The sequence below is a fragment of the Ceratotherium simum genome, chromosome 13 (genome assembly GCF_057802395.1).
Source record: "Ceratotherium simum simum isolate JZ-2026a chromosome 13, ASM5780239v1, whole genome shotgun sequence".
Taxonomy (NCBI): domain Eukaryota; kingdom Metazoa; phylum Chordata; class Mammalia; order Perissodactyla; family Rhinocerotidae; genus Ceratotherium; species Ceratotherium simum.
Window position 1 is genome coordinate 32,006,127 of NC_141912.1, and position 72,089 is coordinate 32,078,215.

General features: G+C 44.0%; 1 protein-coding gene and 1 pseudogene across 2 annotated transcripts in view; one reads left to right on the top strand and one right to left on the bottom strand.

Annotated features, from left to right (window-relative positions):
• Window positions 1-32,742: 32,742 nt before the first annotated feature.
• Window positions 32,743-35,761, top strand: LOC101393291 (saoe class I histocompatibility antigen, A alpha chain-like; annotated as a pseudogene). The gene is made up of 6 exons (XR_001390266.2): window positions 32,743-32,849; window positions 33,155-33,424; window positions 33,664-33,939; window positions 34,532-34,807; window positions 34,931-35,037; window positions 35,511-35,761. The product of XR_001390266.2 is annotated as a saoe class I histocompatibility antigen, A alpha chain-like (transcript).
• A 35,345-nt stretch (window positions 35,762-71,106) lies between these two features.
• The window catches only part of MCCD1 (mitochondrial coiled-coil domain 1), a 6,898-nt gene continuing 5,915 nt past the window's right edge, over window positions 71,107-72,089 (bottom strand). Inside the window, 3 exon segments of the mRNA XM_087437806.1 lie at window positions 71,107-71,372; window positions 71,374-71,397; window positions 71,907-72,089. The exon segment at window positions 71,907-72,089 is cut by the window's right edge and continues 20 nt beyond it. Coding sequence (XP_087293932.1) covers window positions 71,214-71,372; window positions 71,374-71,397; window positions 71,907-72,089 — 366 coding nt within the window. The 3' untranslated portion in view covers window positions 71,107-71,213.

A 72,089-nucleotide genomic window follows, 5' to 3' on the forward strand; every position in this document is an offset into this window, starting at 1 on the left:
GTCAAAAGGGTAGAAACATAGATCAATAAAAAAGAATGAGAGGCCAGAAATAGACCTATGCAGATACAGTCAACTGATTTTGAATACAGGTGCAAAGATAATCCAGTGAAGAAGGGATAGTCCTTTTAACAAATGGTCTTGGGACAATTGGATATCCATATAAAAAATAATCTAAAGAATGTTTCATATTATATAAAAAATTAACTCAAAATAGATCATAGACCTAAATGTAAAATATAAAGCCATGAAAATTCTATAAAAACATAAAGGAGAAATTCTGACATTGGGTTTGGTGATGAGTTTTTAGATAAAACACCCAAAGCCAAATCCATGAAGAAAAATGGTATATCGGACTTTATAAAAATTTAAAACTTTTACTCTACAAAAGACACTATTAAGAGAATGAAAACACGAGACACAGACTGAAAGAAAATGTTTGGAAGTTACATACATGATAAAGGACTTATAACCAAAACATGTAAGGAAGATTAACACTCAACAATGGAAAATAAAAAGTCCCCATTTAATAAGTGACTGAAAGACACATCTTCACCAAAGAAGATAAATGGGTGGCAAACAAACACATGGAAAGTTGCTTAATATCATTTGTCATTAGGGAAACACAAATTAAAGCTGCAATAAGATCCTACTACACTACTCAAATAGCTAAATAAAAAAAAAAATGACAATAAAATTACCAGCAAGGATACAGAACACCAGGAGCTCTCTTTCATTGTTTATGAGAATGAAAAATGGTAAAGCCAACTTGGAAGATAGTTAGGAAGGTTATTATAAAGTTAAACATACACTGACCATGCAGCCCAGCAATCCCACTGCTAGATATTTGCTAATTAGCAAGTTAATTGAAAACTTATTTCCACAGAACAACTGCAGGTGAATGTTTATAGAAGCTTTATTCATAATCATTAAAAACTGTAAACAATCAAGATATCCTTCAACAGTAGAAGGACAAACAAACACAGTACACTACACACTGGAATACTATTCAATGATTTTAAAAAATGAACTATTCCATGCAAGAAAGTGGATGAATATTTTTTGTTTTGTTTTTGTTTTTTTAGAGCAGTTTCAGGTTCACAGCAAAATTAAGAGGCAGGTACAGAGATTTCCCATATACCCCCTGCCCTCACACACTTGAAGACTCTCTGACTATCAACATCCCTCACCAGAGTGGTACAGTGTTATAATTGATGAATCAACACTGACACATCATAATCACCCAAAGGCCATAGTTTATATTAAAGTTTATTCTTGGTGTTGTACATTCTAAGTGTTTGGATAAATGTATAATGGTATGTATTCATCATTATAACGTCATATAGAGTATTTTCACTGCCCTAAAAATCCTCTGTGCTCCACCTATTCAACCCTAACTCCTACTCCAGCTGCTGGCAACCATTGGTCTTTTTACTGTGTTCACAGTTTTGCCTTTTCCAAAATGTCATATAGTTGGAATCATACAGTATGTAGCCTTTTCAGATTGTCTTCTTTCACTTAGTAATATGCACTTAAGGTTCCTCCATGTCTTTTCATGGCTTGATAGCTCATTTCTTTTTAGTGCTGAATAATATTCAATTTTCTGGATGTACCACAGTTTATTTGTCCATTCACCTACTGAGGGACATCTTTATTGCTTCCAAGTTTTGCCAATTATGAATACAGTTGCTATAAACATCTGTGTGCAGGTTTTTGTGTGGAGATGTTTTCAACTCCTTTGGGTAAATACCATGGAGTGTGTTGCTAGTTTGTATGGTAAGAGTATGTTTAGTTTTGTAAGAAACTGCCAAGCTGTCTTCCAAAGTGTCTATACCATTTTGCATTCCCACCAGCAATGAATGAGAGCTCCTGTTGTTCCACATCCTCACCAGCATTTGGTGTTGTCAGTGTTCCAGATTTTGGCCATTCTAATAAGTGTGTAGAGGTATCTCATTGCTATTTTAATTTGAATTTCCCCGATAACATATGATGTGGAGTGTCTTTTCATAAACTTATTTGCCATCCGTATATCTTCTTTGGTGAGGTGTCTGTTAAGGTCTTTGGTCCACTTTTCAAACAGGCTGTTTGTTCTCTTACTGTCGAGTTTTAAGAGTCCTTTGCATATTTTGGATAACAGTCCTTTATCAGATGTGTTTTTTGCAAACATTCTCCTCTGGTCTGTGGCTTATTTTCTCATTCTCTTAACATTGTCTTTTGCAGAGCAGAAGTTTTAAATTTTATTGAAGTCCAGCTTATCGATGATTTCTTTCATGGATCAAGACTTTGGTGTTGTATCTAACAATCATACCCAAAGTCATCTATGTTTTCTCCTATGCTGTCTTCTAAGAGTTTTACAGTTTTGTGTTTTACCTTTAGGCCTGTGATCCACTTTGAGTTAATTCTTGTGAAGGGTGTAAGATCTGTGTCTAGATTCATTTTTTTGCATGTGGATGTCCAGTTGTTCCAGCACCATTTGTTGAAAAGACTATCTTTGCTCCATTGTATTGTCTTTGCTCCTTTGTCAAAGATCATTAGTCTATATGTGGGTCTATTTCTGAGCTCTCTATTCTGTTCCATGGATCTATCTGTCTATTCTTTCACCAATACCACACTTTTGATTACTTTTTACTAAGTCTTGCAGTCAGGTAGGGTCAGTCCTCCAATCTTGTTTTTCTCCTTCAATATTTTCTTCACTATTCTGGTTCTTTTGCCTCTCCATATAAACTTTATAATCAGCTTATTGATATCCATACAATAATTTGCTAGGCCTTTGATTGGGATTGCATTGAATCTATAGATCAAGTGGGGGAAAAACTGACATTTTGAAAATACTGAGTCTTCGTATCCATGAACATGGAATATCTCTCCATTTATTTGGTTCTTTGGTTTCATTCATCAGAGCTTTGTAGTTTTCCTCATATAGATCTTGTACATATTTTGTTAGATTTATATCTAAGTATTTTATTTTTTTGGTGCTAATGTAAATGGGATTGTGTTTTAAATTTCAGCTTCTGCTTGTTTCTTGCTGACATGTTGAAAAGCTATTGACATTTTTATATTAAACTTCTATCCTGCAATCTTGCTATAATTACTTGTCGGTTCTTAATTCCAGTTTGTTTATTCTTTAGATTTTCTACATAGACAATCATGTCATCTTCCAACAAAGACAGTTTTATTTTTTTCTTCCCAATCTGTATACCTATTATTTTTTTTAAGTCTTATTGCATTAGCTAGGACTTCCAGTATGATATTGCAAAGGGGTGGTGAGAGAGAATACCCTTTCCTTGTTCCCGATCTTAACGGGAAAACTTTGAGTTTCTCACCATTAATTATGATGTTAGCTGTATGCTGTTTTTGTAGATAATCTTTATCAAGTTGAAGAAGTTCCTGTCTATTCCTAGTTTACCTAGAGTTTTTGTCATGAATGGATGTTACTTTTTGTCAAATATTTTTTCTACATCTATTAATATGATCATGAGTTTTCCTTTTCAGCCTGTTGATGTGATGGATTATATTAATTGACTTTCAAATGTTGAGCCAGCCTTCCACACCTGGGATAAACCCCACTTAGTTGTGGTGTATAGATCTTTTTATGCATTATAGACTTGATTTGTTAAAATTTTTTGAGGATTTTTGCATGTGTGTTCATAAGAGACACTGTTCTGTAGTTTCCTGTTCTCATAATGTCTTTGTCCCATTTTGGTAACAGGGTAATGCTAGCCTCAGAGAATGAGTCAGGAAGTATTCCCTCTCCTTCTATCCTCTGAGAGAGTTTGTAGAGAATTGGTATAATTTCTTTCTTAAATGTTAAGTAGAATTCACCGGTGAACCTATCTAGGCCTGGTGCTTTCTGTTTTGGAATGTTATTGATTATTGATTCCATTTCTTTAATGGACACAGGTCTACTCAGATTATTTATTGCTTCTGTGTGAATTTTGGCAAATTGTGTCTTTCAGGAATTGCTCCATTTCATCTAGATTATCAAATTTGTGGGCATAGAGTTGTTCACAGTATTTCTTTATTATCTTTGTAATGCCTGTAGGATCTTCAGTGATGTTTCCTCTTTCATTTCTGACACTAGTAATTTGTATCCATTCCTTTTTTTAACTAGTTAGCCTAGGTCTAGGTATATCAATTTTATTGATCTTTTCAAAAGACCAGGTTTTGGTTTTGTTGATTTTCTCTATTAATTTCCTGTTTTCAATTTCATTAATTTCTGCTCTAATTCTTATTATTTCTTTCCTTCTGCTTACTTTGCATTTAATTTGCTTTCCTTTTTCTAGTTTTATAAGATGTAAATTTAGATTATTGATTTTAGATCTTTCTTCTTTTTTAATATATGCACTCAATGCAACACGTTTCCTTCTAAGCTCTGCTTTCACTGCATCCCACAAATTTTGATAAGTTGTGTTTTCATTTACTTCAAAATATTTTTAAATTTCTCTTAAGATTTCATCTTTGACTCATGTGTTATTTGGAAGTGGGTTGTTTAATCCATTGTATTCTGGAATTTTTCAGTTATTTTTCTGTTACTGATTTCTAGTTTAATTCCACTGTTGTCTGAAAGCAGACACAAGATTTCAATTTTAAATTTGTTAAAGTGTGTTTTATGGCCCGTAATTTGGTCAATCTTGGTGAATGTTCCATGTGAGCATGAAAAGAATGTGTATTCTGCTAGTGTTGGATGAAGTAGTCTATAGATCTCAATTATATCCAGTTGATGGATGGTGCCGTTGAGTTCAAGTATGTCCTTACTGATTTCTGCCTGCTGATCCCTCCATTTCACAAGGAGAGTGAGAATGTAGAATGGCAGATGAAACCTAGCTCTCCTGGCAGCCGGTCCCAAGTCTTTCCCTCCATGAAACTCTCTTTTGAGGGCTTCCTAGTGTGGCAGCTCCAGCAAACCGTCTCATTCACCTCACCCCCCCAAAAAAAGACTTTTAATACTTTAATAATAATAATAATGTTTGTTCAAAAGCATTTAGAAATGATTGCAGTGAGAGATGATGCCATTCCCACTCTTCCTGAGGGGTAGGAGAGGCCTTAATGGTCTAGGACTCCAGATTTGGGGTATTCCCCAAGATCTAGATGTGGCTGCCCCTTCCTGTCCAAGACTCCCAGGTCGTCTTCTGTACAAAGCCCTTTCCCCTCCACACCACCTTATTTTCAGCCCCCTTCTCCTTTGCCCCATAAACTACTTTTTCTCCTCCACTCTCACTGTTGGACCCCTGAACTCACAGGCATATGGACGCCTTTCTTGTGCAGGCCTCAGGCACCACTGCTGGGTCTGGAAAAGAAACTGAAAAGATCCAGGGTAGGGGCTTACATAACCCAAGGCGGGGATTCCCTTGGTAGAATGGGCTTATTTTCAAGAGGGCTGGCCCAGAGTTTACAGGGAGGATTGAAGATCACCTGTCCCCCACAACCCTGGCCTAAAGGAAATAAAAGTTGCTAATTGATGTGAAAGCAGAATAAAGGTGCTTATGGGCAGAGTGGGAGGTGAGTGAGCTGCATTTAGGTTTCTGGTTCTGAAACTCCTGGGCAGTTACACCTGCTGGTGGTGAAAATGCAGACCTGCCCGGGTCCATGGAAATTCCAAGTCCATGTGTCTGAAGGGGGATCTGGAATCTGACTTATTTAAACAGCATCCTGGTTGATTCTGATGTGTGTGAGTAGGGAAATGCTGCTTCCAGGCCTATCCCCCACGAGACCCGACCTTGGATTCCAAGATCCAAAAACCTTTCCTACAGCCTGAGGTCACCCAAGAAAGGAAAGTGCCTGCCGCGGGAATCTGGTTGCACCAGGCCAGTAGTCCTTTACCGCTCACAAAATGCCCAGGTGACAGCCCAGTCACATCTCTGTACCTGACCTCTGCAGGTGGACACAGTTCACGAGTGTTGACTGTGGGGCTCGAATATGCAGGGGATAAAACGTAAAGGAGAGAGAGGAAAAAAAAAGGGAGGGAAGTGGAAAAGTGTTAAAGAAGAGAAAAGAAAAAGAAAGAAAAAACTAAAGAGGAAATAAATTTCAAAAGATGTAATATTATTATTTCTAACCTTTATTTTCCCCCTCTATCTAGTTTTGTCATTTATTAACATTTTACTTTAGCTGTTTGATCCCTCTCTGAATGCATAAATAGATAGCTATTATTGTTATTGCAGGACCATTTGAGAGAAAGTTGCAGATCAGGACGCTTTACCTCCAGAGGTGTCAGGGTCTGGTTCTTAGCAACAAGAACAAGGTGTTTTGTTGTTTTTTACATAACCAAGGTACAAATTTCAAATAGGATAATAATTTTAAAACCAATTTTATTGGGGCATACTTCACATACAATACAGCGCATCTATTTGGAATGCACAGCTGGTTGGGTTCTGGCAATTGTAGACACCCCTGTCACCACAGTGAAGATGTAGGACATCTCCATCGTCCCCCAAAGAAAAGTCATGTGATAAATTTCTTTGCAGCCAATAAAGGCATAATGTAGATAGATGTTAATGTATTGCTATGAAAAAGTGTGCCCAACACACTCTTATGCCTGTATAAAAGGTTAAGAACAAACTGAATTAAAATGCCACTAATACCACTTACACAATATATATTTTAAATAAGAGAAAACCTAGAAGATTCCTCACCAAAGGTTTGACAGTGGTATCCCCAGGGAGTGGGATAACTTGGTGACTTTCACTTTCTTTGATATGTTGAAATTTATCTCTTAGCATAAATTTGAATTTGTATGGGAGCCAGGGAGAGACTATTTCAGTTGTAAAATATGACAAAACTAAGCCCCAAACTCAATCAATTACAGATTTTTGAAAAACCAAAATGTTAATTAAAATCCAACACCAGAAACTTTTCCTTTTAAGATAACCCTTCACATTTTCATGGGATTGAATCTTTCAAAGTGCTTTTGAAAGCGATGTTTTTAGTGGAGTAGACTGACAAGTCACAACTATGACAAAAGGCGCGGGCTAGAACAAAAAGAAGAGCAAAATCCAGTGCAGGCAGCGAGGACCCTGTCAAAATTACACCTCAACCACGTTTGAAACCCGCGAGGCCATAGCGTCCTGGAGTCGTAGACAAAGTCGGGGCAAATCTTGTTCCTTGAGCATCAATTCTCCCTTGAGAAAGGTCAAAGGCTTTCGGAGCAAGTCTGAAGAATGACACTGACTTTCTGTTCTAAAAAATTTTCAAGAATGTTTGGGCAAAGGCAGTGTCTGTGAGAGAATCCAGCCCATCTGGGCGATGCTCCCTCTGGATCAATCCTTGGCAGTGGCCCGAAGAAGAGGACTCAGAGAAGCTGCAGCGGCAGGTCTGAGGCCACTAGGGGCTTCCTGGGCCAAGCATATTGGCTGTGCTTTGCTCCGGTGAGGGTTGAGATGCCGGCGGGGAGGCAAGGTAACACATGTCATAACTAGCAGAAGAATCAGTGGCGGAACCGAGGGCCCAAGCCTCCAGACCCCTCCTTCCTTCCCCCCACCCCCCAGTTGGCCTTGTACCCGACCGATGTGTTCCTGGGACAGTGGGTGCAGAGACCCAGATCACCACCAGGGGGCATCATGGGCCACGTGCTGGTGCCCAGCTTTCCTGTATGAGCGATTAGTGATGAGCTCAAAAGGGGAGGAGACTGTAAAACTTACCCTTTGACAAGTAGGTCTTTATCTCCCACTCTGGGTGATTTACCAAATTCATCTTGATAGAAAACAAAAACAAAACAAAAATCCAAATTCCACCATGATTTCTCTGGCCAATAGAAATATTATTTTGCCCTTCCTAAAAACATTACCTGTTTGCAATCCCATCTGCAACAAATTAGATTACCTGTTTTGGTGCGGTTGTTTATTAAATTATAAAAATATAAAGCTACATATTTGGGAGCGATCTGTGTATAGGTGATATTGAGAATCCTGGGACTGGCTGAAACTAGAGCAATTAGGAAGGCAGTAAGCGCAGAGCAAGCAGCCCAGGTACAGCTCCTAAACACACCAACATGTAGAGCAAAAGGAGCCAGCAAATGAGACTGAAGGAGCGTCCAGAGGGAAGGAACCTAGAACTGTATCATGTCACATGAGGTTAAGCAAACAACAACAAATGAAGAAGAACAAGGGAGGAGCACATTTGAAAAAAGAGAAAATTAGTGATTTGGAAAATTGGTTTTTAGAGAACCTATTTTTCAGTTTGAAAATTGCTACCAAGCAGACCTATAGAAAGGAGGCTAATATCTGGGTTTCTGACTTAACTTTCTCTACCCACGAGAATCCTGTGTTCTGTGGTCCAGCAGGCCTCAACCTTCTGACTCTCCTCAGACCAGCCATCAGCACATGTAACTCAACACTCAGGCCCTAAAGGGAGGTCACTTTGAGATGACAAGCCCGGGGCTTCTACCCAGCAGACATCACGCTGACTTGGCTTTGGGTCGGGGAGAAGCAGGCCCAGGACACACAGCACGTGGACCCCAGGCATGCAGGGGTTGGGACCTTCCAGAACTGAGGGGCCATGATGGTGCCTTCTGGACAGGAACAGAGATACATGTGCCATGTGCAGCAAGGAGCCGGGGCTGCCCAGGCTCCTTATGCTGAGATAGGGTAAGGAGGGGGTGAAGGAGTGGAAATGTCTTCACAGAACCCCCATAACAGGAGCAATTCTGGGTACCTGTGCCAGGATCTGAAGCCTCTTTCATTTCCACCTCAGAACCACATGCCCAGTTCATCCTAACAATTGTAGGGATCATCACTGGCCTGGTGCTACTTGCTGCTCTGGTCCTTGGAGCTGTGATGTGCAGGAAGAAGTTCTCAGTTACGAAAGGGGTGGGAATATGACTCTGCTCTGTCTAACCTGTATGCATCCTACTGCAAGTGGAAGGTTTGCCATGTCCCTTGTCCCTGTTACTGCTGAGGCTGGGGCTGGTGAACCCAGACAAGCCACAAACCCTGAGAGGGAACCAGGCACACAAATGGACTGGGAGAGAGGCCACTGCCTGGTCAAGTGGCAATTTGCACCTTATCAGGAGGTCGAAGGCAAGAGAGGAGGCTGCTGGGAACCAGAAACTTGGCAGCCAGCAAGGCCGAGAAGTGCAGGCTGACAGAAGAGACTGGAGCTGGAGACCTGGTAAGTCAACAGTCTCTTCTCTCCTGAGCCCCAGGGTCCCACCTGGGGAAGGGTCTTTTCGCCAGAAGCTTCAGCCCTGTGACTGGGCTCCATAATCCCCTGATCTTCCCCCCTGAGGATTCTAAACAGCAGAGATAAGGTATCCAGGGCACAGGAATCTGATCCTCATATCATGTGAGTTACTGTTACTAAAATATCATCCTTCCATTTTGCTCATCTCTTACAGATATAAAATATTATTAAGCCAAGCAGACATACAGGATTAATTAATGTGTAGGTGCAAGGTGTATTTAGATGGTAACTCCCAATTGTTTACCGGAGAAGAAAGGAGTCAAGCCCCATTCACAGATGAGAACAGCAGGGGAGCAACACTCAGGAAAATGATACTGGGTGCCCCTACCCTGAAAGGAAGACCCATTGCTGCAAACAGACATCAAGGAGAGTGGTTGCATGGTTTCCTCACTGATCTTTTCCTGGTATTTAACTTCCCGAATCTCAGCTGGGGAGCAATATTAACCAGTTATTCAAGAACCTCGAGACCCAGATAAACGGAAAGATATTCCATGCTCATGGATTAGAAGAATTAATATTATTAAAATGTCCATACTAGGGGCCAGCCCCATGGCATAGCGGTTAAGTGCACACGCTCTGCTGCTGGCAGCCCGGGTTCGGATCCCGGGGGCACACCGAGGCACCGCTTGTCAGGCCATGCTGTGGCGGCGTCCCACATAAAGTGGAGGAAGATAGGCACAGATGTTAGCCCAGGGCCAGTCTTCCTCAGCAAAAAGAGGAGGATTGGCATGGATGTTAGCTCAGGGCTGATCTTCCTCACCAAAAAAAAAAAAAAAAAAAAAAGTCTGTACTACCCAAAGCAATCTACAGATTCAGCGCAATCCCTATCAAAACTCCAATGGCATTTTTCACAGAAATAAAACAAACAATCCTAAAACTCGTATGGAACCACAAAAGACTCTGAATAGCCAAAACAATACTGAGAAAGAAAAACAAGCCTGGAGGCATCACACTCTCTGACTTCAAACTATATTATAAAGCTATGGTAATCAAGGTGTTGGCATAAAAATAAACACAGAGATCAATGGAACAGCATAGAGAGCCCAGAAATAAACCCACTTATATATGGTCAATGAATTTACAACAAAAGAGTCAAGAATATACAATGGAGAAAGGACAGTCTCTTCAATAACCGGAGTTGGGAAAAGAATGCAAAAGAATGAAACTGGACCTCTATCTTATACCATACACAAAATCAACTCAAAATGGGTTATAGACTTGACCGTAAGACTTGAAACCATAAAACTCCTAGAAGAAAACATAGGTTGTAAGGTCCTTCACATCAGTCTTGGTGATGATTTTTTGGATTTGACACCAAAAGCAAAGGGAACAAATGCAAACCTAAACAAGTGGGACTACATCAAACTAAAAGGCTTCAGCTCAACAAAGGAAACCATCAACAAAATGAAAAGGCAACCTATTGAATGGGAGAAAATATTTGTAAATCATTTATCTGATAAAGGATTAATATCCAAAATATATGAACAATTCATAGAACTCAATAACAAAAAACAATCTGATTTAAAAATGGGCAGAAGATTTGAAGTAGACTTTTTTCCAAAGAAGACATACAGATGGCCAACAGATGCATGAAAAAGTGCTCAACATCACTAATCACCAGGGAAATGCAAATCAAACCATAAAGAGATATCACCTCATACCTATTAAAATGGCTATTATCAATAAGACAAGAAATAATAAGGCAAGGATGTAGAGAAAAGGGAACACTTGTGCACTATTGGTGGGAATGTAATAATATGGAGGTTCCTCAAAAATTAAAAATAGAACTACCATATGATCCAGCAGTTTCACTTCTGGGTATTTATCTGAAGAAAACAAAAACACTAACTTGAAAAGACACATGCACCCCATGTTCATTGCAGCATTGTTTACAGTAGCCAAGGTATGGAAACAGCCTAAGTGTCTATCGATGGGTGAATGGATAAAAACATGTGGTGTATATTTATATATATGATGAAATACTATTCAGCCATAAAACAAAAAATTTTGTCATTTGTGACAACATGGATGGAACTTGAACGCATTATGCTAAGTGAAATAAACCAGACAGAGAAGGACAAATACTGTATGATCTCACATCTAAAAATAAAACAAGTTCATAGATACAGAGAAGAGATTGGAGGTTGACTGAGGTGGGGGTTGGGGGTGGGCGAAATGGGTGAAGGGAGTCAAAAGGTACAAACTTCTAATTATAAAATATATAAGTCATGAGAATGTAATATATGGCATGGTGAGTATAGTTAAGAATACTGTATTGCATATTTGAAAGTCGCTGAAAGAGTAATACTTAAATGTTCTCATCCTAAGAAAAAAATTTTGTAACTATATAAGGTGAAAGATGTTAACTAGACTTATTGTGGTGATCATATTGCAATATATATAAATATTGAATCATTATGTTTACACCTGAAACTAATAAAATGTTACAAGTCAATTATACCTCAATAAAAGACAAAAGAAAGAAACCCAGTCTCCCTCACTACCACGGCATTATAGTGTCTCTGTCCTCATAAGAACCTCCTGGAGGGATCTACTCCACAAATACCAGTATGGAAGGGGTGTAAGGGGGAAGCTTGTCTCTATAACCCCTGGAATAGAGAGGATGGGAGCCAAAGTCATATGTCTCATCTATCCCTTAATCTGCCTTAAATATTGTCTCCTCCTCAGCCTCTTTACTATTATTCACCAGGTGGTGACAGGGTCCCAAACATAGCTGTATTGCTTACAGCTCCCTGAAATGTGATCCTATGGGACCTGATGCCAGCAGTGGGGGATTTGGGGCTGTAGGGAATCTTTGGGTTTGAAGTTAGAGGATGGTGATGGGCTGTCCATAATCATGCCAAGACTGAGAGCAGCTGACATGAATCCGACCATTGTCATTTCCTCCCAGAGCTTGAGAGAGCTGCCTTGTGTGGGACAGGACTAGCAAGACACCAGCTGTCCACACTTCCCCTTGGTCTGTCTGTGGACTCCTGACTTCTCTTCCCCTTGCTGCTCTGCTGATGAGGTCTGTCTCTTCCCTGTATAACACATAGGAGGATGTAGGGAGAGGGGCCCATAACCCTTACTAACCAGAACCCACAAAATATCCTATATCCCAGGCCTGTGGGTCTCATTCCCCGGGTCAAGCTTCCTTTTCTTGGAATGAAAGAGTTTAAATGTCTCCCTCCCAGATCTCCCTTGTTACTTACATGCCCTAAATAGATACCTTACTCTGTTATTTTCTCATATTCTCTCTTTGAAGATATGGTAAGTGGTTGATAAAATGAGTAGAATGTTATAAGTTACAAAGAAAACATTGAGGTGAGAATATTTATTGAGTCTGAATCCTTGCTGTGCGGAGGCAGGTGGCAGGTGGGGAGAGAAGGGTAGGTGGAGGAGGGCAGGAGGGTGAGGGGTGTGAGATCTCACTCTGAGCTCGATCAAGTGTCTGTTCTGGTCATTTCTTGCCTGTTTGTCAGTTTCCTTCCTTGTGCTGTAATTCGTGCTTGTTCCTTAGCGGCTGTGGTTACTCCAGGTCAGAGGGCCCCAGACATCCTCCAGGCTGAACCAGTCTCCAGAACTACGGTGATGGAGGGCTGAGAATGGCATGTCTCAATCCGGCCCTCAGTTCTCCTCTTTTTTGTGTATTTTATATGTTGATTTGATCACTTTCATCAGGGATTTCTAGGAATGTTATTTTGTAGGAGATCCGCTATCATTTGGCTCTGGCTGTGCTCTGACACTGGGGTAGGTACATGAGAGACATTAGGAGTCTCATTTGTCCATCTGTGCCTTTCACTTGTTCTGTGCTGAGGTGTTAGGCTTCCTTAGGAGAAGTATGGTTGCTCCTTCCATTTACCTCTGAGTCATCAATTTCGTGGTTCTCATGGATTGGACACCTTGGTCTGTGGAGTTGGTAGCAGGCATCGCTGTTGACCCTAGCACTCCCTCCCATTTTTGGAGCGTGGCCTGGAGGGGAAACCCCCAGAGCTAGCAGCTCTACTTCACCAGGGGTGCACTGAGCGCAGTCCAGCCTGCAGGGATATAGCTGTAGAGCCATGAGAAGGGCAACCTAGCCTCCCAACAATCCTGTGGAGTGGGTGGAAGGGGCACAGTGGGTGATAATCATCTCCCTAGGCCAGGGATCCAGCCAATGCTGGTGTCCAGTGGCTGCAACACTTGGAAACGCCCACGCCTAGAGAGTGGGCACTGAGTGCAGACATTTCCCCAGGACTCGGCTGTCCCAGGGAGCCCTGAGCCTGTCCTGGTGCACTGCCCCTGTGGATGGACACCAGATCAGCGAAGGAGGAAGAAGTGTTGAAGGTTGTGGTTTTGAATCCTCCTGGCCTACTGCACAGAACACATCTGTTTAAGCCCTTCTAAAATCCCTCTTCAAAGTTCTTCTCAGCTTTCGTTTTGGTACATACTGATTTTTGGTTCTAGTGTTGTTATTTGGACTGACAGAGTTTACACTGGTTCTGTGTTTCCAAGCAAACTGACTGTGAAGAGGCCCTGTGTGGACCAGACCTGCTACCCACAGCCCAAGTTAACGTGCAGGGTCTGAAGCACTATATTCTCCAAGACCAGTGGCAGAGCTCTTCTGTACTCATTACAGCACAAACCCACAAGGTGAGGAACCAGAGAGGTGGGCTGCAGCATTTATCTTCCCCATGTTGCAGGAATCCTAGTTATTTTCCCCTTCTCTTAATAAACTTAATTCTAGTATACCAAGTGCGCTGTGAGGTCACATTTTGGAGAGCAAGGAAAGCAGGCTGGAGGAAGGGTGTTGGTCCTTCCACGGTGCAACCTCAGATCCTCTTGGGCAAAGAGAGGCGTTGGCTGACACACTTACACACAAGTACTCAAGTCGGCAATGAAAACTGACAGCCCTTCTCTGACACCCTTGCACCCACGTGTCATCCTGGAGAATTCGTGAGGCTGGAGAGAGGAGCTACTGAAGAGGCATCACCTGGAACCACCCTCAAGTAAAGTGAGGGACAGGGATCCCTCAAAAACACTGGCTGGCAAGTAGAGGGATAAGTTTCTCATGCACCTGAGGAGGCCCACAACGGCTCCAAGGCGCCTCCCTTCTCTCCCCTCTCCCACCTCGGACTGATAGCCCGGACCTGAGGGTGAGCCAGATGGGCAGAAGGAGTCCTCCAGCACAGGGCATACCGCCTGTGGTGTCGCCGACCCAGTGGGCTCCGCGATCGGACCCCTCCCTGCGCACCCGAGGGTTTGATGGAAATAGGCCTGTGGGAGGGGCGGAGCCACCGGGGGCCAAGGGGGAAAGTTCCTCCAATCCACAGTAAATCTCCTAGGACGACCTGTGTCTGGTCCCGCGAAGGCAGAAGGTTTCATGGCCGTCTCCCTTGTAGTCATCCCTCCCCGAGAGCCCGCTGCTGGGAACGACTCAAGCTTCTCTCCCAGCGTGGACGCACTTGCGAGCGGACCCCAGAAGCCCTGCGACCCTGGGCGGCGGCCTCTCTGATCCGCACCCGGCCCTCTTTCCCCTAGCTCCAGGGTCAAGGCGGGAGTTTTAGGGTCAGGCTGGTGGACTGGACATCAGGACCTGCTCTGAGGATGAGGCAGCACGTTGTGCTACTGCATCCCGTAGGAACCTCCAGGTATGCGTGTGGGGAGAGGCCACACTCCAGGGGGAATGACCGTCAGGCAGGGTGGCGACTGCCCAGCCCTGGGAGCAACCCAGGCGGCAAGCGAGCTCTGAGAGTCCGCGCACGTGGCCTGCAGTTTCCGCGAATTCTCACAGCTGGCGGCGGTCTTTACCCTGGCAGCGGCGGAGTAACCACCGCTAGAGGTGTTGACCGTGACAAACACCTATCTTTCAACTACCTGGCCCTGAGGGGAAAGATATCTGGATGGGGTGGAGGAGAGGTTTGCCCCGCAGATATGGTCTACGCTCCGCCCAGCCGCTACCCACCACAGAACCACGACGCAGGTGCCAAGAGTGTGGAGAGTCACCTGCTGGCCCCGCTGCCCCGCGACCCATTCTGGGGAGGAGGCCACCGACTTTGGTGGATGGGTAAGCGTTCAAAGCTAAAGGCGATGCCAGGGCTGGTCGGAAAGTGGAAATTGCGAGTCACTCCGTCTCGGAAGGCGGAGAGGTGGAAGGCGGGACAGTCTGAGGTCCACATTGGGAACAGGAGATGCTGGGCTCCTTGAGGCTCCTCGGGTACGCATTCTAATTCCCCTGCGGTGACAGGCTCCGAGGGCGGCGGGGCAGTGTTCCTGAGAAGGGCGAGTAGAGGCAAATGGTTGCCTGGTAATTGCTTTTCCCTGTGCATCCCTACCCACACACACAAGGGAGCGACAGGAGAAGCTAAAGTAGGCGATCAGAAAGCGCAAAAAACACTGACGGCCAACTCACACCAGCCAACACGCTGGAAGAGCAGAGGGCAGTGTGTCGGGCCGGCCGGCACGATAACAGCTGGTTAGGAATGTCGGTGAGCCTTGACAACTTATGCTTCACCGGGACGCCGCCTCCCGGCTCCCCATTCTGAGGACTCCAATATTTTCTTTTCTTTCCTCCCTCCCTCCGTCCCTCCCTTCTTTCCTTCTTTTCCCTCCCTCATTCCCTCGCTCTCTCCTCCTCTTTCTTTCCTTCCTCCTTCTTTTCCTTTTCTTTCTTTCCTTCTTTTTTTCCCTTTCTTTCAATATATAACATAATATTTACAATTTTAGCTTTTTAAGTGTACAATTCAATGGCATTAAATACATTCACATTGTTGTGCAACCATCACCACTATTCTCTCTAGAACTTTTTCATCATCCCAAACTGAAACTTTAAGCCCATTAAACTAACTCCTCATTCTCCTTTTCCTCCAGCTCCTGGTAACCACATTCTACTTTATGCCTCTACGAATTTGACTCTTCTAGTCCTTACCTCATAGGAGTAGAATCATACCTTTGTCCTTTTGTGTCTGGCTTATTTCGCTTACCATAATGTTTTCAGGGTTCATCCATGTTGTAGCATTTGTCAGAATTTTATTCTTTTTAAGAATGAATAATATTCCATTGTAAGTAGACACCACCTTTTGTTTATTCATTTGTCTGTTGATAAACATTTGGATTGTTTCCACCTTTTGACTATTGTGAATAATGCAGCTATGAACATGCGTGTAATATCTGTTTGAGACCGTACTTTCAATTCTGTTGGGTATATATCCAGAAGTGGAATTGCTGGATCATATGGTAATTCTATGTTTAATTTTTTGAACAGCTGCTGTACTGTTTTCCATAATGGCTGCACCATTTTACATTCCCACCAACAGGGCACAAGTGTTCCATTTATTCACATCCATGCCAACTCTTGTTGTTTACTACTTTTTTTTTTTTTCATAATAGCCATCCTAATGGATGTGAAGTAGTATCTTACTGTGGTTTTGATTTGCATTTCCCTAATGATTAGTGATGTTGAGCATCTTTTCATTTGCTTATTGGCTATTTGTATATCTTCTTTGGAGAAATGTCTATGCAAATCCTTTGCCCATTTTTAAATTGGGTTCTTCATTTTTTTGAGTTGTAGGAGTTCTTTATATATTCTGGATATTAATACCTTATCAGATATGTGATTTGGAAATATTTTCTCCAGTGCTATGGGTTCACTTCTCATTCTCTTGATAGTGCCTTTTGATGCAAAAACATTATAAATTTTGATGAAGTCCAACTTATTTATTTACTTTTTTGTTGTTGCCTGTGGTTTTGGTGTCATATACAAGAAATCTTTGCCTAATTCAATGTCAAGAAGCTTCCCCTCTATATTTTCTTCTAATAAGTTTATACTTTTAGTTCTTATGTTTAGAGCTCTGATCCCTTTTGAGTTAATTTTTGTATATGGTGTAAGTGAAGGGTCCAACTTCATTCTTTTGAGTGTGGATATATCTGGTTTTCCTGGCACCATTTGTTGAAAAGGCTGTTCTTCCCCATTGAATGGTCGGGACATACTTGCCCAAAATCAGTTGGCTGTATATGTGAGGGTTTATTTTTAGGCTCTCTGTCCTATTCCATTGGTCTCTATGTCTGTCTTTATGCCAGTACCACACTGTTTTGATTATTACAGCTTTATAGAAAGTTTTGGAATCAGAAAGTGCGAGTCCTCCATGTTTCTTCTCCTTTTCCAAGATTGTTTTGGCTGTTTGGGGTCCCTTAAGATTCCACATGAATTTTAGGATGGGTTTTCCATTTCTTCAAAAAACATTGTTGGGATTTTGATAAGAGTTGCAATGAATCTACAATTGCTATGTGTGGTATTCTTATTTTAACAAAATTAAGTCTTCCAATTCAGGAACATGGTATGTCTTTCCATTTATTTATGTTTTCTTAAATTTCCTTCAGCAATGTCTTGTAGTTCTCCTCCTCAGTTAAGTTTATTCCTATGTACTTCATTCTTGTTGACATTATTGTAGATATAATTGTCAATTTCCTTTTAAGATTGTTCTTTGTCAGTGTATAAAATGACAACTGATTTTTTTTTTTTGGTGAGGAAGATTGGCCCTGAGCTAACATCTGTGCCCATCTTCCTCTATTTTGTATGTAGGATGCTGCCACAGCATGGCTTGATGAGCGCTGTGTAGGTCCACGCCCAGGATTCAAACCTGCACACCCCAGGCGGCCAAAGTGGAGCCTGTGAACTTAACCACTATGCCACCAGGCCAGCCCCAAGGACAACTGATTTTTGTGTGTTAATATATATCCTGCAAATTTTCTGAATTTGTTTATCAGCTGTAACGGTTGTGTGTGTGTGTGTGTGTGTGTGTAATTGTTAGGGATTTCTACCTATAAGATCATATCATCTGCAAACGGAGATAATTTTAGTTCTTCATTTCCAATTTGTATGCTTTTTATTTTTTTTTTCTTGCCTAATTGCTCTAGCTAGAACTTCTAATATTACATTCAAAGGCAGTGGTGAAGCTGGCATCCTAGTCTTCTCATTGATCTTAGGGGCAAAGCTTTCAGTTTTTCACCATTAAATATGATATTAGCTGTGGGTTTTTCACACATGGCCTTTAATATGTGAAGGAACTTTCATTCTATTCTTAATTTATTGAATGTTTTTATCACAAAGAGTTGTTGAATTTTGTCAAATGCTTTTTCTGCCTCAATTGAAATGCTCATGTGTTTTTCTCCCTTCTTTCTATCAATCTGGTATATTTCATTGACTGATTTTTATGTGTTGAAACTTGCTTTTCCATCCTTGCTTTCCAAGAATAAATCTCAATTGACCCTGGTGCATAATCCTTTTAATATGCTGCTGAATTTGGTTTGCTAGTATTTTGTTAAGGTCTTTGCATCAATATTCATCAGGGACATTGGTCTGTAGTTTTCTTTTCATACAGTGTCTTTGTCTGGGTTTGGTATCAGGGCCATGCTAGCCTCAGAGAATGAGTTAGGAACTATTTCCTCTTTGATCTTTTGGAAAAAGTTAAGAAGAATTGGTATTAGTTGTTCTTTAAATGTTTGGTAGAATTTGCCAGTGCAGCCATCTGGTCCAGGGCTTTTCTTTTTCAGTAGGTTTTTGATTACTGATTCAATCTCCTTATTAGTTATGTGTCTATTCAGATTATCTATTTCATTACGATCTTAGTCTTAGTAGGTTGTGTGTTTCTAGGAATTTGTCCATTTCATTTAGGTTACCCAGTTTGTTGGCAAAACAGTTATTCAGAGTACTCTCTTATAATTCTTTTTATTTCTGTAAAATTGGTAGTAATGTTCCCACTCTCACTTCTGATTTTGGTAAACTGAGTCTTCTCTTTTTTCTTAATTGATCTAACTAAAGATTTGTCAATTTTGTTGGTCTTTTCAAAGGACTAACTTTTGGTTTCACTAATTTTCCCTATTGTTTTTCTAGTCTCTACTGTATATGTCTCTGCTCTAATATGTATTATTTCCTTCCTTCTGCTAACTTTGGATTATTTGCTCTTTTTCCAGTTCCTTAAGGTGTAAAGTTAGGTAGAAAGTTTTTTTGAAAAATCTGCCTGCCTTGATTCCTGCTGCAGTTCTAGTGATTTCCCAGTGCAGAGCCCTGCGTATGTGCAGAGGGTGATCCTGGAAGGTTCTTCCTTCAAATATCTGGATGGCTCAGTTCTTCATCTCCTTCAGGCCTGCTCAAATGTCACCTCAACAATGCTCACTGACCACTCTATTTAAAAGTGGCATCTCTTCCTTTACCTTGCATTAATTTTCTGCTTTAAATTAATTTTTTCAATTGAATTATTAAAATTTTAAATTTTAAAATGTCCTCTATATCTTCTGTCACTTTCTAACATGCTGGGAAAGTTTCTTTTTCCAAGGATGGCCTCAACAATAGCTCTCATCCCACATGCTCCTTTGCAGTGTGACCTTGCCATTCCTCCAACAAGGCGGGGAGTAATTCCCCGACCCTTGGATCTGTGACTAGCCATGATGGCTAGAACATGAGAAGGTGGCACTGCTTGACTTCTGAGGTTCTGACAGAAGATGCTTTGTGGTTTCTGACTTGTCCACTTGAAACACTCCTCCCTGGAACCCAGGTGCTGAGCTGGGAGCAGCCAAGCCACACAGAGAAGCAGGTGAAGGAGAACATATGTCACTCTGTTAACAGCCCCAGTGAGCTCCCGGCTGACAGCCAGCACCTCCTGCAGCCCCATGAGGGAGCCCTCTTGACTGTTCTGGACCAGGCAGGCCTTCAGATGACTGCAGCCCCAGCCCATGTCACATGGAGCAGAAGAGCTACCCACTGAGCCCCATCAACCCACAGAATGAGAGATAACAAAAAGGTTGTTATATATTTTAGGATTGTTTGTTACCCAGCAATAGATAACAGGAACACATACCATATGATGTACTACTGTTATCATGTTTTTATTTGTCGTCTGTCTTTTCTGTCAGATTGTGAGCATCAGGAAAATACAGTCACGCATTTCTTAACCGGGATATGTTCTGAAAAATGCATCGTTAGGCGATTGTGTGAACATCATAGAGTGTACTTACACAAACCTAAATGGTATAGCCTACTACACACCTAGGCTATGTGGTACTAATGGGACCACCATCATATATGCGGTCCATCATTGATGGAAACGTCGTTATGCAGCGCATGACCATATGTGTTTTGTCTGTTTTCATTAGCGATCACCAGACCTAACAGGAAGCCTGGCACAGAGGCATTCACTAAATATTACTTGAATGAATGTATGAATAAATTCTTGACCAGAATTCCCTGAAGCTGAGTGGGGCTGGAAAGAGAAGGGTTACTGGTGTTTGGTGTGAGGGGTCTTCTATGATGTGTGTGTGCATGCATCCGCATGTGTTCTTCTATGAGTTTAGCACCCACCTGTTGGTCTTAATCCCCTGAGCAAGCAGCCAGGACTACGTGCAGTGCCTACACCGCTCACAGCCCAGCCACATGGCACCACAGACAGGCAGCGCCTAACCACCAGCTGCCTCTGACTAGTCTTGGGCCCGGAAGGGGACTCTGGCTATCTTGGAGGCCATGTGGCTCAGCTGCCAGGTTTGAGGCCCTGGGGAGCTCTCCCATGGCTGGCAGCCCTCACACCCCCAGATAAGCTGTCAGGGCAGAAATGAGATTTGAGGCTGGGTTGGCAGAGTTTGTACATTCAGGTGTTAGGGGTAGCAGACAGTGGGGTCTGAGGTGGTCTAGACTGAAGATTCTGGTGCTTAGGTCACCCGAGAGAAAGAGGCAGGATTCCAGGGCCCCCCGACAGAGAGCTGAAGAGGGGCAGGGCCACCTCCAGATCCTGGGAAATGAGAAATCAGTCACCCGGGTCATGGCCTACCGCCAAGATCCTTGGAGCCATGACGGTGTCCAGCTCACAGTCCTCTGGGGCCCCTTGGCCCCTCAGATTGTCTTAAGTTAGATGAGGAAAGGACAATTGAGTTTCTAAGCTGCTCTGACCTGGGCTCAGCTCACCCATGAGGTCGCAGGGAGTGGGACCCTGCAAATCCCAGAAATTCAGGACCAGGGCTGGTGACTGCCATTCATTCTCTGTGGCCCAGCATCCAGAAAACCCTCTCCAAACACAACCCCACAGGTGTCCTCTAGGCCACCCCTTCCCATGCCCCTCCCTTCCCTGGCTTCTTCCTCTCCTTTCTTCTTGGCTTAGATCCACTGATGACCTTATTTCTTCTTTCTCTTCATTTCCTCAGGAGCATCCCCTCCTTTCTGTAACTAATGTCCTAGGGGTTCCTCCCCCAGGTCCCAGGTTCAGAGACTCCCAGGACTGATTCCCAGGGAGAGGGACCTCCAGCCCCAGATTTGCTTCATGCGTATAAGAAATTATGTTTGTATAATTTTTGCCAAATCACTAAAGTCACTTGCAAGTATCATGACCCTCATCCCTAAATACTTCAGCATTCACTTCTTAAAAATAAGAACATTTTCCTCCAAATCATAATATTACAATCAAATTGAGGAAAATAACTATAATTCTCAAATATTGTCAAATTTAAAAGGTCATATAAAACTGTCTTAATTATCCTTCTATGAGGATATCCAGTGAAAAGTGGAATTTCATATCAGTTTTTGGAAAAAAATCATCTCTTATTTGCAAAAATTATTTCTTTGAGGAAGATTGGCCTTGAGCTAACATCTGTTTCCAGTCTTCCTCCTTTTTTCCTTTTCTCTCCCCAAAGCCCTAGTAGATAGTTGTATGTCATAGTTGTACACCCTTCTAGTTCTTCTATGTGGGATGCCGCTTCAGCATGGCTTGATGAGCAGTGCGTAGATCCACGCCCAGGACTCGAACAGGTGAACCCCGGGCCGCCGAAGGGGATCGTGCAAACTTAACCACTATGCCACTGGGCCAGCCCCACAAACAATTTTTTAATGTCTGCTTAATATTCCATAGTGTGGATATGCACTTTGGTACAATGTGGACAAGGAGTACAGCTCCCTAGGCCTTCTGCCTCTTCATCGAGGCATAGAGGGGTCCCTTTGCTAGGGGAAGCACCTGGTGCCCCAGAAATTTCTCTCTTGAAGCAGGTGTCAGGAAGACCTGAGACCTGGTGTGAGCACACTCCTGCCCCACAAGGATCAAGAGTGAACCCATGGACTTTGTTTAACACTCATCCTCCCCCAGGATTGCACCCCATAATCAGGGGGTTGAGAAAGGATCCAAGGACTGGAACTAAGACCCAACCACCCCAAACCTCCTCATCTCCATCGACAGAACCCAAGTGAGAGCCCCAAACCCCTGCTCCTCCCCACCTTCACCTCTCACAGACTCACCACCAATTTCAGCCTTGAATCCACCAGGACTACTCCCATTATGTCCTTTTCCCTGTATGTGTCAGTCACTCAGTCGCTAGTCACTAGGTCTCCAGATATCCTGTACTCTCATCTCCACAAGCCTCTGCACACTCCTATTCTGTCTCTTCTCACATGCCCTCCCCTACTCCTGAAACCTTTCCACTGCACCCCCTGGAGTTCTCAGACCATGGTCAGCAAAATCTCCAAAGTCCTCTCTCAGGATGCTCCCTTTACCTTGCAGCTCTGACAGAAACGTGGGTCTCCCTGAGGACACGGCTCCCTCTGAAGTTCTCTCTCTTGGCATTTTCCTCTCTCACAGACTTTGTACCCCTCAGATGGGAAGTGCATGTGGTCCTTCCTCCTCACCGGTGCTCTCAGACCTTTGTTCCTCCCTCCTCTTTAACATCCCCTAAGCTGTCATCAGATTAGAGCCCCCACTCCCCTCATTGTAGGTATTCCCTATGGACCCCAGGCCATTCCCCTCATTCCTTGACTCTTTAGCTCCTGACTCACTGTCTCTCTCTCCAGCAGTGCTATCTCCTTGATTCTTGGTGATTTCAACATAAGATATGGTAGGCTGAACAATGGTCCCCAAAGATTTTCATGTTCTAATCCTTGGAACCTGTGAATATGTTGCCTTAGATGGTAAAAGGGACTTTTCTGATGTAATGAAGGTTAAGGACTTTAGAATACGGAGGCTATCCTGGATTATCTAGGTTGGCCCAATCAAATCACATAAATCCTTCAAAGCAGAGAATTTTCTCTGTGTGGAGTCAGAGAGATGCAGCAGAAGGGAAATCAGAGAAATTCCAACATGGGAAGGATTGTTGCTACTGCTGGTTATGAGATGCAGAGGGCCACATGTGAGACCTGAGAGAGGCCTCTAGGAGCTGAAGGTGGTTCCAGCTGACAGCCAGCAAGGAAATGGGGACCTCAGTCCTACATCTGCAAGGATCTGAATTCAGACAACAACCTGAATGAGCTTTGAGGTGGATTTTTCCAGAGCAACCAGTAAGGAACACAGACCTGCTGACACCTTGATCTTACCCAGTGAGGTTATGTCAGACTTGTAACCTACATAAGCATGAGATAATACATGGGTGTTGTTTAAAGCCACCAGGTTTGTGGAATTTTTTTATGGCAGCGATAGAAACCCACACAGGAAAGAGGATGCTCTCACTCCCTGGCCTCTTAGTTGCCTGAACTCCTCTCCCTGACCTTCTACTCAACTCTCCCTGGGCTCCCCTCCCTTGTACCCTCTAGATCATGCCATTGCCAATAACCCAGCCCTCCCATAGTCTCCATTTCATGCTTCCCACTCTCTGACCTCCATCTCTTCTACTCATCTTGCAGGGTGGCCTAAGCTCTGGAAACACTGATACTATTATTTTAGCATATATTTATCATATATTACCCCAGAAATTTCATTTATACCCACAGCATCAATCATGTTCCCCTATTACAGTGGGGGCCTATAGAGGTCAGGTAATAAATGGAATCCGGGAGAAAGTGTGGCTCAGGATGGGATGCCTGGGTCCATGGACCCACCCAGCAATCATCCCCCTTCCACTAGTGCATAATTGGCACTCATATACTTGACAGTTGGAGTAACCTCTACATTGGGTTCCAGGTCTGCGGAGTAAGATCTCTCCTTGTGGTGAAGGCCAAAGAAAATCTCTGAAACTGGCCCCATCCTGGACAAATCAGAATTAATACTATGTCTCAGGGGCAGGTATTGTGGAGGTTTTGCAGGTAATGTAGGGGTTAGCACTACCATTAGAGACCTGAGGGAGGCAGGGGCCATGATGGTGTTGCCTATTATCTCCATTTAATTCAGCAATCTGTCTCTGCAGAAACCTGATAGTCTAAGGAATGCACGAGCTACTTCAGACTTAACCAAGCAGTGGTCCTGACGCAGCTGCTGTGCTGGATGTGACATCACTGCTAGAGCAGGTGAGTAAGGCTTCAGGAACATGGTGTGTGGCTGTAGATTTGGTGAGTGCATTCTGTTTTATTCCTATTAGAAAAATGGAGGTGGAATGATAAGCATGCACCTGGAAGGAACAACAACATTTATTTCTAGTTTGCCACAGGGCTCTTTTAACTCTCCTGCCCTCTGTAATATAGTCATAAGAGATCTGACCTCCTGGACATCCTATAGAATATCACATTAGTTCATTTCATTGACAACATTGTGTTGATTGGGATGGATGAGCAAGACGTGGAAAGTAGGCTGGAGGCCTTGGTCAAACATGTGCACTCCAGAGGGTGGAACATGAACCTGACACACTCAGGGAGTAGCCACCTCAGTTGGGTTCTAGAGGTCTAGAGGTTAGGGGCATGCAGGGATGTCCCCTCCAAAGTAAAAGACAAACTGTGCATCTTGCATCCCTCACTGCAAAGAAGGGAGCACACTGCCTGGTAGGCCTTTTGGGTTCTGACAACGCATTCCACACCTAGGTACATTGTTTGGCCCATATTCTGAGTGACATAGAAGGACACCAGCTTTGAGTGGAGCTTTGACAGAAATGACACTACGGCAGATCCAGGCTATAGTGCAATCAGCCACCATCCACCAGACTCGATGGTGTCAGTCGGAAGTGCCAGTGGTGGGAGAGATGTGATGTGGAGGTAAACCAAGCACCAGTGGGAGAATCACATGCTGGCGCCTGGGATTCTGAAGGAAGGCCATGCGGTCCACAGCAGAAGAATTGCTTTTAGAAGCAATTTAAGGTGAGTTACTGGGCTTTGTTAAGACAAAATGCTTGACCATGGAACCCCAAGCAGCCATGTGATTACAAATCACCATATATGCTGGGTTCTGTATAACATACTAAGTAAGGATTTGGACAGGTCCACAGCAGTCTATCATAAGAGGAAATGGTACATCTATGGTTAAGCCTGAATCACACGTTAACACCCACCAGAAAACATCCACTCCTGAAGAGGCACTGAACAACCAAGAAGATAAATTGACCTCAGCCAGCCTTCATCACTGGTCAACCCAGGACTGGCGAGATGGGCACATGAATGGAGTGATCATGATGGCAGAGATGAGGCTATATATGGGTCCAGCAGCAGTGACTCTCACTTACCAAGGTTACTGCCACCTCTGAATGTCCATCTTGGCAGCATTAGACCAATACTGGGCCCTGATATAGCACTATTTCTTTAGGTGATCAACTAGCTACCAAGTGTAAGTTGACTACAGAGAGCCCCTTCCAACCTGGGAAGGCCAAAGGTTCATCCTGACAGAGACAGACACTTATTTCATGTCTGAATTTCCTTTCTTGTGTCAAAACTTCAGCCAGCACCACGATCTTGGGGCTATTAAAATGTGGAATCCACAGGCTTGGAATTGCTCTTACCACAGCATCCAACTGGGGAACATACTTCACAGTGAAGGAGGTGCAGGATGGGCCACGACCATGGGATCCACTGGTCATAGTACAAGCTGCACCATCCAGGGGCTGCTGGGCACACAGAACTCTGCACAGGCCTTCTGAAGGCACAGTTGGTGCACCAGCTTTGAGGACATGCTCTGAAGGCATGGGATTACATCTTTCAGGGCACAGTGTATTTATTGAATCAGAGACCTTGATATGGTGTCCTGTTCTCAATAGGAAGAGTAAGTGGGTCCAGGACCAAGAGGGAGAAACAGGTGTGGCCCCACTCAGCCTCAGTTCCAATCATCCACCTGGAGATTTTGTCCTTCCTGTCTCCACAGCTCTGGGCTCTGCAGGGTAAGAGGTCCTGGTTCCCAGAAGGGGGGCACTCGTACAAGGGGACACGACAAAGTTCCCGTTGAACTACATACTATGATTGTCACTAGGGAAGTTTGGATTCCATGTGTCCAGAGACCATTACTCAAGGTAGGAGTAAATGACCCTGATACAGGAGGGGGTGGGGCTGTTGTCACGCATGGGGGCAGGAGGAATACATGTGGAACCGAGGTGATAGATGTAGGCGCCTCTGGGTTCTCCGTTGCTCCACTGTACCTGTGACCAGACATGTGCAGCAATCCAGCTTGAGATGGTTTGAGTTCCAAGGGCCCAGACCCCTCAGGTGTGAAGGGTCATATTAGGTCACACCCCCAGGTAAGCCACAAGGACCACCACTTCTGTGCTCGAAATCCATGGCAGCATTTGTGCAGAGACCCTGCTTCCCATAGGCTGTTCCTAGACAATGACTGGTCACAGAAGGGACACTAAGGCAGGCCATTCCTGGGAGACCTGGGGCTCCTCTGATGGCTGAATGTGGCTTCAGGACTCCATATAGCCTTGCTCAATCCACTTGCTCAATCCACTTAGATTGCCTGGTGGTCCAAGATATGTTCAATGAACCTTCTCTCCTTCTGAACATCACTTGGGGTCAGACTTGTTTCTCAGTCTGCTGCCTCTCTCAGCATTTTCTGGCTCCCCCTCCATATTCTCTGATAGATGTTTCCCCTTATAAAATACTGCTGAGTTTAATCCCATCTTGACATCTGCTTCTTGGAGGACTTGGACTAACAAGATCATTTTCATCCGTATACCAGCAAACGATTCTTATGCAATCTTGTAAAATCCTTCTCTTTATCCAACTTCTCCCACCAGCATCTGCTCCACTTGCTTGTTCTTGTATTCTCTTTGAGGTGGTAGACATTTGTTCTTTTAAGCAACTAAATTCTGGGGTAGTTTGATACCCAGCAACAGATAAGTAATAACTCTCTCTTAAGTTTCTATTAGTCTACATCTCTTTGCTTTCCTTCTACTTGGAAATGTTCTCTCTCATCACTGTTTCCAGTTACTCTCCCGTTCCCTTTCTTTGTCTTCTTTTGTCTTTTCTCCTTCCCACTCTCCCTCCCTCTCTCCTCCCTTTTTCCTTTTAATTATGTAAGAACCTAAACATATAAGAGGGACACTATATGGTTATGCTAAAAGGAAGCATTATCTGGACCTATATGCTAAAAGTATAATGCCAATGTATATGGAATAAAAGTAAATAAAGTTATTAATAGAATCTGAAAAAAAATGCCTGAGTTGATTCTGCAGCCAAGGCAGTGGCTTTCAGCTCTTAATTCATCTTCTTCAGCTGAGCTTTTTATTTTCAGAACAATCACATGGGCAACATGAACTTTTACATTCCTGATGAAAGTTTAGATTGGTACAAGCACTTTGGAAATCAAATTAGCATTATCTAATACCGTTAAAGTACACACCACATATAATCCAGCTATCCTACTCCTGATCATACACTGTGGGGAATTTCTTGCCTATATGCCCCAAGAGACATGTACACTAATGTTTACAGCAAAAACTAAAATAACCACATATGCATCAATAGGAAAATAGCAAAATTGTGGTATAGTCATAAAATGTAAGACTTCAGCAGTAAAAATGAATGAATGACAGCCTCACACCCAAGGGATAACTCTCCTACACAAACCTGAGTCACAGAAGAATCCATGCAGTAAGGGTTCACTGTACAGGAAGTTCAAAAACAGGCAAAACTAAGCAATATTTGGTTTGGGGATATGTACACTTATTGCAAAATCTTTAGAGAGACTCAAGGGAATAGTAAACACAAGAACAGGACAGAGGTTACATCTGGGGGATGGGAGTGGACAGGCACCCACGGTGGCTTCATAGGTTCTGTTTCTTACAACAGTGGTGGGTGCCCAGGAATTTATGTGATCATAACTTTGTAAACTGGCATGTTTCAAACTGCAGCTTGTGAAACATTCCTGGTTAATTTTTTAAAAACGAAAGAGAAGAGAAAATACTAAAGTTCATTGAAAAGATCCTTAGAGGAACTACTCACATTGGAGCAAAGCCCCAGCAAACTTTATGTGTCATGTGAGAGAGAGAGCCAGGATGCCATAAAAAATAGCACTTGCTAGAAGTGGGTCATTAGATCCTTTGCTCACTGGTATCTCTAAGATTTTCTGGTAGACAATGTTCAATCTGATGTGCAAGGTAATTCTATCTTGAGAAGGATTTGATGTGTTATTTACATTTAACCTCACATAGAACTGAATTAACTACTTTTACAGAAGTGAAAAAGCACATCGTTGAGCAATATAAACTAAACTGGAAAACATTAAAAAGGGACAACCAGTGATAGAATAGAAAGTGTGAATGGAAAACACAATAAAGCTGCTTTAAAAAACTTGAGAGGCACATATTAACAGTGCTCTTAGAAGCACATTGGTGTCCAAATCACTTCTACCTAATCTCATTCCAAAACATAGTGAAAGACGTTAAATTTATTATAAGATGCAACTGAATAGCCAGTTTTGGAAAACTATTCCTAGATTGGAGTTAACCATTTCTGCCTACTGCATCCCACGAAAATTGTTGTCATGAGGCTAAACTAGGTGCACAGACTGAGGTATGAGACTCACATTTTTCTAACTGAGAAGCAATTTCAATAGGCAACTATTTGTGAATTTGATGTTAAGTAAGAAAATTGGTATGTTAGCCAATATTTTTGACATTCTTAACAAACTAAATTGGCACTTCTAAAGAAAAACAAAAATAGTTATTATTTTAAAGGCATTATTGTCATGACACCCACTTCTTGGAAGTATAGTATTTGATCTAGTTACTATACTCAACTTTGTTGCAACTTATTGAAGGCAACATTATTAAATGAAATTGCAAGAAAAACTTATAAATATTGCTGTATTTCCTCTTCTGTCTCAAACTTTTAATCATTATTTTCCAAAAGAGAAATGTAAGCATTAAAGAAAAATGATCAGATATGAGAAGCATTGATTTACCAAATCTTGAAACAGTATTTAATTCAAATTTTGGTTTTAACATGTATGCAAATTCTTTGATACTCCTCCCTCCAGAGGTGGAGCTTAATTCCCTCCTCTTCAATGTGGGCTACACTTAGTAACTCACTGCTAACTGATAGAGTAAGGCTGATGGAATGGGGTGTGACTCTGGGTCTAGGACATAAAACACATTGCAGCTTCCATCTTGGTTGCTCTCTCTCTCAGATCACTTGCTCTGGGAGAATCCAGCTACCTAGTCATTAGCCACCTTATGGAAAAGTCCACATGGCTAGGAATTGAGGTCTCCTGGGACCATCCAGGAAGGAAATGAGGCGTCTTCCAACAGCCATATGAAAGAGTCATGTTTCCTGCAAATCCTCCAGCCCCACTCAAACCATCAGATGATGCAGCCCCCAGTGACAACTTGACTGCAACCCTGAGACAGGCCCTGAGCCAGAAGCACTCAGGTATACCTCTCCTGGATTCCTGACCCTGGGAAATTGTGGGAGATAATACACATTTGTTGTTTTGAGCTGCTAAATTTTGGGTATCTGTTATACTGTGATACATAACTAATACAGCGTCCAAAGAGAGAGTGAATTATTACACTTTAATTTTTGTTTGCTCTAAATAATTTACAGTACTCCCCTTATCCTCGGTTTCACTTTCCATGGTTTCAGTTACCCAAGGTCAACTCTGGTCCAAAATGATTAAGTGGAAAATTCCAGAAATAAACAATTCATAAGTTTTAAATTGAGTGCTGTTCTGAGTAGCATGGTGAAATCTTGCACCATCCTGCTCTGTCCCATCTGGGACACGAATCATCCTTTTGTCCAGCGTATCTACACTGTATACGCTACCTGCCCATTGGTCATTTAGCAGCCATCTCAGTTATCAGATCAACTGTCCCGGTATCATAGTGCTTATGTTCAAGTAACCTTTATTTTTTAATAATGGCCCCAAAGTGCAAGAGTATATACAGGATAAAACATAGTATACATAGGGTTCAGTAGCATCCACAGTTTCATGCGTCCACTGGGGGGTCTTGGAGTGTATCCCTGCAGATAAAGGGGACTACTGTATAAGATATTAAATATGTCATTTGATTTAAGAAGAATTTCCATGGCTAACAGACAGGATGAATTTTATTAATATTTACAACAATCTATTTATTTGAACTTCCATTTCCAGCCATGACCTAATTAAACACAAAAGAAAGAACCAGACCATGCTAGGCTGATTCTATGATGGTCCACAACAACCACCCCCTAGTTATTTACCTTCCCCCCAGTTATTCAATGATATACTAATGTAAGTGCTGCTGTGAAGGGATTATGCAGATGAAACTAAGGTCTCAAATCAGTTGACCTGAAGACAGGGGGATTCTCCTGAGTTAGAGTGTCCTCATCAGGTGAGCCCTTAAAAGGACTGGGTTCTTCCTGAGCAAAGAGATTCAAAGTGTGAAAGGGATTCAATGTGAGGGAATTTCTCCGCTGTGGGCTTTGAAAATGGAGGCCACATGGCAAAGAATGCTGGTGGCCACTAGGTGTTGTCAGCAGCCCTCCCCCGGCTCCTTGTTGACAGTTGCCAAGGAAACAGGGTCCTCAGTCCTACAACTACAAGAAACTGAATTCTGCTAACAACCTCTGTATAAGCTTAGAGGAGGATCCTGAGCTCAAGATGAGAACTCAGCCTTGTGAGACCCTGAACAGAGAACCCATCCACACCATGCCTGGATTTCTCACTAAGGAACTGTAAGCAAATAAATGGGTGTTGTTTTGACTAAGTCATGGTCATTTGTTATGCAGTAATAGAAACTAATACACAGGCTCACTGTGCCACAGATAAGCACATAGAATTTTTTCCACAGGAATGAATTTATGAATAGATATGCACATTAGGTGAATGCAATAAAATCTTTCCTACCTGTTTTTGTGTTTTTCATTTACGATTTTTACATAGCACAATTAAATTTTAAAAAATAATATTTGATTCATGCATTCATTCAACAACAACTAACTTAATGCCTACTCTGTACCAGGAACAGCTTTACATGCTGGGGATATACTTTGACCTAAATAGCCCAAAGGCCCTGTCTTACATTCTAGAGGCTTCCCAAGAGTGAGACTGAGCCATTGGAGCACTTTAGTGAAGAAATGACACATCCTGACTCACATTAGCAGGATCACTGACCCCTGTGGGGAGAAGAGTCCTTGGGTGGCAGGTGAGGGGGTAGCACTGGTGCCACAGTTCAGGAGTGAGAGGGTGTGGAGACTAAGGGGAGAAGAGGGGCCGAGGGGTGAGAGGGACAGAGCAGAAGCAGGGGTGAGGAAAAGAAGCAGAGGTAAAGAATTCTAAAGCAGTGGAATTCTCAGATTTAATCATATAGTTTTACAAATCTTTAATAAATATATCTACAAGCCCAGCAAGATATTCTTTACATTTGCTATTTACTTCATTCTATGGAGCTGTCTAAAAACTAATTGCCTCCTTATGTTAATCAGTTTAAAAAATAATCACAAATGTCCCGATAAAATACGCACACTGCTTAGATGTGAACAATTCGTAAAAGAACGCAATGCATGAGCACTGGTGAAGGGCTTTTGACTCCATTGAAAACTTGCAACTTTGAGATGATTGGTACACAGTAACAAACTGTACTTCCATGAGCTTCTTTGTACTGAGGATATGAGGGGACTCACACAGACACACTCAGGGCTACGGAATGAAGATCATTTTAAAATACAACAAACTGGAGTCACAGACATACTGTCTGGGAAAGTAAAATTTAGGAGCTTTGTGAGGCTGACTACAGTGCTATTTAGACACTTTTATATATGAAGGGGCCAAAATCACTTCTTTTACAGATTAGATTCCTGATGTTCAGGATTTTCAAGATTGTGTTACCCCCTGTGGTTAATGAACGAAAAGGAACCTGGTGTCTAGGAGAATCTCTATCTGGTCTTTTCAGGCACAACTTCTCCAAGATTCAAAGAGAAAATCCCTGTCCCTCAACCTTCATTCCCAGGGCGAGCTCACTCACTGGCATCAAGTTCCCTAGGGGTGAGTTTTCTTCTAGAAGAGTCCAGGTGGAGAGGTAAAGGGTGAGAGGTAGGGAGTCCATTTCAGGAAGAGTGATCCAGTGAGAGGAGGAAAAGGGGCTGAGCCCAGCCTGGGTGCTCTCTCTCTGGTTTCCTCAGACAGTCCCGGGGCCCAGACAGTCCCGGGGCCAGGACTCAGGGAAACAGCGTGACAAAGAGCTCTCAGTGCAGGAGGAGAGGGGTCAGGGCAGAATCCCAGGTCCCCAGACGTGGCTTTCAGGGTCTCAGCCCAAGGGCGGTGTCTGGAGCCGGGAAGCTCACTGTTGGGGAGTCTCCATCTCCCTGAGGTTCACTTCTCCCTCTCACAATCTGAGTCAGGGTCTCCTGCCTGGAGACTCACGACGCGGCCCCGGTTCTCGCTCCCATTGCGTGTCCGGTTTCTAGAGAAGCCAATCAGAGTGTCCACGTTTCCCGGTTATAAAGTCTCCACGGACCCGTCAGGACTCAGATTCTCCCCAGACTCCGAGCATGCGGACCATGGCGCTGGGAAGCTTCCTCCTGCTGCTCTCGGGGACCCTGACCCTGACCGAGACCTGGGCGGGTGCGTGCGGGGTCGGGAGGAAACGGCCTCTGCTGGGGGCAGAGCGAGGGGACTGCTTGGCGGGGACGCAGGACCCTGGGGAAGACCCAGACCCCTCACCTCGGCCCTGCCCTGTCCTGACTCCTCCCTTCTCATGCCCCCTCCTCTTCCCACGCATAAGTCCTCCCCGTTCTCCGTCCCACCGCCCTTTTTTGGTCTCAGGAGCCCCTTGTCCCCCTCCTCCGCCCCGACCCGATCAACCTCGGCCCCGGGGACCCGCGCAGGGACGAGGGTCCGGCCGGGTCTCAGCCCCTCCCCGCCCCCAGGCTCCCACTCCCTGAGATATTTCAACACCGCCGTGTCCCGGCCCGGCCGCGGGGAGCCCCGCTTCATCGTCGTCGGCTACGTGGACGACACGCAGTTCGTGCGGTTCGACAGCGACGCCGCGAGTCCGAGGATGGAGCCGCGGGCGCCGTGGATGGAGCAGGAGGGGCCGGAGTATTGGGAGGAAGAGACGCGGACCGCCAAGAACAACGCACAGATTTTCCGAGTGGACCTGAACAACCTGCGCGGCTACTACAACCAGAGCGAGGCCGGTGAGCGACGCGGGCCCGGGTCCAGGTCACGATCCCCACCCCCAAGGACAGGCCAGAGTTGCACGAGTCTCCGGGTACGAGATTCACTCCAACGCTACTGGAGTCTCCCGGCACTTCCACCAGGGTAGAGCCCACGGGGACTTTTACTCGGTTTCCTTTTCAGTTTAGGCTTAACCACTGAGAGTGGTCAGGGCGTGGGGGTGGCCACTGTGTGGGGCTGACCACGGGGGCGGGGTCAGGGTCTCACACTGTTCAGTGGATGTATGCCTGCGACGTGGGGCCGGACGGGCGCCTCCTCCGCGGGTATGAACAGTTCGCCTACGACGGCGTCGATTACCTCGCCCTGAACGAGGACCTTCGTTCCTGGACCGCGGCGGACACGGCGGCTCAGATCACCCGGCGCAAGTGGGAGGCGGCCGGTGTGGCGGAGCACGACAGGAACTACCTGGAGGGCAAGTGCGTGGAGTGGCTCCTCAGATACCTGGAGAACGGGAAGGAGACGCTGCAGCGTGCAGGTAAGAAGAGCCTCCTACAAGGAGAGGAGAAAATAGGATGACACCTGAATACGCCCGTCCCGTGGGTGGGTCGGGAGATTGAGTCCGCTTGGGTTTTCAGATCTGGTACCAGAGAGTGACTTCTTAGAGGACCCGCCTTTGTCTAAAGGACAATAAAGGGATACAATCTCTCCGGGGATGGCGGGGGAAACCATCCCTGAAAATACTTACCAGCGGTTCCCTTTGCCTCTGGCAGTGGCTCTGGAAACCATGGGGGGCTCTCTCAGACCTTTTTCTCTGCCCCAAACCCAATGTGTTTGAGGTCTGACTCCAGCTTTTCTGAGTCACTCGGCCTCCACCCAAGTCAGGACCAGAAATTCCTTTTCTCCCCTTCAGAGACCTGCCTCCTACCCTGGGCTGTCTCATACGGATTCCAGAAATATCCAAACAATACAGATTATCCCAGAAGCTTGTGTCCGGGCTGGTGTCTGGGTTTTGTGCTTCCTTCCCCCACCCCAGTTGTCCTGTCCATTCTCAGGATGGTCACATAAGCACTGCTTCAGTGGCCCCAAGAGGGATGTAAAATTCCTGAATTTTCTGCCCTTCTTCTCAGACCCTCCAAAGACACGTGTGACCTACCACCCTATCTCTGACCGTGAGGTCACCCTGAGGTGCTGGGCCCTGGGCTTCTCCCCTGCGGAGATCACCCTGACCTGGCAGCATGATGGGGAGGACCTGACCCAGGACACCGAGTTTGTGGAGACCAGGCCTGCAGGGGACGGGACCTTCCAGAAGTGGGCGGCTGTGGTGGTGCCTTCTGAAGAGGAGCAGAGATACACCTGCCATGTGCAGCACAAGGGGCTGCCTGAGCCCATCACCCTGAGATGGGGTAAGGAGGGAAACATGGGCTCAGAGCCTCTTCTCGGGGAAACCAGGAGCCCTTCTGGAGACCTTCAGTGTGGTGGTGGCTAAAGCCGGGGGTGAGTGCCCTCACTTTCCCTTCTCTTCCCAGAGCCATCTCCTGTGTCCTCATGGTGGGCATCATTGCTAGCATGGTTCTCTTCACGGTCACTGTAGCTGTGGTGGCTGGAGTTGTGATCTGGAGGAAGAAGCGCTCAGGTAGGGAATAGGTGTGGTCTGAGTTTTCTTGTCACACTGGGGGGTTTCAAGTCCAAGTAGAAGTTTGCCCTGCCTGGTTAATGGGAAGTCCCATCCACAGGCACACGTGCTTTCCTCGCCTAGGACCCTATTTGCTAACACTTACTCTTTAGTAAAGTGCATGTGAAAACGAAGGACAAATTTATCACTTTGATGAGTCTGGGGATGGGGACCTGATTCTCAGCAGTCACAGGACAGAGGGGAAGGTGCCTGCTGAGGGCGGACCTGCAGGAGGGCAGTTGGTCTGTAGGTGAACATAAGTGAGGCCATCGTGTCATGCTAAATGACCCTTTCCTAGTTAAAACCCTTCTAGCATGTAATCATTATAAATTACTACACGTTTTCATGATTTTATGGCCCTGACCCTGTGCACATACCCCTGCTGAGGTACTCTGATAGCTTTGTTCTTAACAATCTTAACACCTTTTCCAAAGGAACAAGAAGGCCTCCAGGAGGAACACAGTGAGGATATTCATCATCACTGAGAGAAGAAAAGAACAATGAAAGACTCTAGAGTCCGTCATGCCTGAAGGCTGACATTTCTAACCCCCCTCCTTACTGCTCATTTTCCCTATATAATCTGCCTCAAGATTCTGGAATTCTTTAAGATGGTTTTTTGAGATTAGTCTGCCATCTTCCGATTATGCTGGCTAATCAAATAAAAGCTTCCTTTCTCTATCTCTAACTCTTTGTGATTAATTGGCTCAGATTGCAGTGAGCAGAGCGAGCCTATTGCTCAGTAACAAATTCTTGGTGACTGAGATGGGACCATAGCATCTGCCTGTGGCTGATCCACTTGAAAGAAGCTGATTCAAGAATTTCCCAGCAGCTGCCAGGCAGCTTTTTCTGCCCAGGGAATTCCCCTTGTTTCTTCCTCACTTGCTGACTGGGACACGAAGGACTGGATCCTGAGCTGATGAGCTTGCCTCTGCAGCTAGGTGAGTCATCTGGAGTGCACTCCCAGGTACTATATTCCTTTTCTCTTGTCTGGGGGCCTTGGTCAGGCTGAGGTACATCTGGTTTAGGCACCATTGTTTAGGAATAAAGGAGAGTATAGACTGCATAGTGTACTACCTTGGAGACTAGTATCTGGTTTCTCTATGGTATGCACCCCTGTGTGTTCTGTTCTCCTGAATGTGTGTGTTGTTCCACTAGTCTGCATGCCAGTTTTTCTCTCTGTCAGAGTTCTACAGCATACTTTCAGTGCCTGTTACCTCATCCATGGGGACATGAAGTATGCGATCTTTTCTGTCGAGTGTCAAGGCAGAATTGTATGCCTCAATGTGGGCACTACTGTTTGTGTGTTCCCTATCTTTATAATCCTTTGGAGGAAGCCGTGAGAGCACAGTCTGACCATCTTTTCCCCCCTCTTTGTTTGTCTTGTCTGGCATCTTCTTTGCTGTCATTGTGTAGAAGTTAGGTTTGGGCTTAAAGTAAGCTGGACTTGCACTTTCTGCAAAATAGAAGATTTTAAAACTTTCTGCCAGGCACCTGACCCTCTGCACTGGCATTGGGAAATTAGATCTTTACCCTGCCTTAAACCATTACCTGTTGCCTCTTTGGCTTGTTTAGCACTGGTGCAAGAAGTATGTGCTTGGGCGGAGTGGGATTTGGACAAGTCCTATAGTTATCTGGACACATGGAGTTGAGCCCTGCACCCTTCTCCCGGTCTGTTAATTGTTGGACACAAGCTTTATTGCCATGGGTGCCACTCTGTCCATCCCAAGAAAAATCCTGTTAGGATGCATACTGGCCACTTGGGCTGATTTCAGTTATGAGCCCATGACAAAGAAAGAGATGATCTTTCACTGTAATGTAGGCTGGCCCAGTATACACTAGGCTCAGGAGAAAAGTGGCCCCCAAACAGGTCGCTCAATTATGATACCATCTTACAGCTAGAATTATTCTGCCAGACGGAAGAAAAAGATGATGAAATCCCCTACATTCAAGCCTTTATGCTATTATGTCTAGACCAGGGAAAAGGGGCAATGGACTAGGAGTTACCTAATTGTGCAAAGACCCCTGTTATGTCAGAGGGACTGAAGGAAGATGAGGATTTAATGGTCCTACAAACTCTAAACCCTCCAACAGCACCCCCAGTTCCTTCTCCTCCTCTGCCTTTCCCGGGACCACATTTCCAACAAGGAGAAATGCCTGAGAGCCCCCTCCCTCTCGAACCTGGCAAGGCACCCAATTCGATCAGGGAGTCCTTCCCAGAGTGGGGCAATTTCCACTGTGGCAATATCCCATAGGCATAAATGGACGGGGGCAACCAGCTGGCTTTGTTTGGATGCACTCTCCCTTCTCCACTTCAGACCTCTTTAGTTGCAAAAATAATAAACTGCCATACGGTGAGAATCCCCAAAGAATGACTGACATTTTTTTTCTATATTTTATACATATCACCCCACATCAGCAGATATACATATTTTGATAAACACGCTCCTCATGGGGGATGAAAAATGGATGGCGATAGGCAAAGCTACAGAAGAAGATAACAGGCTCCATATAGCTGATCCTGATGGTATCTTAGAGGCCACTGCTACCGTTCCTATTGCCGAGCTGTCCTGGGATCCCAACGAGGCAGCAGGAAGGGCTAGGTAGAAACACTACAGAAAATGCATCTTGGCAGGGCTAAAAATGGGGGTCCCTAAGCAGAAAAGCCTAAATGAAGGACAGGGAATTCAGCAAAAGCCTGATGAGGATCCCTCTGAATTCCTGCAGTGTAAATATCAGGCTTATGGGCGTTACACGGACGCTGATCCCGAGGCCCCAGAGAACACACAGATGGTCAATTTGACCTTCATAGGACAAAGTGCTCCTGTTATTCAGAATAAATTGCAAAAGTTTGATGGAGCATTGGGATGAATCTCTCCCAGCCGGTAGATATTACTTTCAAGGTGTATAATAACAGAGAGCACAAAACAAAGCAAAAGGATCCAAAACGGAGTCCTGCCCTTCTTGCAGCTGACTGGGAGAGGAGCAGTTCCCAGAAGCAAGACGCCTGATCAGAGGAATGGAAGTAAGCCCTTTCTGGGAAAAAACCAGTGTGCCTACTGCAAGGAAGAAGGACACTGGAATAGAGAGTGCCCCAAGATGGGAAAGTGAAATGTTGATGATAAGAGGAGAAGGATAACTCAGATGGTTAGCAGGACTGGAGATTCAGATGAAGAATGAGGGTGCCCAGGAACCCAATTGGACTTTCATCATCCCATCCCCATCTCCACACAAGAGTTCCGAGTACAATTGACAGTGGGGAATTGGCTTGCTAACTTTTTGATAGATACAGGAGCCACTTATTCAGTTTTGAACACTAAATTAGGTAAAAAGTCACTCTGGTGATTGCAATATCAGGAGAAATTCAACAGCGGTCTTTTCCCTGACCCCTGGAATATCAAGTCAGAGACAAAACATTGCAACGCCGTTTTTTATATATGTCTGAATGCCCTATTCCCTTTGTGGGATGACACCTTCTACGTAAACTGAATACTCAAGTGACTTTTGCTCCAGGCCAGCTAGAGGTGCAAGTGCCACCCAGACCATCTTTATGGTTTTAGGTAGCCCTGCTAGGTGTTCAAACACCACTGCCAGACCCACTGCCACCAGAAATTCTCAGGGAGGTAAAACCAGACATGTCGGCAGATGGGAAGCCTGGGAAAGCAAAGAATGTCCAGCCAATACACATACACTTGAAAACCTAAAGGATAAAACCTAGCCTGAAACAATATCTGCTAAAACAGGAGGCTCAGAAGGGTATTCAGCTCGTTCTTCAGAAATTCTTGGTGGCAGGATTAATCAGACCTTGCCAGTCGCCGTATAATACTCTTATTCACCTGGTCAAGAAACCCAATTCAGATGAATATCAGTTTGCTCAGCACCTTCATGCTGTAAGTGAGGTGGTTCAGGACCTGCATCCTGTGGTGTCCAGCCTTTACACCTTGGTAACCAACACTCTGGGTAAATACGGCTGGTTTTCAGTTTTGGACTTACAAGAAGCATTCTTCTGCATACCGCTTGTGGAAGAATCACACCAACTCTATGCCTTTGAATGACGTGACCCTGATACTCAGGCCACTCAACAATATTGTTGGACAGTGCCCCCCCAAGGTTTCAAAAACTCCTCTACACAATTTGGGGAGGCCCTAGCTAAAGGCTTGAGCCACTTACAATTACAAGAAGGATTGCTATTGGAGTACATGGATGACTTGCTGATAGAGAGCCCCACTTATGAGCAGTGTCTGACCAATAAGGACGTTAAATAGTTTGGCTGAATGTGGGTACCAGGTCTCACAAGAGAAAGCACAGATCTGCAAACAAAAAGTTACATACTTAGTACTTACCTTATCAAAAGGCCAAAGGCAATTCACCCCGGGCCAACCCACCATGGTATATGTGCCACATCAAGTACTCAAATTATTGGAACAAAAAGGGGGATACTGGCTCACTTCAGGAAGGATGGGCAAATACCAGGCCATCCTTTTGGACAATCCAAATGCAGAGATGCAAGTATCATCCTCCCTAAACCCAGCTATCTTGCTCCCTAATGAGACATCAGAAGCCTTAGAACATGACTTCTTACAAGTTATCGAGGGTGTATTCTAGCCAATCTGATTTGTTGGACTGTCCACTGGAAGAACCAGACTTGGAACTCTTCACAGATGGCAGCAGCTTCATGGATCAAGGTAAGAGATGAACAGGGTATATGCTCATAAGTTTACAAGAGACTTTAGAGGCTAAAGCCCTACCCCCAGGGACATCGGCTCAAAAGGTGGAGATATCAGCCTCACTCAGGCTCTACATTTAGCTCAAGGGAAAAGAGTAAATATATATAGCTTCCCATTATGCCTTTGCTGTAGTTCATGCTCATGGGGCCATCTGGAAAGAAAGGGGACTCTTATCAGCAGGGAAAGAAACCAGACATGACCCTGAAATCCTAGAAATGCTTGATGCTATTAATGAGCTTACTCAGGTAGTTATCATGCATTGCCCTTGCTGCCAGAGGGAGAATACCCCTGTCACCCAAGGAAACAGACTGGCTGGCCAAGTGGCCAAATGGGCTGCCAAGACAGACACCCCTTCTATGATGGGATCCGTACTGCCACAGACAGACCTTACTGCCTACAAGCGGATATACTATGAAAAGGATAAGGAACGGGCTAAAGAATGGGGATATGACATTGAACACCCAGGAGGCTGGAAAGGGGATGGCCACGGGGTGATTGTAGTACCTAAAGCCTTCAAATACCCTGTCTTGAGATAAGCACGTGAAAGCACCAATTATGGAAGAGATGCTACCCTCCAAATGCTTCAGAAGTACATCATAGGGCCTCACCTACAAAAGACTATACAACAGGTGATCAAAAATTGTATAATCTGTGCAAAGAACAACCCCAAAACAGATTCCATTCCCCGCCATCTGGGCACCCAACACAAAGGAAATTGGCCTACTGAAGACTGGCAAATAGACTTTACCCAGATGCCCCTGGCAACTGGGAATTTAGGTTTTTGTTAGCGTTTGTGGACACCTTCACCGGGTGGGTAGAAGTCTTTTCCACTGGGACTGAGAAAGCATCAGAAGTCACTTGCAGCTTGCTAAAAGAAATCACCCTTAGATTTGTCCTGCCTAATACCTTGCAGAGTGATAATGGACCAGCTTTTGTCTCCCAAATAACCCAACAAATGTCTACAAGCTTAGCATCCGATGGATACTACATTCAGCTTGGAGACCTCAATCAACTAGAAAGACAGAGAAAATGAATCACATCTTAAAGAAGACCATTGCCAAAATCTGTCAGGAAACACAACTAACTTAGGATGAGGGGCTGACCCTTGCCCTGCTACAGGTCAGAGTAGGTCCCCAAAGTGGACTTAAATCCATTCCTTTAGAAATTCTATGTGAGAGGTCCTTTCAGGCATCTTTCCCTTGGACTGAATCTCAGGAATTTTGTTTTTCCATTGAGGAAGAGTCACTCTGAGCTAAGATCTGTTGCCAATTGCCAATCTTCCTCTTTTTTTTTTTTGCTTGAGGAAGATTAGCCCTGAGCTAACATCTGTGCCAATCTTCCTCTATTTTGTATGTGGGTCACCACCACAACATGGCTGATGAATGGTGTAGGGCCATGCCCAGGGTCCAAAGCTGCAAACGTGGGCCACCCAAGTGGAGTGTGCCGAACTTAACCACTAGGGCACAGGGCCAGCCCTCCTGAATCTGTGGACGTTTTACGGAATGTTATGATTGCTAATTACATTAAATCATTAATCTCTGTATTAACTTCTTTCAACAAGTTTGCTTTTCATGGGTCTGCATATCCATCTGATGTCCCCCTACAACCCTTCCAACCTGGTGATCATGTTTTGTTGAAAACTTAGAAAGACTAGATACTCAAAAACCAGTTGTTTCCCAAAGGGCTGGGCCCCTTTGAGATCCTTCTCACCACTCACTCATCCATAAAATTTGCAGGCATGATATCCTGGATACCTCACTCCTGGATCAAAGCAGCCCCCAAATTGCAAGAAAGTATACCACCTGTATCGGGGAGTAAGTGGGTGGTGGAACCCCTTGGAGAGCTAAAATATATCTTTAAAAGGAAACTTTGATCTCTTCTATCTAACCCTTCTTCTCCCAGTTACAGTGGCACGGGAAGATAATACCCTGTTCAAATCACCGAGGCTATTGCTTCCTCTACCTTTGTCCCAAATTGTTGGGTTTGTCACCCAAAACCGTCTTCTATCCTAGAACGTGGGGATGCCTTAGGTCGACCAGTACATGACTTCTCCCTTCTTCCCTCAGGGTGGACCAGAAAGCCAATTACTAGGAGGATTATATATAGCGTATGAATAGCATGATTCTCTACTGAAAACCGAGGAACATTTTCATGCCTCGTTGTACCTCTGAGAAGGAAACAGTACAAATATGTCATGCCTTCCCCAGGGAATAATACTTTCCTTTTATGCGAAATTCAGCCCATTGAAATACCCCACTATGGGTTTGGTCAACAAGATATAGAAGACTCCTTGTTTTCCCCTCCTGACAAGTGCCTCCCCCTCCAAATCCCCACACCAGACCGGAGAAGTCCCAACATTACTCAACAAAGGAGGATTATCACTGCCATGATTGGAGATAATGTAACTCTTCCTGTGTCTAGACTTCTCTATTCCCTGTAGTCCCTGTTATATGGTATAAAGAAACTGAGACCAGTAGGGACGTATTTTTCTGCTTTAACGGACATACATTCCCTAGAGTTACTAGTGTAGCAAACACAACCCAGAAAAATAATTTGGACAATTCAATTTGTCTACATAATATTACCTCCCCCAATGCCAGATTTTACTTTTGCATCAAACTTCAAAAGGAGAATAAGGACATTATTGTCAAATCAGGAACTGGAACTCAACTCCTTATTAGTACCACACTTACTGCTTCTTTAATATCGTCTGTCTGCGATGAGCCTGCTGATTCTAGTTTTCCCAGACGAAATTGGGTAGAAAATGCTGCTCTAGCTAAATGTATAGATAATGGCCATATGTATTGCCCTCCTGAGGGCTATATATTCATCTGCAGCCACAATGGTATACCATGGGCACAGAACTGTTTATGGAACTTGACAGACTCAAGGCAACGCCCACTGGGAACCCTTGTAGTACCCTTGAATTCATAGTTTAATGAAGAAACTAAACATTGGACAGACCCACTTAAATTACTCACCCAAGTGAGTCGAGGCTTACCAGGTGGAATCCCTGATGGTGATGGCTACTTTTTTGGTTATAGCCTCTTACTTTGGGTGGAGGGTGGCCACTCATGAACATGTCCTCTGAAATTTGTCCCAAACGTTAGAAATCATAGCTAATGAACCTGCCAACTCTGTGGCAAATTTACAAACACCACTAGATTCCCTGGCCAAGGTAGTTCTTGATAACAAGATATCTCTTGACTACATCCTAGCTGAGCAGGGGTGGATATACATGATGGCAAATACCACCTGTTGCACCTACATCAATACTTCCTCCCAGGTGGAGACTAGCATCAACAAAATAAAAGAACAGGCCACATGGATACAGACAACCCTTGATCACCAAACCCCTTTCTTTCTCAGTTAGGTGACTGGTTTACTAACCTATTTTCCCAGATACCAATGGGGGTCCACTCCATTTTAGTAGGATCATAAAAGGGGGCCTCACACTACTATTTATTTGAGTATTAATCTTTCTCCTTCTTAAGTTGGGTGTTAAATGCCTATCTGCCATAAGGTCAAAGTTGACCAAGTCAACTTGACAGGTCCCCTTAAAGGACCCCTCCAATGGATTAAAAAAGAAAGTAACTCTTTTCCACACTGTGGTCTCCCTACAACGTTGTGATTCAGCACGAAGAAGCTAGAGGAATTACATTGCCCCATTTGCCCTTTGACCATAGGATTATGATTACTATTGACAGCGGGGAAATTGTAAGTGAATATAAGTGAGGCCAACTTGTCAGGCTAAATGACTCTTTCCTACTTAAAACTTTTCTAGCACATAATCATTATAAATTACTACACGGTTTCATGATTTTATGGCACTGACCCTGTGCACATACCCCTGCTGAGGTACTCTGATATCTTTGTTCTTAACAATCTTAACAAATTTTCCCGAGGAACAAGAAGGCCTCCAGGAAGAAGGAACACAGTGAAGATATTCATCATCACTGACAGAAGAAAAGAAAATGAAAGACCCTGGGGTCCATCATCATTCCTGAAGGCTGACATTTCTAAACCCCCTCCTTATTCCCCATTTTCCCTTTATAACTTCCTCGAGATTATGGAATTCTTTAAGATGATTTTCTGAGACATTAGTTGGCCATCTTCTGATTATGCTGGCTAATCAAATAAAAGCTTCCTTTCTCGATCTCTAACTTGTTGTGATTAATTGGCTCAGATGACGGCAAGCCAAGTGAGCCCATTGCTCGGTAACAGGTCCAGTCCCCACACATGTATTTTCCTCATGTTTCCTGATTCTGCCTTGGGTCTGTAGTCATAGTTCTGGAAACTTCTCTGGAATCTAGGACTAAGGAGTTCTTTTAGGACCTCATGGCCCTAACTCCTCCCTGGTTTCTCACAGGATATTTTCTTCCCACAGGTGGAATAAGAGGGAGCTACACTCAACCTGCAAGTAAGTATGGAGTGGGTGTGTTCCCTGAGACCCTTGTGATAGTGTAGATGGGAGCCCATTAGGGGCACTCACCCAGCCCATAGTTCTTCCTTTAGTCTCATCTCCTGTGGGCTCTGACCATGTCATTTTTTCTCTCCCAGGCAGTGACAGTGCCCAGGGCTCTGACATGTCTCTCATGGCAGATGAGACTCCAGAGGGCCTGAAGTGGGAAGGGGTTGGGGCAGAGGGGACAGGATCAGGTTATGGGATTTTTTTATTTGGAAATTTTGAGCATGAAGTGGGCTGTTCAGAATGTCACCAGTTACAGTGACTGACTTAAATTTGTTCATGATTATTCTCTTCTATAGCCTGAGACAGCTGCCACATGGGGAATTGAGTGAGGCAAGATTTGTTCCTGTCCCACTCTCCATTGTGACTTCAGACTTCTCTTTCTACAAAGGACATCTGACTGGTCTCCCCCACTCCCCCATCTGCACACTGACCTGTGTTCTCTTCCCTGATCCACTTTCCTGTTCCAGCAGAAATCGGGCTGGGCTATTTCCATCCCTGTCTTTCCTTCATGTTGCACCAAGCTGCAATTTCTTACTTCCTTGTTGAAAATAAGCATCTGGATATGAATTTGTGTTTTTTTCCAATTCTTGCTATGAGGGCTTGATGGGTTAATTAAAGGAGAAGATTCCTAAAATTTGAGAGAGGAAATAAATGGAAGCACTGAGAACCTACAAGACACTGATCATTCATTCACCTGATATTGGTTGTTTGCCAGATATATGACACAATATTTTTGCATCTGGGAAACATCATTGAAGTTAGAACAGACAAAAGTTGCTGGCTTAGTGGAGCATATGTTGTAGTGGTAAGAGAAAGACTCTATACTACAAGCATAGTAAATAAGGGAAGTGTTTATGTTAGAAGGTGGTAAGTGTTATGGAAAAAATGCAGTGGGGAAGGTGATCCAGAGGGTGGGAGTGGGGACAGGGAAGATGGTTGTTTGAATCTGGGTGCTCAGTCTGGGCATCGCTGGGAAAGTCACCTTTGAGGAAAGATGTGAAGGGCATGAGAAATTATCCAGGAGGATGTCTGGGGAAGTTCTTTCCAGGCAGGGAAACCTCCAGTGCAAAAGTACAAGGGCAGGAGTGTGTCTGTGTGTTCTAGGAAGAACAAGGAGGCCAATATGGCTGGAGCAGAGAGCAATTGAGATGGGATAGAGGTGTGGCCAGACTATGTAGGCTTGGAGGATGTTAGAAGGGTTTTGGCCTTTACGCTGAGTGAGATGGGTATTACAAGACAGTTTAGGGCAGGAGAGGGACATGGTATGACTTCTCCTTTGACAGGATTACTGTGGCTGTTGTACTGAGAGCAGAATTGGGAGGCACAGGGTGAAGGAAGCACTCGGCAACCAGCAGGAAACTAGTTCAGTGTTCCGGCTGGAGGTAGCCATGGCTTCCACTGGTATAAGCGGTGGAAATAGTGGGAAGTGATTGGATTCTGGATACATTGTGAAGATGGACTTCACAGCATTTTCTAATGGATTAATCTGGGGAATGAGAAAGAAGAGTCAAGGAGGATACCCCAAATTTTGGTCTGCACAAGTAGAAAGATGGAGTTGCTGTCAGCAAAGATGGGAAAGACTCTGGAAGGGGCATATTTACAGGCATTCAGTTTAAGAGATGTTGAATCTGTTAGAAATGCAAGTGAGATAGCAGATCAGCAGTTGGGCAGATGAGGCTTGAGGTTAGGAGAAATGTCTGGGCTTGAGAAATAGATTTGGAAAGTGATACCATATAAATGATATTTAAAGCCTTGAGAACAGATGAAGTCACCAAAGGAGTGATGACTATAGAAGAGAAATGAACAAGGACCAAACTCTGGACCCCTCAGTTTAAGGGATCTCATCAGACTACAGACCCAGGGCAGAGCGCACAGTTCTAGCTCCACGTCTAGAAGGCACAGAGACCAGGGAATCCCAAACTTTCCTGTGCACAGGAATCCCCTGGACATCTCTTTAAGATTCAGAGAGTGTGGGGGCTGGCCCCGTGTCACAAGCTGTTAAGTGCGCGTGCTCCACTGCGGCAGCCCAGGATTCTCTGGTTTGGATCCTGGGCGTACACCGATGCACCGATTGTCAAGCAATGCTGTGGTGGCGTCCCATATAAAGTGGAGGAAGATGGGCATGGATGTTATCCCAGGGCCAGTCTTCCTCAGCAAAAAGAGGAGGATTGGCATATCTTAGCTCAGGGCCAATCTTCCTCACACACACAAAAAAAATTAATAAAAAAAGATTGAGAGAGTGTGGAATAGAGCTTGAAAGTCTGTATTTAAACCAAGATTGGTGCTGATGCTGCTGGTCTTCAGATCATTTAGTAGCAAGAATGTAGTTCTGGATTCCCTCATGGCTGGGCATCAGCCTCATATGTAAGGCTTGTTAAATAAGTGATCCCTTGGTCTTGTACCTAGGAATGGTACCTTGTACTGTCCCAGAGATGGTGGGTCTGGGAGAGGCCTGAGTATTTTGTAAGAAGCCCCACAGCAATGCTGGTGCTCAGCCTTCAGCACTGGGGTCTTTCTGGTGAACAGCCCCCATCCTGAAGCTATCTAGGACTCCTCAGCCATCTCAGTAGCATATGGAAGTCACTCACTCTTATCACCCAGGAGATTCCAAGGGTTTCAGGAGCTCTATGCCAGGAACCAGGGACAAAGACTAAACATTTTTTATTATACCACAGGCCACTCCTTGGTCTTTGACCACAGATCCCTTACAGCAAAAGGATCCTAACAGGTAAAAGATGCTGGCATGTTACTAGAGTCCAATTCAGTCATGAACCATTAGTCCAGTCCATCATCCTATTGCATGAGAATGTCTCCCAGGGCCAGGTCACTCAGGTTTGCAGGCTTCCATTTGATCTTGTCAGGTTCCAGAAGTCTCAGCAATATGTAGCTTCACCCTTTCAGGCATCAGGATAATTGAGCTAAGAGACAATATCACCTCTTACTCACACCTCTTTTGAGGTGTTAATGTAATATTGGGTTTCTCTCATTACATAAACCATTTATTCATTCCTTATCCTCAGCTATTATTCCCTGTTGTCTCCATTTACACTAAACTTTTCCACCTTTGGAAGGGACATTAGTTTTGGCTGCTGTGCTGGTCTAGACTGCAGGCAGCAATACTAGTCTAGCAGTCCCTCGCCTCAGGCCACACCCATTCATAGAGGGAAGGGTCACACAGGGGAGGGTCACAGAACTAATGGGTGAACTGACCACTAGGCAACATAGCTGCATTCACTGTCAGATGGGGTGAAAGTACAACCTGCCCCTTCTGGCCCTCAGGAATTCTGACATAAAGCTGTAAAAATATAGTTCCAATTTCTTGCTTAGAAATCATTCCTGTTTCTGGCACTTGTAGTTGCATCCCTGTCCTGAGACAAGTGCATCAGGTTGGAAGAAAGAAATTGAGGTGAAATATAGTCATACCAACTTCCTCCCCACTTGGGAAGAATTGCATAGTCATACCAGCATCCTGTCCCACCTCTTCTCCCAGGTCCTTTAGGAAAAAGAGAGGAAACTCTCTGGTGGAGACACCCCTGTAGCCCACTCATGTTGAGTGTGAGCACACACTCAGGAACGTGTGTTAGTCAGCACCTCATTCCTCTCTATCCCCCACACCCTGTTCTAGATGACCAGTGTTCCAATTTCCCATTCCAATTCTCTATCAAACTATTACTCTGAGGAGGATATCTCTCTGCCCATTGTGGGACATTGTGGCCTGTAAAGTATGTTCTTTGGTCTGAAGAAATGTGACTCAGCAGTCCAAATTGGTGCAATATCTTCTGTTCTGATTCTTTTATAGCACTCTGAGCATTTGCAACTATCACTAGGTGAGCAAGGCCCAATCCAGAGTTAATAACTACTTCTGTCAAGACCCATTTGTAGCCCGCCCTGGGCCACCAGCATCAGTCTGATTTGCCAGCTATGTTCAAGGCCTTCCCACCAGGGAATCTGCCACAGAGCCCTCTCTAGTCTCTGTCTCATTGTTGGCAGACAGAACAGTTCTTTTTGGTATTTTGTGCCTCAGAGGATGCAAGAGGAACATTTGTGGGGTCATCCCATCTCTGCATTGCCACAGCCCATCAATGTCCACTTATTTCATGGACCCAGGTGGCCAGCTCAAGTGAGGGCACCAGGATATCCACTCATCAGTTCCAATCTCCTTTGAAACCTGGAAGGGGGTTCCTGTGATGGGCAACAGCATGTCCTATTTTATGCACTCATCAGATTCCCATAGTGATTTCCATAGGGTTGTGCCCCATATGGGCATTCTTTTAATGGAACAGGTTTCCATTGCCATCTGCCTGACCATACGGCCAGGCAGTTGACCACTGCCCATAAGTTGGTAAAAACTAAACCAGAGGGGCTTTTATTATTGTTCAATTCTTCTGTCACTGCTAGCCAAAGTGCATGCAATTCAGCTCACCAACCTGATCTGTTTTTACCTTCCTTGAACAGAGAGTCGGACTTCCAAACAGGATGTTGTCCTTTTGCCTTGAAACGCCATCCATAAACCAAGCAGCTATTTGTAGGTCAGTTGAGAGCTATTTATAGCATACTGTCCAAGTGACGATAGAATCCAGCAGCTCCTCGTGCAGTTCCAAAGTCAGTCTGAGGGGAAGAGAGGCTCCCTGCTCATGCGTGTATCCTCCCTGCATTTCCCTGGTAGCATGATCCTGTATAAACCGTTTCCACTTTTTAATGGAACTCTTCTGGGCACTGTCCTCAACATTAGTGTTTCTCCAACATTATCCAAGACAACATGTGTTTTTCAGGTTCAAAATTGTTTCATGTCATCTGCAAAGAGAGGTGGGATTCGCAGCCGAGGGCACAGGGCACGTCTGGGGTCTCTGAGTCCACTCCCTCTCTCCCCCTTGCAAAAAAAAAAATTATTTCATGTCTTTCAATCATAAGGGTAGTTTCAATTAATGTCTAATAGCAAGGTAGTAACTGCCCCTCAAATGGAAATTCTCTAGTTCAAAGTTCCAGTAGTCATCACTGGGAGGTTCTCAGGGGCTTTTGCCATAAGCCTCAGTACCCCCTCCACACGGGGCTATTGTACAGTGAGTGTGTCTGCACTGCACTCCAGCTTCTGTTCTACACTGTTGGGTTTCCACTGAGTATATCCAATTAATTCTGCTTGAAGGGTGGATGTACATGCCTTCTGTCTTACAATACTAGCTATGGAAAGTATTCCTCAGGCAAAGATAATATCCATTCCCATACAAATTCAGGTAAAATAGACACAACCTCTCTACTTAAAGCCATTTAAACATTCCATTTCATCTAAAATTTCACCTTAATTCTATCAACTCTTACATTTCTATATTCTTTCATTCTAATTGTAGTCCACAGTAGGGCTTCACCGTTGGGTTTTGGTGCCACAGTGCATGGGGATCCTGTGTAAAGGAGACAACCTAGACCATTTTACCCACTCTTGTGATTAAGGCATTGGGTCCCCAGTGAGGGCTTGAGCCAAACTACCCTGGCTCTTTAGTCAATCTTTGTCTTGATTAATCTGCCTAACTATTGTCCCAAGTGATTGCAGGTCAGGTTTATCATTGTAATCTTTTCCCTCTCGCTTTTTAAATTCCTCAAAGCTGGGTAAATAGAGCCATCTTGTTTGAGGCATTTTAATTTTGGGGGACAAGAGGGGGTCTACCCAAACATCAATAGTGCTGTATTAAGACCTTTGTTTTAACCTCATCAATGTTTGTTTTATTCATTCCATTGCTTAATAATCATCAGTGTTAGGGTTCCCCAGAGAAACAGAACCAATAAAATACATATGAATTAATAGGCTATATATAACATGATATATTATAAGGAACTGGTTTATGTGATTATGGAGGCTGAGAAGTCCCATAATCTACGGTCTACAAGCTGGAGACCAAGAAAAACTAGCAGTGTAAATCAGTTTGAGACTAAAGTTCTGAGAACAGGGGAGCTGATGGTATCAATCCCATTCTGAGTGCAGAGGACTAATGTTCCAGCTCCTGCAATCAGGCAGAAAAGTGGAGAATACTCCCTTCCTCCACTATTCCAGCTCTTAATGGATTGGTTGATGCCCACCCACATTGAGGAGGGCAATCTGCTTTACTGAGTCCACTGATTCAAATACTAATCTTATCTGGAAACACTCTCACAGACACGTCCAGAAATAATGTCTAGCCAAATATCTGGGCACCCTGTGAACCAGTCAACTTGACATATACAATTAACCATCACAAGTCCAACCCTTATCAACTTGCCACTGATATGCATCTCCTTAAACCATACTTAATCTCCAAACAAAGATAAAAACAAAGTCTTTGTTTCACATAACACGATTCAACTGTCCTGCATACAACTGAAAATGCACAAACCACTTCCCCAGAAGAGGAGGTAAAGTCTTTGAGTGATGTTTGTTCTTCTCCTTGTAAATACTATAATATGAAATTAACAGTACTTAAATACTATGATATAAAGTTAATATATTTTACATTACATGATAAGGGAATAAAAGAGGAAAGAAAACAAAGATATTATACACACACACGCAAACTTATTCATCATTACTAACAAAATAAGAAGGAAATACTAATGACTACTACAATCCTTGTTTCTTTAACTGATCACATGGCTACAGTTGACAATTGTAACTACATTTTTCCACTATCCATTCTGTATTTCCTTTGCCTTTAGTAAGTACCTCAGCTGGTCATGATCCTTTGCCTGGTAAGGTGACCCAAATCTTCACTCCTGAAGAGTCTGGGCCATTAGTAGTCCTGCTCGGATTGGGTAGTTGTAGTTTTCCATTGATCTTAGTCACAGGATAACTAAAAGACAGCCTAAGTGTTCTCCTGTATTCCAGACATACCCTTTCTTACTTCCATTGTGGAATAGTAATCCAATTTCCCCTTGGTGGTCAGGATCAATCACCTCACCCAACACCATAACTCCATTCTTGGCTGTTGATTCAGAGGCATCAGGAGCCCAAAGTGGCCAGACGGAAGTCTTAGCTTCAAGTTCACTGGAATCATTGCTGTGTCTCCCGGTGGAAGCATTCCTCCTTCTGAATTAAGACCTCCAGGCGAGTAGAGCATAAAGTTGTGGGAACAAGAAGAAAAATTTTGCTAGTGAGTCCCTAGGGTTAATAGTGAGTATTGCCACTCCCATTTCCAACCATTGGTTCCTGGAACCGTGAATCCTGGCTATGAGAGAATCAGCACCATATATTGGAAGCTGATTCAGCGGATACACAGCCATCTGGAGAACCTTTCCCCAGCCCTGCAAAGTATTGTGACCTAGCTGGTACTATAACAGAGGCTTCAAAAGGCCATTCCACATTCTATCAAGCCAGTTGCTTCTAGATGGTGGAAAATGTAATAAGACCCTTGAATTCCATGAGCACAAGCCCATTGCCACACATTTTTTGCTGTGAAATGAGTTCCTTGATCAGAAGCAATGCTGTGTGCAATACCACAGTGGTAGATAGGCATCCTGTAAATCCTCAGATGGTATTTTGGCAGAAGCATTGTCTGCAGGGATGGCATATCTGTATCGAGAGTAACTGTCTATTCCAGCAAGGACAAAATGCTGCCCCTCCCATGATGGAAGTAGTTGAATGTAATCAACTTGCCACCAGGAAGCCTGGTGACACCCCAGGGAAAGGTGCCATATGACAGACTCAGTGTTGGTCTCTGCTGCTGGCAGATTGGGTACTCAGAAGGGGCAGTAGCCAGCTCGGCCTTGGTGAGTGGAAGTTCCTCTTGCTGACCCCATGCATAACCTCCATCCCTGCCACCATGGCCACTTTGTTCATGAGCCCAGTGGACAATTATGGGGGTGACCGGGGAAAGAGGTCGACAGGTATTCATAGAATGGATCATCCTACCCACTTGATTATTAAAATCCTCCTCTGCTGAGGTCACCCTTTGGTGAGCATTCACATGGGACACAAATATCTTCACATTATTTACCCATTCAGAGAGGTCTATCTACATACGTCTTCCCCAAATGTCCTTGTCACCAATCATGTTCTTTCCACGTCCCATCCAGCCACCCCATTGACTACAGCCCAGGAATCATTATGCAGTTGCATATCTGACCCTTTCTACTTCCAAGGAAAGTGAACAAGTAGGTGACTGTTAGAAGTTTGGCCCGGTGGTTACCAGAGGGGAAGGGGGGAGAGAGGAGGGCGAAAGAGATAATTCGGCACATGTGTGTGGTGATGGGTTGTAATTAGTATTTGGGTGGTGAACATGATGTAATCTATGCAGAAATAGAAGTATAATGATGTACACCTGAAATTTATACAATGTTATAAACCAATGTTACTGCAATAAACAAAAAATTAAAAAAAAAAAAAAAAGAAGTTTGGCCCACTGGGAAGATTTCCCTTTACCACTGTCCTTCAGGGGTGTCCCAGAAAGGGTTTGTTGTGCTGCAGCTGTCCACTTTTGGGTGGTGTCTGCATATGTGCAGAGCTATCTATACACCAGGCCCAAGTCTTGTCTTCTTCTGTCTATTGATCCTAGGGGACTCCCCATCAATCCATAGGTGCAAGCTGGGAAAGAGAAGGTAATGTAGCAGGACTATAGAAGGTAGTGGGGACCATGGCCATTTGGTCCACTTCTTCATGTAACTTACTTGTGCCTTCAGGGCCTGCTCATACAGGATCATGTATATACCACTTCCATTTGATGACAGAGTGCTACCAGGCATGCCCGACTTTATGGCTTCGGGAATCAGATAACACCCAGTTCATGATGAACAACTCAGGTTGCATGGTAACTTGGTAGCCCATGGTTGTGTTCAGTCTCTACGAAAGCTCAGTAGCAGACCAAGAGCTGTTTCTGAAAAGGAGAGTAGTTATCTGTAGAGGATGGCAGGGTTTTGCTCCAAAATCCTAAGGGCCTGCACTGTGATTCACATGTAGAGGCCTGCCGAAGGCTCCAAGCAGCATCTCTGTCTGCTACTGACACTTCAAGCACCATTGGATCTGCTAGATCATATAAGCCAAGCAGCAGAGCAACTTGCACAGCAGCCTGGACCTGTTGCAGAGCCTTCTCTTGTTCTAGGTCCCACTCAACATTATCATCTTTTCAGGTTACTCTGTAATTGGGCTGGAATAACACACCTGAATGAGAAATATGTTGCCTTCAAAACCAAAAAAGGACCACTAGACATTGTGTCTCATCTTTGGTTGTAGAAGGGACCAGATGCAACAACTTATCCTTCACCTTAGAAGGGATATCTTTTCTTCTCCAGCTTTAATGAAATATAATTCACATGTAACATTGTGTGAATTTAAGTGTACAACATGATGATTTGATACATGTATATGTTGCAAAATGATTACCACAATAGAGTTAGTTAACACCTGCATCACCTGATGTAATTACCATTTTTTTGGTATTGACAACACTCAATTTATTTTTTTTAGCAACTTTCAAGTATGTAATACAGTATTGTTAACTTCAGTCACCATGCTGCACATTAGGTCCTCAGAACTTATAACTGCATGTTTGTACCCTTTCACTAACACCTCCCCATTTCCCCCACCCCCTCCTCCCCTGGCAACCACCATTGTACTGGCTATTTCTATGAGTTTGGATTTTTTAGATTCCACATATAAGTGAGATCATATAGTATTTGTCTTTCTCTGTTGGACTTATTTCATTTATCATAATGCCTTCAATGTCCATCCATGTTGTCACAAATGGCAGAATTTCCTTTCTCGTGGCTGAATAATATTCCATTGTATTTATATACCATATCTTCTTTATCCATTCATCCACAGAGGGACACTTAGACTGTTTCCATGTGTTGGCTATTGTGAATAATGCTGCAATGAACATGAGAATGTAGATATTTCTTTGAGATCCTGATTTCATTTCCTTTGGATATATACCCAGAAGTAGGACTGAGTTTATGTAGTAGTTCTATTTTTAATTTTTTGAGGAACCTCCATACTATCTTCCACAGTAGTTATACCTATTTACAACCTCATCAACAGTGCACAGGGGTTCCCTTTTCTCCACGTCCTCCCCAAGACTTATGTCTTGTCTTTTTGTTAATAGCCATTTTAACAGGTATGAGGTGATATCTCATTGTGTTTTTGATCTGCATTTCCCTGATGATTAGTGACGTTGAGCATCTTTTCATGTACCTATTGGCCCCTTGTATGTCCTCTTTGGAAAAATGTCCATTCAGGTTCTCTTCCCACTTTCTAATTTGATTGTTTTTTTTTTTTTTAAATTTTGCTATTGAGTTGTATGAGTGCTTTATATATTTTGGATATTACCCTCTTATCAGAAAGATGGTTTGCAAATATTTTCTCCCATTCTGTAGGTTGCCTTTTCATTTTGTTGATTGTTTCTTTTGCTGTGCAGAAGCTTTTTAGTTTGGTACAGTCCTACTTATTTATTTTTGCTTTTGCTTTTGGTGTCATATCCAAAAGATCATTGCCAAGACCAATGTCAAGAAATTTTTCTCTGTGTTTTCTTCCAGGAGTTTTACAATTTCAGATCTTACATTTAAGTGTTCCATCCATTTTTGGTTAATTTTTGTGGGTAGTGTAAGGTAGGGCTCCAATTTTATTCTTCTGCATGTGACTATCCACTTTTCCCCACATTATTTATTAGACACTATCCTTTCCCCATTGAGAATTCTTGGCTCTCTTGTGAAATATTATTTAACCATATACATACGTGAGGGATTATTTCTGGGCTCTTGATTCTGTTCCATTGGTCTAGGCGTCTGTTTTGTGCCAGTCTCATACTGTTTTGGTTACTGTATCTTTATAATATAGTTTGAAATCAAGAAATGTAATACCTCCAGCTTTGTTCTTTTTTCTCAGAATTGTTTTGGCTATTAGGGGTCTTTGGGGTTCCATACAAATTTTGGGATTCTTTGTTCTATTATTGTAAATAGAGTTTTGGAATTTTGGTAGGGATTGCATTGAATCTGTAGATTGCTCTGTGTGGTATGGACATTTTAACGTATTAATTCTTCCAATCCAGGAACATGGGATATCTTTCCATTTATTTGTGTCTTCTTCAATTAGTTTCATGAAAATCTTACAGTTTTCAGTGTACAGATCTTTCACTTCTTATTGTAAATTGGATTGTTTTCTTCATTTCTTTTTCAGATATTTTGTTGTTGGTGGTATAGAAATGCAACTGATTTGTGTATACAAAAGTCAATCATTTTCCTATATAGCAGCATGAACAAATGGAATGTGAAATTAAAAACACAACACTCTTTACATTAGCATTCCCCCAAAATGAAATACTTAGGTATAAATCTAACAAAATATGTATATGATACATATGAGGAAAATTACAAAACTGATGAAAGAAATCAAAGAACTAAATAAATAAGAGGTATTCCATATTCATGGATAGGAAGAAGTCAATATTCCTAATTTGTCAAGATGTTAGTTCTTCTCAAATTAATCTACAGATTCAATGCAATCTCAATCAAAATCTCAGCACATTATTTTGTGAATATCCAGAAAATGATTCTAAAGATTATATACACAGGCAAAATACCCCAATAGCCAACACAATATTGAAGGCAAGAACACATTTGTAGGACTGACACTACCCAACTTCAAGACTTAGTCTAAAGATACCGTAATCAAGACAGTGTGGTATAGGTGAAAGAATAGATAAATAGATCAATGCAACAGAATAGAGAGCCCAGAATAGACACACATAACTATAGTCTACCGATCTTTGATAAGCAGCAAAGGCAATACAATGGAGCAAAGATAGCCTTTTCAACAAATGGTGCTGGAACAACTGGACATCCACATGCAAGAAAATGAATCTAGACACAGATCTTACACCCCTCACAAAAATTAACTCAAAATGGATCACAGACCTAAATGTAAAATGCAAATTATAAAACTCCTAGAAGATAACATAGGAGAAAACCTAAATGACCTTGGGTATGATGATGATTTGTTAGACACAACACCAAAGGCATGATCCATGAAAGAAGTAATTGATAAACTGGACTTCATTAAAATTAAAAACTTCTGAGCCAGCCCTGATGGCCTAGTGGTTAAAGTTCAGCATGCTCTGCTCCAGCTGCCCAGGTTCAGTTCCCAGGTATGGAACCACACCACTCATCTGTCAGTAGCCATGCTGTGGCAGCAGCTCACATAGAAGAACTAGAAGGACATACAACTAGAATATACAGCTATGTACTGGGGCTTTGGGGAGGGGGGGAAAAAAGAGGAAGATTGACAACAGATGTTAGCTCAGGGCGAATCTTTCCCAGCAAAAAAGAAAAGAAAAGAATGTTATCTGAGTCAATAGGAATTTTTTTTAAAAATTAAAAGCTTCTGTGAAAGACAATGTCAAGAGAATGAGAAGACAAGCCGCAGACTAGTGGAAAATATTTGCAAAAGACACATCTGATAAAGGTCTGTTATGCAAAATATACAAAGAATTCTTAAAACTCAACATAAGAAAACAAACAACCCAACTGAAAAATGAGTCAAAGACCTTAACAGTGATACCACATTAAAGAAGATATACAGTTGGCAAATAAGCATATGAAAAGATGAGGCACATCATGTTATCAAGGAAATGCAAATTAAAACAACAATGAGGGCCAGCCCAGTGGCCTAGTGGTTAAGGTCGTGCATTCCACTTCTGCAGCCTGGGGTTGGCAGGTTCAGATCCCGGGCACAGACTGACCCACCACTTGTCAAACCATGCTGTGGTGGTGTCGCATATAAAGTAGAGGAAGATGGGCATGGCCAGGGCCCAGGGCCAAGCTTCCTCAGCATAACGAGGAGGATTGGCATTGGATGTTAGCTCAGAGCTAATCTTCCTCACACAAAAAAACAAAACTAGAATGAGGTACTAGTATACACCTGTTAGAATGGTCAAAATACAGAACACTGACAACACCAATGTTGAAGAGGATGTGGAGCAACAAGAACTCTCATTCATTGCTGGTGGGAATGGAAAATAGTGTGGCCACTTTGGAAGACAGTTGATAGTTTCTTACAGAACTGAACATACTTTTACCATACAATCTAGCAATCAGACTTCTGGTATTTACCTGAAGGAAGTGAAAACTTACATATACATAAAAACTTGCACACAAAGGTTTATAGCAGCTTTATTCATAATTGCCCAAACTTGGAAACATCCAAGGTGTCCTTCAGTAGGTGAAAGGATGAATAAACTGTGGTACATCCAGACAACGGAATATTATTCACCACTAAAAAGAAATGAGCTATTAAGCCATGAAAAGACATGGAGGAACCTTAAATGCATATTACTAAGTGAAAACAGCCAATCTGAAAAGGCTACATACTGCATGATTCCAACTATATGACATCCTGGAAAAGAGAAAACTATGAAGACAGAAAAAAGATCAGTGGTTACCAGAGGTTAGGCTAGGGAGTAGGGTTGCATAGGTGGGGCACAAAGGATTTTTAGGGCAATGAAAATACTCTTTATAATATAATAGGGATAGATACATGTCATTATATATTTATCCAAACCCACTGAATGTACAATACCAGGAATGAACCCTAATGTAAATTATGGCCTTTGGGTGACTATGTTGGTTCATCAATTGTAACACTTGTACCACTCTGGTGAGGGATGCTTGTAGTAGAAGAGGGTGACCATATGTGGGGGTAGAGGGTGTATAGGAAATCTCTGTACCTTCCTTTTAATTTTTCTGTGACTCTAAAACTGCTCTAAAAAAATAAAGTTTTAATAAAACAACAACAGAAACAAAACAAAGCAAACAGACAAAAAAGATTCATCCATTTTGTCACATGCATTAATAGTTCATTTTTTTATCACTGAATAGCATTCCAATGTATGGTATACTGTGATTGTTTATCCTTCCACTGTTGAGGAATACCTGGATTGCTTGCAGTTTTTAATGATTATGAACAAAGCTGCTATAAACATTCACCTGCAGCTGTTCTGTGGAAATAAGTTTTCAATTCACTGGGGTAAATATCTAGCAGTGGGATTGCTGGGCTGCATGGTAAGTGTATGTTTAAGTTTATTGGAAACTTCCAAACTGTCTTCCAAATTGACTTTACCATTTTTCATTCTTCTCAGCAGTGAATGAGAGTTCTTGGTGCTCTGCATCCTTGCCAGCAAATTCATTGTCACAATTTTATTTTTTAGCTATTCTAGTAGTGTAGTAGTATCTTATTGAGGCTTTAATTTGTATTTCCCTAATGACAAATGATATTAAGCATCTTTCCATGTGTTTATTTGCCACCCATATATCTTCTTTGGTGAAGATCTGTCTTTCAGTCACTTATTATTTGAGTCACTTTTTATTTTCCAATTGTTCAGTTTTAATTTTCTTTATATATTTTGGTTATAAGTCCTTTATCATATGTGTGACTTCCAGACATTTTCTTTCAGTCTGTGTCATGTTTTTTCATTCTCTTAATAGTGTCTTTTGTAGAATAAAAGTTTTATATTCTGATAAAGTCCAATATATCATTTTTTTTCATGGATTGGGCTTTTGGTGTTTTTCTAAATACTCATCACCAAATCCAAGGTCAGATCTACTCCTTTATGCTCTTCTAGAATTTTTATGGCTTTATATTTTACATTTAGGTCTATGATCCATTTTGAGTTAATTTTTATATGATATGAAATATTCTTTAGATTTTTTTTTTTTTGCATATGGATTTTGTTAAAGACCATTTGTTAAAAAGAATATCCCTTCTTCACTGGATTACCTTTGCAGCTATATTCAAAATCAGTTGACTATATCTGCATAGCTCTATTTCTGGCTTCTCCATTCTGTTCTATTGATTTATGTTTCTACCCTTTTGCCAATACCACATTGTCTTAATTGCCGTACATTTACAGAAAGTCTTGAAATAGTATCCCATAACTTTTGAAAGATATGACTTCATTATCATTCAGTTGAAAATATTTTCTAATTTCCCTGTGTTATCTTCTTTGATCCATGGGTTATTTAGAAGGGTGTTTAAAATTTTCAAATACTTGTTTTATTCCTCAAATATCTTGTTATTTATTTCTAATGAAATTAATTTTGGTCAGAGAACATACTCCGTATGATTTAAATCTTTTGAAACTTATTGTTACTTGTTTTATGCCTCCGTATATGATCTCTCTTAGTGAATGTACTGTAAGCACTTAAAATATATATGTATTCTGTGGTTGCTGGGTATAGTGTTCTGTAAATGTCAATTAGATCAAAGTGGTTGATACGGTGTTTATTTCTATTTAAAGACACTAAGCGAAAAAAGATAGTCTTTTCTTTTTCACCATGTATTTATCATTTCTAGAGCTATGCTACCTGAAAATTTAAGTTTCCATCTGGCATGGTTTTTTCCAACTAGAAGAAATCCTTTCAGTCTTTTGTTTTTTTATTTGTTTGTTTGTTTTCAGGTGGAGTCCTGCTTGAAACAAACTGTTAGTTTTATTTTATCCAAAAATATCTTTCTTTTTTTTTCCTGAAGAATACTTTAACTGGTGTAGAATTCTGAGTTAACAGGTTATTTTCTTACAGTGCTTAAAAAACATCATTTCATTGTCTTCCATTTTTTCTGATAATAAATTAGACATACAGTTACTGATCATTCTTATAACTGTTCTCTTATAACTGTATGTAATGTCATTTTTCTCTGGTTGCTCTCAAGATTTTCTGTTTATCTTTGGTTTTTGTCAGTTTTACTAGGTGTGGTTTTATTTATATATATCCTGCTTGGGTTCAACAAGTTTATTGACTCTATAAATTCATGTCTTTTACGAAATTTTGGAAATTTTGGGGCCTATCTCTTTATACATTTGTCTGTCCTATTCTCTCTTTCCTCTCCTTTGGAATTTCAGTTACACGTGGGTATGATTGCTTGAATATTGTCCACAAGTCTCTGAGAATCAGTCCTAGGTGACCTCAGAATAACTCTACAAAACAGCTTTTCCCTTTATCTTTTACACATGAGGACACTAAGGCAGATAGATGTTTGATGACTTGCCCCAGTTTACACAAGCAATTAAGTAACAGAATCCTGAAAACTTCCATCATAACCCAATGATTTAAATTAGAATCCATTAATCCATACTGATATTAAATGGACACAAAAATAAATAATTGGGAGCAAGGAGAGTGGAAAAATCTGTTCTTTACTGTGGAATGCTAACTAGTAAATGTAAAAGAAAGAATGGAGTTTGAAAAGTCATTGTTTTGCAACCATAGTAGTAATATTTGTTACAGAGAAAAATCATCAAGGAATGCTAAAACTAGTGAGTACAAGTTTATTGAAGAACAGGATAGTTACATAGTTTCAAAGTATCTCCCCTCAAGTTCCTTCTCAATTATAATAGAAAACAATAACTTTATAGTGGAAATACCTGCAGACACTGCTTTAACCAAGTGATCAAGTTAACATCACCCACAATGGGATCCCTGATGTGATGCTCTGAGAAGGATACAACATCACTGCTGCAATACTCCTGCCCAAAATGCATAACTCAAATCTAATCATGAGGAGACTTTGGATAAACCCAAGTTGAAGGACTTTCTATAAAATAAAGGGCCTGTCTTCTACAAATATACCAAGTTGATTAAGAGAAATAAAATCTGATTAACTATTCCAGATCAAGGGAGACTAAAGTTACATGACAACCGAATGTAATGCCTGTTCCTGGATTAGGTCCTGGACTGGAAAAAAGTGCCTATAAATATTATTGTGACGACTGAGAACATTTGAATAGGGACAGTAGTATTGAGTCAATGGTAATTTTTTTTATTCTGATTGTTGCCCTCTGAGTATGAAAGAAAATGTCCTTGATCTTTGGAAACAGACATTAAAATTTTTATGAGTCATGGGGCAGAGATATCTGCAATTTATTTTCAAATCATAATATGCAGCAAAGGTGGCAAAATGTTACCAGTTGGTGAATCTGGGAAAAGGTTTATAGGATATTCTTGTGCTACACCTGCATGTTTTCTCTAAGTTTGAAATTATTTCAAAATAAACATTAAAAGAAAACAAGTTATTCTGACTTCAACACATCATAATTTATTTAGTATAGACTTTAATAGTCAAACATTGATGGTTATTTTTCTGTGAATATTTTGACACTTTCTTGAAAGCATTTGTTTCAAGTCTCCAGGCATTAGGCTGTCCTTAACATTATTCCCTTGTATTTGAAGACATTCCTAAAAGACATCTTTCAAGTTCAGAAAGAACTTGATATCTAGGGATTCTGGGGTTGGGTTCAGAAAATCTCAGTGTAACTTATACCACAAACTTTGGGCAGCAATGTAAGAGGAATAAGGCAAACAGAGAAACATCTTTATTTTTCTCTCACTTGGAAGAGCTCCCCATTCCTACTGCTCTTTCCACGTCCCTGGGCCTGGGGGAAGGATGGCTCCCTTGGACTATGAGAGAAAAATGATGATGTGGAAACATCTTCTTCACCACCTCCTCAGCCCTTCAGCTTCTCCTCTGGTTGTGCCCTTCCTCCTCCCCAACCCCTGGCCCAGGAGCCTTTCCTTCCTCCATCCTCAGCTAGAGTCTAGCCCCACTGGAGGGCGGAAGAGGAGAGAGAGAGGTCAGAGCCTGGGGCTGTGGGAAAAGGAACAGCAGGAATGAAGGAGGTTAGATTGAGAAGGACTTCTGCATGAGGGTGAGATATGAGTGATCAGAGGGAGACTGAGGACATTGCTGGCATCTCCATTTAGGAAGGAAGGAAGGGACCTTGGGTACACGGACAGAGAGAACAGGTGGGGTCTGGATGAGATTCACCCCACCCTCACCCCTGTCCTCTGACAACACCTCACCCTAGATCACATTAAGGGGGCTCTTCAGGTCCAGGTGCTCCACCAGGCATGTGTGTCTCATCTCCTCTCTGGGGAGGAGCCCCCCCGGGTGCCTAGCCCAGGTGTGTCTTGTCCGCCCCAGGTCAGGTGCCCCTGAGTCCTGAGTCCACGTCAGGTCAGAGTGATGTTGGCAGGTGAGAAGCCAAATCTTCTTCATCACAGGGTCCTCCAGTTGGGTCACCACAACCCTGAGGGGTACTGGATTTGAGAAAGAAAGAGCACAGGGGCAAGATGAGGATGGACCCCACCTCAGCTTCTTTCTCAGCGTCCTCCACGCTAAGATGCCCCAGGTGGTGACCTGGTCACAGGATACAGAAACCCAGATCCTCACTCCCTCCCGAGAATCCTGGCTTCAATCGCCTCCATTCCAGCTGCAGCTGTTGTGCCTGCCCCAGTGTGAGCCAGGTGTGTGCAGAGGATGATTCTGGAACACTGTCCCCCAGTTAACTGCCTGGCCCAGCCCCTCACCTCTTTCAAGACTTGCTCAAATGTCACCTACCTAATACCCTTTTTCAAATTGTCACCTGCTCCACTAAACCTCCCTCCCTCTATTTTTCTTCTCTGTGTCCTGTACTGCTTTCCAACCTACCCTATTATCACCAGAAACAGGTGACCTGAACTCTTTCAGATCTGGATCTGGGGCTGAAAGAACAGGGGTGACTTTCCCTGTGTGCTTTGGGATCATGTTTCTCTGTATGCAGTGGCTTCCTTAACGACTGGTCCCAGGCCCCCGAGCACTGCCACCAGCAATCCCAGCAGTGGCGCGTGGCACTTACATTGCCTCCATGCGCAGGGCAGACAGGAGGCGCCCAACCGCCAGCTGACTCTGGGGCTCCGTGACCGCCACGCCCCAGGCCCAGGCCATGGGGTTTTAAGCAGTGAAGTCCTCCTCATCTACCCATAGCACCGGAATCTACAGCTGCTGTCCAGCTCACAATCAGGGCTTAGCTGCATGTGGTGGGGCCATGGGGAGCCCTCCCCTGGCCCAACCCCCAAACTCTTGGGTCAGTTGTCAGAGTAGAAATGATATTTGGGGCAGGGCTGCAGGGCCCTTGAGTTCAGAGGTTGAGTTGTAAGAAAGCAGGACCTGGAAGGATCCAGAATGAAGTCCCTGGTCACCAGAGGAGAAGGAAAGAGGTGGGATACCTGGGTCCTAGCGTCTTGGGATTGCGTAGGGCTGGGGGCTACCCTAGGGGTGCAGGATGTTGAGTGAAAGAATTCCTGGGATCTGAGTGGAGGAAGCTTTTGCCCTTGGAATCCAGGGGAGTTGGGGTCAGATGTCTGGGCCAGGCTCACTGCTGAGCTCCTTGTAGCCCATGACAGTCTTCAACCCCAAGCTAAGTCCTAAAAGGGACCCACCAGGAACACAGTCTCCTTGGCTGCCAGCAGTAAGTCTACCTCCCTGCCCATGGCCCTGGGGCCTCTTGTCCTGGGAGGGCAGCTCCTGCTTTCATAGGCAACAAAGAAGAGGCAGTCCAGGTAGCCAAGGGCTGGGAGCGCAGGAAGCCCAGGGCTGGACTGGGACTGGCTGTGAGGCGGTAGCACAAGGAGTGGGTCCCTGTAGCATCCAGGGCTGGGCCCCTTAGTGCCTGCCCTTAGCTCTCCTTTTCCCAGCTAAGGGAATTTCCCAGAAATTCCTTTCTGCCTCTTTACTGAGATATGTATTTTACTCACACTTCACTTCTAATACCAAATGTGTGGGCTTTCCCACCACAAGCAATTCTCCAGTTCTCTGTGGACACCAACTGGATGTCCTACAATTCAATTCAGTTCTGACACTAACTACCCAGAGTTAGTGCAGACCCCACAGGTTAGGGGCTCTGTCCCACAGGACTGTCCCCTACTTTAGATGCTAGTTGCAAGTAAGGGGTTCTCAGGTTAAGCACACTTCTCTCTGACTTAGCTACAAATCGGGGGTTCCCAGGACCCTCTCTCCCCAGTTTTCATAATTTGGGAGAACGGCTCTCCAAACTCAGAAATTCACCTTCCTCGCTATTACTAGTTCATTATAAAGTATACAATTCAAGACAGCCAAATGGAAGGCATGCATAGGGCAAGGAAGTTGGGGGTGAATTGGAGTTGCCATGCCCTCTCCTGGTGTGCCACTCTCGCAGCACCTCCATGTGTTCACTAACTCAGAAGCTCACTGAATCTTATTGTTTAAGGTTTTTATGAAGGTTCTATTTTTTAGGTATGATTGATTAAATTATTGGCCTTTAGTGATAACTCAATCACCAGACCTTCTCCCTTCCGTAGAGGTGGGGGGTGGGGCTGAAAGTTCCAACCCTCTAATCACATGGTTGGTTCCTCTGGCAACAAATCCCCCTCCTGAAGCTATCTAGGGACCCCAGCCACCAGTCATCTCGTTAGTATAGCAAAGGACACTCATCACTCCAGAGATCCCAAGGGTCTTAGAAGCTCTTGTGTCAGGAATCAGGCACTAAGACCAAATATTATAACAATGGATGCTCCTATTACCCCTATTACTCTGGAAATTACAAGAGTTTTAGGAGTTCTGTGCCAGGAACTGAGGATGAAGACCAAACATATTTCTTATTATATCACATTATCACACCATCCCTACACACACACACACACACACACACACACACACACACCCCTTCCTACTTAACCTTTCCCATTTGTCTCTCCTCCCTGGCTCCTTCCTCTCTCCTCCCCTCTCTCATTCTACTATGTCCCATTTCTTCTCCCGTCCCCTCTCCAGAGCCTCCCTCCTTCCTGGATCTGACACCTCAGGGGCTCCTCTCCCCAGATCTCATGGTTGGAGCCTCAGAGGCTGATTCCTGGGATGAGCGGCCACCACCCCTAGAAGAAGCAGCAGGAACAAGGGAAGGGACCCAGGAGTCCAAGGCCCCACCCAGGTAGCTGAGGGGCTGGGTGTTAGGGTAGCAAGGGTTTTGATGTAGGTCAATCCCACCCTTGAATCCTGGCTGTTATAGTCTGGAGGGTTGGCTCTGCCCTGAGGACAAAATACAGTTACTCAGTGGTAGTGGGAAATGTTAATATCAACCTGGATTTTGGAAAGCTGAATGGACTCTGAGCCAGACCTGTGACCTGCACACCCACCTGTGTGCAAAGCCCTGTCCAAGGGCTGGCAACAGAGGGAGACTTTGGGGAGGTCCTGGCTGAGGAGGAGAAAGAGGAGCTGGGTCTTCTGTCCTCAGCCCTGTGGCCACAGGGGGGCGCTGCCACTCTATGCTCTTGGATACTGATGAGCAGTTCTGGGAAGATGAGGGCTGTGGGCTGAGTGGAGCAGATAGAGGTGGCTGACCTGGGGGCTAGGAATCCATGTGGGGATGAAGATTCCTTCTGAGCAGCCCTGAACTCCACAGGAGTCAGATTCGCCTTCCTTGTCTTGAAACATGAGAGCAATAGTGGAGCAACAGCATCTGGCTCTGGAATTTGTCCTGCAAATATGGTCCACATAGAATCCAAACAGAAGGAGGCCATTCAAGGCCTAAGTTCACTCCATGTTGGGCTCACCTGACTTTATGTGGTTGCCAAAAATGTAACCCTGGCATTTACAGAAAGTTCAATGATTTTAGGAAATTCTGAAAGAAACATGTAAAATTTCATTTCTTATGTCTCTGGCTGTATTTTTGAAAGAGTAGGAAGACCAATGAAGGGAAACCAAAAAGCTGCTCTGGAAATTCTCAAATCCTTTTGCACACCAGTAACTTGGATCTAGGGAGCCAAGACTGAAGGACACAGAGAAGGATCTGGAGAAAGAACCTTCCCTTTGAATCAGCAAGGGCACAGTTACTCTGGCACTTTCCCGCTGTCTACTTTGAGCAGGTTCCACTCTGCAGGCGAAGCACGGCCCTGGTCTCCCCCAGAGGGCTTAATGCCTCACATCTTCTTACTGCCCCTGGTCAGAAGCATCTGTTTCACTTGCGCTGGTTTTCACAGATTTCTTTCCCTTCGCTGTGGTTCTTACCACTAATACAATATACAGAAGAGATCCTATAAAATCAGGTAAAAGATTTTTACTTACTCCACTTACTTATGGAAGTGAAGGTATGATTATGAGGGGACAGTGGCAGATATGGACAGAGAAAGAGACAGACAAAGGGCAGAGAGACATACAGAGACAGAGCTAGAGAGACACTCACACAGAATGTGAATATACCCATCCATCCATTCCTTCGTCCGTCCATCCACCCATCCATCCATCTACCTACCGATCTTTGCAAGGTGAGTACATCAACAATTTTAAATTTATGCCCTGACAGAAGTTACAGGGTTTTCCCTGTCAAGTCACACCTGCACTCATTCATCTGGCTGGCTGATAGATTTGCTGAGTTCTAAAACTTTCTGCCCTGGATGCTGAGCATTGGAGTCTGAACAGGAACAGACACCTGTGATCTGTTCACACCAGGCCCTGTCCTGTGCCTGATAGTGAGATGACCTTATCTCCCAGATGCTCTTCTTTTTGGTCCCTGGGAAAAGTCCCTGGCCCACCTCCCTATTGACACCTGGGAGACTCAGTCATCCTGGAATGATCACTGTCTTTGAATCAAGCACTGACTTTCAGCATTTACTTGTGTCAACCACTTGCTAAATGCCCTTTCATGATTTTCTCAGTTAGGATTTGTTTAAAAAGGGTGTGGCTATAACCCCAAGCAGGTTGTTCATGAGAACCCTAAACAGAAGGACCCCTCAGGGAAAGAGCCCTCTCTGATTCCTCCCAGATCACCTCGTTTCATCTTCTCATCTGTGTTCCCTTGGTTGCAATGTGGCTTCCATGTCCCCCGACTTTATTGCAAGAAGTGGAAATATTTGCTGAGTAAATAACATCTTTGGAAAATTCAGGGTCTTAAACACTGCCCCCAGGTATCACACACAGCCAAAAGACACAGGTCTCTACTTCCCTAGTCCTGGAGATGCTGTATCTGGATCCCTGTGTGCCCATTACAAGAACTAGAAAACCTGACTTTTCAATCTCTTTCATATCTGAAAATGAGCTCAGTTTTCAGAGTATTCCCCTCCAGAGAGGAAATTGCAGAGAAAATCTGTCCAAATCCATTGTTATGGTTTCCCGAGTCAATAAAGAAGCCATATATGAGGTCCTTTAAGAAAATTTAAGATAATTTGCAGACTCCAAATTCCATGTGGCAGCTGTGAGATGGGGCTGGTAGGATCTGTCCTCACCTCTGGGTACACAGCAGAATATGCTGCCTTTTAGGTCCTTGTGGGAGGCAGTCAGCCACACTGTCTGGGGGAATTCAGGGAGGATACTCTCCACTCAGCAGCCTCCTTCAGCAGCTTCCCCTGAAGAAATCCTGAAGTCTTAGTATCAGTTAAGAATGAAAGTATTCAGTGTCCCTAATAAAAAACATGAAAAACCAACAATCTGCCACCCAGTAGAGAAGCTACTAGACTATATTTTCTGCGTGTGGAGAAGATACATCTAATGTAGAGGTGGGAAATTGTCTTAAAAAGGGTTGGTGCAAAAGTGAGAAGATATGGTCATCAATGCTACCACCCATGACTTGCTAAGTGACCCCTCCACTACTTGAAGTAATCCTCCAGTGAATAAAAACACTGTGTACTCTATGATGATAAAACACTGTTTCTCTATGATAATAAGTCTCTTGTAGGAAATCATCTCCTGTTGCTAAATTTTCACTGAAGGTGGAATAATTGAGCTAGGGTAATTGGTGCTTGTAGGCCACTCTTTAAGGAACTTCTCAGAAACCTGATCAGATGCTCTCCAGGCGGCTGCACCAGTGGGAATGAGGCCTTGTATTTCTGCCATCCTGTTGTATCCACTGTGATGGACTTTAGTCCAGGTATTATGACGAACTGGAAATGTGGGAATGCAAGCACAGGACCAAACCTCGCCCCTTGTCCTGATTCCGTGTGTTTGTCCATCGCTCTTGCTCTGTCTGCTCTTGGGGAAATTTCCTGAAAGAAACAGAGCACAGGAAACACTATTCTTGGCTCCGCATCTCGTGCGCAGTTCCTGTTATCCACGGACATGCCCAGCAGATGGCGCACTAGCCATTCTGTTTTCTTGCCCTGCTTTCCCTCCATCCCATCCACGTGGAAGTCAGGTCTATGGAGAGGGTGGGGGCCTCACAGGTACAGATTAACAAAGGTGAGAATTTTATTTTCATCTCAGCTCAGGATTCCCTTTGCAAAGATGGGAATAGAAATGTACAGTTATAATTCAGAGATGACAAATAAGGCTCTGAAAAAAGACAAAAGAAATTAAATATATGTGTCTTTGGTTTCTCAGCTCTGAGCTACTGATTTCTTTTGCTGAGTGTCTAAGAGACGCTGAACATTCAATATAAAGCAGGACACTTCGAGTTCTCAGAGGATCCTCATTCTTAATTGTATTGGAAAATAGTTTGTCAATTTCATCATTCTCCTCTCTGCTTCTCTCCCTCTCTCTCTGTCATTTTTAAAGACTCTAAACACTGGCCTCTTCAAAAAAATTACTAACAGATGAAATAATATACTGTCTGGGGTTTACTTCAGAATAACGCAGTGTGGGTGATGGTTGGGGTACAGATAAATCCCGATGGGGCATGATTGAGGCTGTGCTGAGTGAAGGGTCAGGGGGTTCACTGCACATTCTCTCTACTTTTGTGTGTGTTGAAAATTTCCTCGGTACAGAGTTTACAAAACAAGTACGAAGGTCACCCAGACCCAGTGGGGGCATCGCAGATTTTGAAGAATCAAGAGATCCTAGTTACAATTTCAAACCCAACCACATGTGAAGATGGATATTTTGAAGTGAAACTGCAGGGACAAAATGCCTCCAGACTCCTCCTCGTCTCAGTTCAGCTGGGTCACTGTTGCCTCCTCTCCTCCATGGGTTCCATGTGGGCCAGGACTGGAGCCCAGCCTCTGATGGGGCGGGGAGAGGGGATTTACAAAACTGTGTCATCATCGGTAACAGGAAATAGGATCCGCATTGAGAGGGAGGGCCAGGAAGGAGATACCTGGAGAGTTGCCGTCCCCAGGAATCCCTTTTTCATTCTCTGAAAGAAAATATAGACAGGAACCACAGACCCTTGGTATCAGGGGTCTCATAACTGCCTGAAAATTAAATACAAAATCGTGTGGGAATATCTTCTCTGTGACATGTCTGCTCAGGAAAAATGAAAGCCGAGAGGGAGGCTGTGATTATATTTAGAACAGAAGAGGAAACATGTGAGGGGGACTAAGAGGAATTCCTTTAGAGGAGTGTAATCCCTGAAAACTCTCTTGCAAATCCTCTCTCTCACACAGACCCGAATGGACCCACATCCCCCTTCTCACACACACACACACACACTGGTGGTGATTTTTGTGAAGTCTGTGCAGCGTTGCATCGCCCTGGCCCAGCTCCTCGTGGAGCAGAACTTCCCAGCCATTGCCATCCACCGTGGGATGCCCCAGGAGCAGAGGTGAATTGGGGAAGATGTTTTGTGTCCTTAGGAGGAAAACAGGCCACTGAGAGAAGGGATTCTCAACATTTTTCTAATTTCCTTTCTCATGAAGGCTTTCTCGGTATCAGCAGTTTAAAGATTTTCAGTGATGAATTCTTGTGGCAACCAACCTACTTGGCCGAAGCAAGGGCATTGAACGGGAGAACATTGCCTTTAACTATGACATACCTGAAGATTCTGACACCTACCTGCATCGGGTAAGCCCCACACCCAGAAGGACATCCCAGTGTCCTCTCCCACCGCCTTATTTTCTGTATCTTTTCATGCTTTACATCTTCATCCCTCCTTTTGGGTGTCTTCCCTATTTGGAGTCCTCCAGTTCCATATTCCGTCTCCTTCCAGGTGGCCGGCAGGCCAGTTTGGCACCAAAAGTTTGGCCATCACATTTGTATCAGATTTGAGAATTATGCCAAGATCCTCCATGATGTGCAGGATCTCTTTGAGGTCAATATTAGTGAGCTGCCTGATGAAACAGACATCACCTCACCTCCTACAGTGAGTATTGAAACTGGCTCTCCAACTCTTTAGGTTCCCCTTGCTCTTTAGTGTGTTTGTTATAAGTCCTGTTATGTACATAAAGACTTGGCTGCATAATTGACACTTGACAAGCTCATGCCCTCTTGGTCTTGATGCCCTGTTGGGATGTTTAGTTGACCTCTATATGGGGTCTCTTTCTTCTCTTGTCAAATTGTTTTTTCCCCTTCCCCAAGTCTTTCCTCTGAACCCACACACCACACAAACATCCACATGTATGTGCATGTGTGTTTCTGCCAACCTCGCTTTTTCTTTCCCATGTCTTACTTTAACTGTAACATGTTTCCTCTTCAGTTGAACAGACACGGTAGAGGACTTACCCGCCCATTCTGGAATGTGACAGCTGTCCCTCTTTAGGTGATGACACCAGGCATGTGGGTGAAGGATACACTACTGCCACCTAACCCTGACACCCCCAACCCCCACCCCATGGCTTCCCTCTTTCGCATCACCACCACTTCTAAACCCTCATTTCCTGATTTGTCATAATTTTTTCTTTTTTTGTGAGGAGATCAGCCCTGTGCTAACATCTGCCCATCCTCCTGTTTTTTTTTTTTTTTGAGGCTGAGGAAGACTGGCCCTGGGCTAATATCCGTGCCCATCTTCCTCCACTTTATATGAGACGCCGCCACAGCACGGCTTGCCAAGCAGTGCGTTGGTGTGCACCCGGGATCCGAATCAGCGAACCCTGGGCCACCACAGCGGAGCATGCACACTTAACTGCTTGCGCCACCAGGCCGGCCCCTGTCAGAATTTTATTAAACAAAACCGAAAAACACATGCGTCTGTGGTGTTTGTAAGCATTCCCTCTGTCCCTTTATTGGATTTGGGGTGAGGTTATTTTAGTGCATGAAAAAGGGCATATTCCTGTAAGGACTGCTGTGGGGCAGAGGTCAGCAGGAGGGGTCAAAGTGGGGGATGTGACTACAAAGACTACAGAGGCCCTGGCTCCCCACTACTTTCCAATTTCTGGAGCTTTGTGGAGGTGTCTTCCGTTTTTCTTAGTGGCCTGAGAGAGGCTGGGATCTTTCTGATGGAAGGGCTCAGGGGAGTGGTGGGCAGTATTTCCAGTGCTGGAGGGTGAAGTGGGAACTGGTGGAAAGCTTAGGTGTCTCCTTTCTGGCTCTCTCCGTGTCTCCTCATCTGTTCCTTCAGCTTCCGGATCTTGAGCACCAGGGCCTGGGCTTCCCAGGCCCCTTCTTGCCCTTCCAGTAGGGCCTGGTACAGCTCCTGCTGCTGCTCCAGCCGCTCCTCAGGGCCAGCTCAGCTGTGGGGTGGGCTGGGGACCCTGGGTGAGGGGGGCATTGGGGAGGGAGGGTCAGCCAGGGCAGGGGGCTGAGGCTTGCTGGAAGTCAGGAATTATGCCTCTCTCATTTATCGACTCCATTTAAGGTCTTCTGTACCGCACAGCCAAGGTAGCTTCCTGTCTTAGGTATAGGCCTCTGGGGGACAGAGATCACTGAACCGGGGGCTATAACTGGCCTTGTACAAGGATATGGGCTTATGGGAAGGAGAAGACTGGCTGTCCCTATACCCTAAGAAACAATTAACTCTTAGATGGAAACTCTTCATGGACTGTGCAGGGAGGGAGGGATGTGGAGAGGGGAAGCCGTGAGCTCCAGAGTGGGGTGGGGGTGGGAAAGGTGCTGGGGAGCTGAGAACTGGAACTAGGAGACAAGCTCCAGGGGTGGGGGGTGGTATCTGCAGGCCTGTGGTGCAGGATGAGATTGAGGGTATCTCCCCCCACAGTACAAATCCTCCCTCACACCGTCCACCCCCACCCTTGGTGCTATTTACTCTGGGGGGTGACCTCATCTTCCCACTGCCTGTGGAGCTGGTCTGCTCTTTCATACTTGCCTTGTGGCTCTGAGAGCAGCACCTCCAGGAGCCCTGGGGTGCCAGGGGCCAGGAAGGGAGACGGAGGGGACAGCAGCATCGGGAGAGCCAGGACACAGGGAGGCCCGTGGCAGGTGAGGCAGG